The sequence below is a fragment of the Prionailurus bengalensis genome, chromosome A3 (assembly GCF_016509475.1).
Source record: "Prionailurus bengalensis isolate Pbe53 chromosome A3, Fcat_Pben_1.1_paternal_pri, whole genome shotgun sequence".
NCBI classification, from domain to species: Eukaryota; Metazoa; Chordata; class Mammalia; order Carnivora; family Felidae; genus Prionailurus; species Prionailurus bengalensis.
In genome coordinates this window covers 131,143,672-131,214,981 of record NC_057354.1, presented here as the reverse complement: position 1 = coordinate 131,214,981, position 71,310 = coordinate 131,143,672, and the positions used below count along the sequence as shown (strand labels likewise).

General features: G+C 48.4%; 1 protein-coding gene across 1 annotated transcript; it reads left to right on the top strand.

Moving 5' to 3' along the window:
* The first annotated feature begins 36,503 nt into the window (after positions 1-36,503).
* Positions 36,504-63,134, top strand: TRIB2 (tribbles pseudokinase 2). Its single transcript, XM_043604501.1, has 3 exons — positions 36,504-38,196; positions 42,943-43,235; positions 60,606-63,134. Exons 1-3 carry the CDS (start codon positions 37,927-37,929, stop codon positions 61,072-61,074), a joined length of 1,032 nt encoding a protein of 343 aa, XP_043460436.1. The 5' UTR covers positions 36,504-37,926; the 3' UTR covers positions 61,075-63,134.
* Positions 63,135-71,310: the final 8,176 nt, after the last annotated feature.

Sequence of the window (71,310 nt, the reverse complement as noted above, 5' to 3'; positions counted from 1 at the left end):
ATCACGCCTGACCACAGAGCATCACCAAGTATGTGAGCAGATGTCACATGCTATGGAGAAAAGGGAGATTTCATAGATAAAGAAGGATCAGAAAAGCCAGGGTGTTGGGCAAGGTGTGGAGAAGGAGGTGTAATTTTGACTTTTCATTTTTTTAATGTTTACCCATCCATTATTTTTGAGAGAGAGAGATAGAGAGTGAGCAGGGGAGGGGGAGAGAGAGTGGGAGACACAGAATCCCAAGGAGGCTCCACACTGCCAGTGCAGAGCTCAATGTGGGGCTCGAGCCCATAAACCATGAGATCATGACCTGTGCTGAAACCAAGAGTCGGACGCTTCACCAATGAGCCACCGATGAGGCGTAATTTTTAAATGGAAGGGTCAGAGCGGTCCTCGGTGGCAAGGTGACATTTGCACAAGACTTGGAGGGGTTCAGGGGTTCATCGTGTGGACATTGGAGGAAGATGGCATTGGGGCAGCCAGCTAGAAAGGCTCTAAGAGAGGATCCAGCCTGACTGGGGACGAACAAGGAGGCTGGAGTGGCTGGAGTGCAGGGTGCAGGGGGGCAGAGGGAGAGGAGAGAGAGGAAGAGCCATAATGGGAACCAGGGGACCCAGAGTGCTGTAGGCCTCTGGAAAGACGCCGGTTTTCACCCTGGTGTAACGGGAGCCACTGGGACTGCAGCCCGGCATGATACGGAGACCCAGCTTCGCATTTCGAGAAGATCACTTTGGCTGCCAGGCTGAGCACAGACCGGGGGTGCTAGGGGTACAGGTGGGGAGGCCACGGACAGGCCATTGCAGTGATCCAAGCACGAGCAATGTACTAAAAAGGATTAGTAATCAGAACATAATTTCCAGACAGACGCTTGATAGATGCCATCAGTCATTCATACGGAAACTGTGCCGAGTAAATATTAAGAACCCCCATTCTATTTTTCAGATGACAAAATGGAACTCAGAGAAGTTAAGGCCATCCTCAACGTCACGTATTTTGTCAATGGCACAGCCAGGCGTCCAGCCTGACTCGAAGGCATTGGTGCACCGTGGAGGAATCCCCACGCTCAAGAGCTTCAGGCTGGCAGCTGACCAGCTGGGAGGAGCCAATGTGCCAGCAGACCAAGGACAGGAAGAGGCAGCAGGGGTGTCCTTTTGTGCCTAAAGCAGACTCTGCTCCCCCCAGATTTCCCCTAGATGCCCCAACGAATATACTTCTCAGGGGCAGACCCATGAGGCCCTGGGCGTAATTTAAAAAGTCACGGAGTCAAACATGGAGAGTCAGAAGAAAACGAAAAACTCAAAAGAAAAAGAGGAAAATACATCAGGCCGACTCCAGAATGTAGAGGGGAAAGATCCGAAGAAAGGAGATCGGTGCTCTTTTCTCTATCTCTCTGCTGGAACATTCTCTCTCCTCCTCTCTCAGTTCTCCGCCCCACCCCCACCCCCGAGGGGCTCATACGGCCTTGCCCCTTCTCCCCGGCCTGGCAAATAACGCCGACGGAAAGCTGATGAGCTGTGCAGACCCCAGGCCCGTCTGCCAGTCCATCTATTCCTGGCCTTTCCCTGGCCACCGCCTGCATGGCCCCAGGATGACGTTTCAACTCCAGGCTCCCACCTCCATGGCTGTGGACTCCAGTTGGCCAAACCGTTTCTAGAATTAGAGAAGGCAAGGCTAGAGGAAGGGAATGCTGGGTGGCTTTCGCTCTCGTCTTCTCCCCAGCCTCAGAGTGATTTACCAGCCGAGCTGGTGACGTGCCCCTGACCTTGGGCAGCACAGCTCTGTCCCTCTGCCGTCCACTTTGGGATGACTTTCCTCCTTCTGCGAATCTCTAGGTCACTTTGATCTACCTGTAATCTATTCTAGCTGGCTTCGCCTATCTTTCAGCCTCCATTGAGCTAATTCCCTGGATTAAATCCCTCCTGTTTTGAATGCTTAAAGCAGCTTCTGTTTCTCTTGAATGAGACACAAGCATACATTCAAACCAGAGAAAGCCATGCCCCGACAATGTGCCGCCTTAAAAACAAGGCAAGGTTTAAACGTGGAAGTACCTGCCTTAAAGACGAGTTCCATTACCGATTTATCATTTAACGGTAAAAAAAAATCCGTTTCGATAGAAGTCAAAGTGTTTACGGTCAGGAAGGTGATTTCCAAAGCATAATCACCAGTTTCTTTAAAAGTTTTTATAATGAAGTGAGACACATTATAATCCACACATTTTCTAAAAGGTTCATCAATATTTAATTTTCTTCCAACAACCACATTAGGATTAACATTACAAAGGAAACAGGCTTTTGTTCCAAGGAAAAAATGTATCCCTGTGATGTGGTTGTTTTATCTGATCGCTCTGTTAACATAATATGGTGGAGGGGAGTATATTTATACTAACAACAGATTCTTTTTCTGAATTTCTACCCCTTGCTACTTTTACAAACTAAGCATCATTTTATCAGCAGGAAGACAGTACATAAAACTTAGCAGCAGTCAGACACATTCCCTAATGTTTGCCTAATCTTTGGGTGATCTCAAGGGAAGGTAATGGAAGAATTTTAATAGTTAGCACGGGTTATGTGAATTTCTCCTTTCGATACCTGGGTCAGCTAACACTTCACAAGATGTTCTGGAACAAGAACCTCATGAGCATGCCCAGAATCTCTTCCCCACTCTCTTCGGAACCAATCTGCAGCTAGTGCCTAAGTGCTAAGCTTTAATAGATATGCTCTTAATAATTAATCCTTTCCTTAAAGTGCTCGGGTTTTTCTGATTCATATTGAGTGGAATATATATTTGGCAACTCTACGCCTAGGGGCCCCAAACCAAATTGTGATCTATCCCTGTCCCTGTGAGATTCTGGTGGAAGAAGCTGGAAAGGTGTGCTCTCTTAACCCCTGAAGAGAAGGCTGGGATTATTTACGTCACCAGAAGGGGTCCATTTAGCCCCGATTAGAATACTATGGGCACTAGTCAGCACTCCCGCTGGTCAACATGCGCGGGGGTCCCCACGTTGTGCCTTTGCTCACACTGCTGCCTTCCTCACTTGACCTTGCAACTCAATACTCCTCTCTGAAGAGTCGGCCATCATTGCCTCCTCCAGGAAGCCTCCCTTGACTCCACCCCAGCCCCAGCCTTGTTCTGGAGCCTCCCCTCCGCTTCCTTTCCACAACTCTGCTTTGTCCTGCCGTTGATTCCAAGGTGATCTCCTCCTGAGTAGGCATCCCCCACCCATGACCCGGCTCCTGCAGAGCAGGGACTGTCTCCACAGTCGAGCAAGCAGGGGAAACAGCTTCTCGATACAATGTTTCGTGAACACAGCTGAACCCAGCTGAGCCCAGCGGCTGATCCCTTGCGCAGAATAGATCTTGCCTGGGGCAAAGCCACAGGAGGCAACAGCTCCTCCCGCCCCGGTGCTCCATGACCATTTCGGGACACAGCTGAACATTCATCTCTGTTCTGCAAAGTCGCTTGTGTGGGTTTGCTGCGTGCATTTTTCCTTTGCTTTTTGGCTTTCTTCCTGTAAGAATTACACAACCTCCTGTCCTCCCCTTACCTCCTCCTCCTCCTGCACCGCACTGCGCTGCACCTCCGGCTCTGAAAAGCTATGAATAAAGAAAGACAGCTGGTACTTCAGGATCCTGTTACTAATTCAATACGGGCATACCTTTCCCGTGAGTCCTGCCGAGCCCCCTGTTCTTGAGAATGGCAAAGCCAAATCAGTCTTTTCCCGGCACCCCCCAGGAAAATTCAGATGTCGAGTCCTGCAGGGGCCCTCAGGGCGCAGACCCGCCCCGTGTTTTATGGGACCCTGTGGGATACACACAGTCAGGCATGGGTTGGGCTCTTAGCAGGTCGGCCTCTTCACTTCTAAAACAAGGTCAGTATTGGGGCGCCTGGGTGGTTTAGTCAGTTACCCAAGCTCCGCCCAGGTCATGATGTCACAGTTCGTGAGTTCAAGCCCCGCGTCGGGTTCTGTGCTGACAGCTTGGAGCCTGGAACCTGCTTCGGACTCTGTGTCTCCCTCTCTCTCTCTCTCTCTGTCTGCCTCTCCCCGACTCATTCTCATTCTTTCTCTTTCTTTATTTCTTAAAAAAAAAAAATGAATAAACATTTTTAAAAATTCTTTAAAAATTAATCAAATATGGTCAATATCATATATTGCACAGTGTTCCAGGGAGGATTAATAGATCATTTCTGCAGGGTCTGGCACCTAATGTTCAAAAATGAGTGGAAATAATAACAAAGAGGATGATAATAATAGCATTTGTATTCCAAGTCGTTTCGGGTTAAATTTGATCCTCCCCAAATTCACATGTTCAAGTCCTAACCGCCCCCCCACCCTGTACCTCACCATGTGACCTTATTTGGAAAGAAGGTCTTTTCAGCGGTAATCAGATTAAAATGAAGTCATTAAGATGGGACCAAATCCAGTATGACTGTGTCCTTATAAAATGGGGCGATTTGGACACAGACACGTACTCAGGGAGGGCTCCATGCGAAGATGAAGGCAGGGGTCCCCGTGATGCTTCCACGAGCCCAGGACCACCAAGGATTGCCAGAAAACCACCAGCGGCAGGGGGCGGTGGGGGGAGAGGCTGGAACAGTTCCCCCCTCACAGCCTTGGAAGGTAGCAACACCCCTGACATCTTCATCTTGGACTCGTGGCCTCCAGAACTGTGAGCGAATACATTTCTGTTATCGACGCTCTCAGTCTGCGGCAGCTTACCTTTGGCGAAACTGAGCACAGACATGTCAGACAAGTGCCCGAGGTAGCAGAGCCACGAGGGGAGAGCCAGAAGCGCGACATCCATGGGGAGCACCTGCCGCCCCCCTCCAGCCCCCATCCTCAAGGCCCCTTCTCGTTTCCCCCAGCTAACCTTGGCATATTGCCATCTCCTACCTCAAACTTCAGTTGGAAATGACATCCTTCCCACAAGAGATCCTGATTTAACTGGTCCAAGGAGGGACACAGTCCTTGCATTTTTAAAAGCTCTCCAGATGCTTTGCATGGGCAAAGTGAAGACACAGCACGGGGCCAAACACCCCTTCCAGAAGGTCACGGCTGCCTTCCCTGACGTCCGCCATACTCGGTTCAGTGGGTGCTGCGGTGAGTGGGGGATAGCGAGTTGGTTCCCAGGTCAATCCGCAGCTGCAATGTTCCAGACCATATTGGACCCATCTGTGGGTCGTGTGAACTTAACCATGAGAGTTGCCTGACTGCTCAACATCTCTCTCCCTCCTGTTCTTCCCCCCCACCCCCCGCCCCCACCGCTGCTCCCACGCTCTGTCCAGGGCCACCGCCTCCTTGTATCAGAACTCACTTAGCTCTCTACCACGGGGTTCTGACTCACCACACCTCCATTTCTTTTTCTAAGTTTTTAAATAAAAAAAAAAAATGCCCACAGTTCATTCTCATACCTATCCAAAAGTGAATGCAAGCCCTCTAGTGTGGCCAGAGTGTTCTTTCTGGGGCAACAACAACAACAGTAATAATAAAGCAATCAAGAGTCAAAAAAAAAAAAATCCCCCCCCCCCCGGTTAAAAACAATTGAGTGCCTCTCCATCATGGATTTCAAAAACTCCTTTTGTGACTCACCATACCTGTTGCTATTTTCACCCCTTTCCTTCTATGCTACTAGGCCACACTCGGAGATTTGCTGCCCTAATCAAAGCTTGTTTCCAACAACAGGCTTTCTCCTGCCTCACAAGCCAACCAGACTACTTTCTGGCACTTGGTTCAGTTTGGGAATCTCCTTCCCTGAACCTGCCCCCATACAGACTCTCCCCCCCCCCCCCCCACCGCGGGAGCTCCCACTTGCACCCTTGGTTGGGTGAGTGTGATTATGCGTCTATGTTAGCAGTCAGTCCCCCGCCCCTGTGCGGTCCTGGGAACATCAACTGTCCTGTGCGTGTCTGTGGGGCCACCACTTAGCCCAGCATCTGGTACAGATTAGATGCCCGGCAAATATTTGCAGAATGAATGAGTAAATCATATTAATTGATATTTACTAGTGCTTTACAGTTTACAAAGTGTTTCAAATGGCAAAGGGTAGGAATAAAAAGGAAAGAAAGATCACGCGGCTCTGGTGGCCATTTCACCGAGGCTCCTGCCAACCCAGACTCAATTTTCAATGAGTTATTGTTCTCCAGGGGCCTGCAGTGGAGACACAGCAGCCAGGGGAACATGTTGGTTCTTGGACGAAGGGGAACAAGTTCTCACATCCTGGTGCAGAGCAGGCCTGGCTTCATCTTCCTGCCATTTGATGGACACCGTGACCCCTGGCCACCCCGTACTCCAGGCAAGAGCCCTGAATGCTGCCATTTACAAGGAAAGGTCAGCGCGATTAGCGCATGTGCTGATGGCTGCACAGACAGGTGGTAGGGATTCCATCTGTCAGCAGAGGCCACGGCCTGGAAACAAAAGGCTGTTTCCTTGTGGTTTGCTCAAGCTCAAGGCTCCTAGGGAGTCTTCCTTGTCCATTTGGGGCACTGAGCCCGTTGCCAAGACTTCTGGCGAAGCCACTGGGGAATGGTGAGGGACAGGGGATTAAGGTCACACAGAAGGAGGACTGGCTTTAAAGTAGGTCCTGGGCAGGACCTCCCAGCTGAGGGCCCCAGAGAGGCTAACAGAGTGATAGGCAGTGGGCATAATCCCAGACGGGTCTGCTGTCCAACTGCTCCAGCTCCTTAAATACACCCAGCGTGGCCCCCCCAGGCCCACGTGGTACCAGCATTAGAAGTCACCACTGTCACCCACATTCTGCCTTGGGAATTGTGCCAAGCCACCTCCAGTCTGTCCACTTCTCTCTTGCTTCTATTTCTCTTTCCTTCCAGGTTTCACACCCCCTCTTGGCTTCATCTCCCTTTGGCTCCAATTCTAAGTCAACCTCCGTGGATCAGCGCTTGATTCCGGGTTAGCAGTCTCAGCTTCCGGGGCCACTGCCCCCCCCACCCCCGACCCTGCCTCCCCACTGTGTCTCCGGCACATCCAAGGACAGATCTGCCTGCCTCTGCTCCTGGCTTCCCGTGCTGAAACCACAGCAAGAGACCGCCCCAGCTCCCCTGAGCACTGGCTCTCGTCTAGCTCCTTCCAGCCCACCCAGCCCCCGCCTAGTAGGGAGAGAAGTCTGACTCCGAAGGTGTTTCTGGCCCACCAGGTGGCACCAAGGCTAGCTCTAGTCACACCTTCACCAGAAGCTGCAACCATGTCTTTGAAATTAGGCAGGTGGCTCTCACGATGCCAGGGCAATAGATCAACATAGCTGGCTAAGATACTGCTGTTTGTCCCAATTATAGCTACCTATATTTTAGATATAGTCGCTCTGTTAGTATAATGTTGACCAGGAAGCCTAGAAGTTGAGATACATATATATTTTTTAATATATATTTATATATATTTATACATATTTTATATATATTTATATATTTATGTATATTTTTATATATTTTATATATATTTACACATATTTATATATTTATATATATTTATGTATATTTATATATATTTTATATATATGTATATATTTATATATATTTATGTATATTTTATATATATTTATATATATTTATGTATATTTATATATATTTTATATATATTTATATATATTTTTTATGTATATTTATATATTTTATATATATTTACACATATTTATATATTTATATATTTTTATATATTTTATATATTTATATATTTTATATATTTATATATGATACATATTTATGTATATTTTTATATATTTTTATATATTTATACATGTTTATATATTTATATATATTTATATATATTTATATATATATTGTATATTTTTATATATTTTATACATATTTACATATATTTATATATTTTTTATATATTTTTATATATTTTATACATATTTACATATATTTTTTTCTTGCTGTATCTTTAGATAATCTACTATGCTAACTTAATCTACCAAGGAGGTAAATCGCGCAAATGGAACACAAAGCAACAGTCTGGAAATGGGAAAACTAATACCCACGGTGCTGAGACTCTTGGGAGCTTAGTGAGACGGAATCTACAGTTAGCAGTACACAGTAGGCTGATTCATCCCAGCCTCTAAGTCTTTGCCTGTACAGTATACTCTTCTGGAATGTATTCATTTCTATTTTGTCTCTCTAAGTCCCATTTATCCCTCCAGGCCAGAAATAAGGCAATAATTCCTCCAGGAAACTTCCTTACCCTTTCCAGTCCATACAGACCGGGCATTTCTAATTCACGTCCATGTTGTTAGAAGCACCCATTTAGGAGATCAGAGAAAGGTACTATACTTGATGTCCAAGAATGGCAGCCGATTGATAGTTAGAGTGCTCTCCCGGCTCCACATTATTCCATGGTCGTGTTAGACCAGCCCGCGGCTATACTGCTTATAAACACTATCATCCATAGAAGCTTTTTTGAGAGATGGGACCACTCTTCCTTGTAGTTCTAGAGTCAGGATCATAGCAGAATCCCAGGCTGCGGTAACAGCAAACCGGGTGGCTTTAGACAACCTAAGTCTAGTCTCTCATGGTTCTGGAGGCTGGAAGTCCAAGATCAAGGTGCTGTATAGGCTGTGCTCTCCCCAGAGCTTTTCAAGAAGGTTCTTCCCTTGTCTCTTCTCACTTTCGGTGACCCCGAAGCTCCTTGGCGTCCATCAGCATCAATCCCATCTCTGCCTCTGTTACCACATAGTATTCTGTGTGTGTGTGTGTGTGTGTGTGTGTGTGCGCGCTTTGGCCTGAGTCCTCACCAGAGTTGCCCTGAACAACTGTATTTCTACCAAGAGTCTCTTCAAGGCAATCCAGGCTTTTTCTGGCCTGTCCTTCAAAATTCTTCCAGCTTCGGGTCGGCTTTAGCTCAAGCGGTTACTTTGCGTGTGGTTACAAAATTCTTCCAGCTTCTACTCACTACCCAATTCCAAAGTCACTTCCTCATTTGTAGGTGTTTTTTACAGAGCACCTCACTCTTCATACCAAATTTGTAGCCATCAGGATTTCCTAGGGGAAAAAAAAACCAATGGTGGGGTCCAGGTAGAGGTTGCGGCAACAGCAGAAAAAAAGAAAAAAAGAACCGGTAGGCCAGTAGAGAGAGAGAGAGAGAGAGAGTGAGAGACTGTGTGTATGTGTCTGTGTGTGTGTGTGTGTGTGTGTGTGTGTGTAAATACATAGATAGATGATACATAGTTACATAGATACATAGGTAGGTATTTATTTTAAAGAATTGGTTCGCACAAGTCTGAAATTCACAGCACACGTTGGCAGGTTGGAACCAAGGCCGGATTCGCATGCTGCAGTCTTGAGGCAGAATTTCCTATTTTCCAGGAAACTTCAGTTTTTATTCTTAAGGTCTTCAACTCATTGGTTGAGCCCTCCCCCCGGCATTATCGAGGGTAATTTCCTGTACTTAAAGTCAACCGTTAATCACATCTACAAATATCTTCACAGCTTAGTAGTTCCTATCCCGTCAGAACCCCCTCCGCCCCCTTGCAATCAATGTTACTATCAATCCCGACCAATTTTCCATCTTTGAGCCCACTCACTTCTGAAGCCCACTTCTAAGTTAGCACCATTGATCTCAGGGGCTTGGGGTAGAAAGATTTGATGTGTATTATAATAAACGCGCTACTCTCAGTCAAAAGACATCTATTGGAAGGTGTGTACCCAGTTGTTTGAGAGAAGAAATACTGCCTCCTTTGCATGGTACAAAATAAAATAATAAACCGCCTTGTTAGGCATAAGCTGGAAGCAAACAGAGGGCATTTGGCACATCCTAGTGCCAACCCCATGAGTGGTTTGAGTTACCTGGTGAACAAATTGAACAGAAACAGAGTGATGGGGTGTAATGAGCACACACAGATGCCACTTGAATCCCGTACAGATGGCGGCCTTTTTCCAGGCACTTTGTTTTCTTTAGCCCCAAAGTCTTCCCAATATTTCAAATTCATGCTGTGATTTTTTAGCAGAATGAAATTACGGCAGCTCACCATTCTATCAATAATTATGTTCTGCTCAGAGGAGAATGAGTATGTTCCAAGCTGCTAGCGGGACCTCTAGCAACCATCAAGAAAGCAATTTCTTTGTGCCAAATAATTAAGTAGAGCATTTTAGCAAAAGGAAAAAAAAAATTAAGAAGAGAGGACGCGAGGTCACTGAGACCTGGGGAATTTTGCCTCTGTCATCCACCAGCCAAGAATGAAGTCCTTGAAGCCCCCGCTGTCTTATTTGGAAGTCAGAAATGATAATATATCAGTATATGTAATTGCAATGGTCGAATGAGGAATATGTTGTTACATACGTTGTAAAGCATATCGCAGAAGACGGTGCTTCACAAATATTCACAACATAAAAGACGAAAACTCTTTGGTTTTTTGTTTATTTGTTTGAGAGGGAGAGACTATTCGAGCTGGGGAGGGGCAGAGGGAGAGAGAGAATCCCAAGCAGGTCTTGATACAAAATCAAGAGTCAGACACTCAACCAACTGAGCCATCCAAGCACCCCCAAAAGATAAAAACTCTTCACTGGGACTCCCTGCAGATTCCCTAGGTGGGAGATTAGGTTACTCTTCAAAAACATTAACATTTTCCCTCTACTTCCAGGAGGAAACCACCTCTTCAGCCCTTGACTCTGGAGTTGGCCACGTGACTTACTTTGGACAACGAGATGACAATTGGTGGTGATGTAAGCTTGAGGGAGAGTTGCAGGGTTATTCTCGTCTTCCTCTGGTTATGTTACTGCCTTGAGCGGAACTCATGCTGGACGAGCCGCCTCTCCTGGGGTGAGGACAAAGAAGCAGGGAGGAGAGTCCAGCCACAGCGAGCTGATCTCGGTTGACTCTGAGACGTGTGGAGTCCTTCATGAAATACCTTCCGCCCACCTTCCGCAATCACCAGTGATTGCTTTTTGAGGCCACTGAGTTTGAGTGGTTTGTTTACAGTAATTTTGGGACATTAACTAACTTGTCTCCTCTCTACACAGGGTGACCGTACATCTGTTTACAGAGAACAGCCTTAGTTTACATCTGTTTTATTTATTTATTTTTAAAATTGTTTTAACGTGTCTTTATTTTTGAGAGAGAGAGAGAGAAAGACGGAGCCTGAGCAGGGAAGGGGCAGAGAGGGAGGGAGGCACAGAACCCGAAGCAGGCTCCAGGCCCCGAGCTGTCAGCACAGAGCGCGATTCGGGGCTCGAACTCATGGACCGTGAGATCATGACCTGAGCTGACGTCGGACGCTTCACCGACTGAGCCACCCAGGCGCCCCAGTTCACATCTGTTTTAGTGCCTCATGTGTTTTACATCTTCCTAAGTCTGTCTGTCTTTCTTTCTTTCTTTCCTTCACTCTTTCTTTCCTTTAAGTAAAGAATTATTATTTGTCGCACTGAAATCAGCTCAGATAGGTTTGGTAGACCTTGCGAGTGCACTTGATCCTTCAGTAGGATCAATCTACTGGAGATGAAGTGAGTGTGCTCGAGAGACCCACGTCAACATATGATTAAATGTGAGAGGTGGCTAAAACAGCACATCTCTCTTTTCCTGACCTTCCCAGACAGAATGTAACTAACACCTCTCTTTCAGTGACAACATGCAGGGGACTTGCAAATAAAACAAAATGTGCTCAGGCACCAGCAGCTGAGGAGAGCTAGCGCTCTCCCTCCTCGAGTGGCAGTGGGAAAAATAGTTGCTGCTGCTGGGCAGCTGGTATACCATTCCGTGGTGGAAGGGCCACGGCGAAGCTTGCCAGCTTCACAGAGCTCCTAGACCACCGGTCAGAGGGGGTAATCGGAACCAGTAAAATGCTGGTCAAACGCGTATGAAGTATGTGCAAGAAATAGTTTGAGAAGCCTGCTTTAGAATGTTTAAGGAGAAGAGGATGTCATTGATTAGTTAATATAAATCTACAAGTATTTTTAGTGGTTTTTTTTTTCATCTGCTATTAATTCTGTTGGCACAGAGAACCAAGACAAGTGCATAATTAATGAAATACAAAATGTACAGCTCTGTTTCTCAAGCCAGTTAATTACGGTAAGTCACAAAATGCTTGTAAACATTTACCTCTCCCCATGGAGGGCTGTTGTGATGTCACTAACCACGGGCAAACTAAAAGACCGACTGTACTGAAGAAATATCAGTATCCATTCCAAACTTACTTCCAGAAGACGGGGCCTGCAACCACGATTAGACACACAAGTGGCAGAAGGTGTGTTTGCCGTCACTGTAGGAAGCCTGACTTTGAATTCAGATCGAATCACTCTTCCAATTAAATTGGCTTAGATTTCCTTTTTGATTCTATAAAAAAGAGGCTTCAAATGGAAAGCCAGATGATTTCAGTAATGAATCTTTCTGTTAATTCTTGAAATCAAGGTAGAGCTATTTAAACGTTGTTGTAAATTCAGCTTCGAAGTTCAACACTAAGGATCAAATTGTCTGTCTTAACAATGTGATGTAAACGTAAGATTAAGAAATCTGCAGGACAGAACCAGGCTTGGAACTGGCTTTGAAGAGAACACAATTAGCAGTGCTATTCTTGGGGCCCCTGGTTAAGCTTCTGACTTTGGCTCAGGTCACAGTTTCAAGGTTCATGGGCTGGAGCCCCGCGTCGGGCTCTGTGCTGACAGCTCAGAGCCTGGAGCTGCTTTGGATTCTGTGTCTTCCTCTCTCTCTGCTCCTCCCCGGCTCGCACTCTCTCTCAAAGATAAATAAACATTAAAAAAACAAAACAAAACAATAACAACAACAACAACAAAGTGCCTTTCATATACTCCAGAAAGTAGCACCATGTTTTATGTCAACTGGACCTCAAAAAAAAAATCAGATAAGCTGTAGTAATCTACCAATTAAAATAAAATGTAAAAATAAATACATACGCATAAGACGTACACACAGATAAATAAACATCCCAAAGTAACTAAACTACAAAATTGTTGACAGAACTAGCATTGACTTTTTTTCTTTTTCTAAAGAGAGTGAGAGAATGTTCACATGTGCACACAAGTGGGGGAGGGGCAGAGGGACAGGGAGGGACAGAATCTCAAGCAGGCTGCATGTTGGGCATAGGGCCTGATATGGGGCTCACCCCATGCCCACGAGATCATGGCCTGAGCCGAAATTAAGAGTCCAATGCTCAACTTACTGAGCCACCCAGGTGCCCTGAACATTTTTTAAAAACCCACCTATGTATGTCTACATCTTTGTTCCTTTCCTTTAATCAGATTTTAGAAATGTTTGATTTTTGCAGAACTACTCTGAAAATCAATCCAAGTGCCCTACAATGCCACTAAGCTTTTTGCAAAAAGACGCCTAAATTTTGGTTCTATTCTGTTCCAAACTAGATGGAAATCTTTAATCACAGTATTCAGCACATGGAATATACATCCCACCCCCCAAATAAACATCAAAATAACTCCTGCAGCTTTGGAAGCCTTAACAAGTTGCAGTTATTAAAACAAAGCTTGCAAATAAAAAGATATGGAAATATCCCTACAAAAGCAAGGGAAAAAATTAACAATGTTGAAAATATAATTTACCAGTTCACATTCTGAAAGTTTTTCATACGTTTTACAACATATTCTAAAGAATTATGAACAGAAATAACATATTTGAAGATTCTTGTCTATTACTGCATTCAAGGAAGAAAGGCACTCCTAATGAGGCAAAATTAGGACCAGGGCAAAATTTGGAGTGAAATACTTAGACTTTTCTGTATGCAGGAAACATTTAAAAAAATTTTTTTAATGTTTATTTATTTTTTGAGAGAGGTAGAATGTGAGCCAGGGAGGTGCAAAGAGAGAGGTAGATACAGAATCTGAGGCAGGCTCCAGGCTCTGAGCTGTCAGCACAGAGCCTGACACAGGGCTTGAACTCAGGAACTGTGAGATGACCGGAGCCGAAGTGGGCCACTGAACCGACTGAGCTACTCAAGCACCCCTGAAGGAAACATTTTTAAAGAATATCTTTCTTTTTTTTTTTAAAAAAATTTTTTTTCAACGTTTATTTATTTTTGGGACAGAGAGAGACAGAGCATGAACGGGGGAGGGGCAGAGAGAGAGGGAGACAGAATCGGAAACAGGCTCCAGGCTCTGAGCCATCAGCCCAGAGCCTGACGCGGGGCTCGAACTCACGGACCGCGAGATCGTGACCTGGCTGAGGTCGGACGCTTAACCGACTGCGCCACCCAGGCGCCCCAAGAATATCCTTCTTAAGCAGAATTTGTTCTGGCTCTACCAAATACATCAGCACTTGGCGAGAATGTTTTCACAATTTAAAGTGCATTCTAGAAAAGTGAATCTGTTGTAAGTATCAAATGTCCATTTTTCAAACTCTGCAGACTGGAGACAATTTTGTTAAAATGAAAGATAATAAGACTATTGAAAAAAAATTTTTCAAGAAAATATTGACATAATTGTCGAGACATAAATAGTCTTAAAACTGTTTAGTATAGATATATACTGTTTGTATACATATACTCTAAGATTATTATATACAGTTATATGTACAGTTATATACAGTTATTACATACAGTTAAATATATAGTTATATACAGTTGTATAAGTTATATACAGTTATATATAGTATATATACAGTTATATAAAACTATTTGTATAGATATACTCTAAGATTATTATATACAGTTATATGTACAGTTATATGCAGTTTATAAATTATATACAGTTATATACAGTTATTATATACAGTTACATATACAGTTACATACAGTTATATACAGTTATATATATAGTATATACACAGTTATATAAAACTGTTTGTATAGATATACTCTAAGATTATTCATTCAACTTAGATTATTTTTTGGTCAAGACAATCAGCATGAAGTTTGACATTGGCTTTAACCTACATGGATATATATTGTTTTTTGCAGATATGTTTTTTTATTCAAAATTATTTTTAGAAATAGATTTGAATAGAACTAGGTTATAGATCACCAATATTATACAATTAACTTGCTAGCCAATAAATAGATTTTTACAAACATTTAATTTCAGGGTGCCTGGGTGGCTCAGTCGGTTAAGTGTCTGACTCTTAATTTAGGTTCAGGTCATGATCTCACTGTTTCATGAGTTTGAGCCCCATGTCTGGTTCTGTTCCCTGACCACGTGGAACCTGCTTGGGATTCTCTCCCTCCCTTCCTCCCTCCCTCTCTCTCTCTTTTTCTTTTTTTTTAATTTGTTTTAATGTTTTATTTCCTTTTGAGACAGAGACAGAGCATGAGCAGGGGAGGGGCAGAGAGAGAGGGAGACACAGAATCGGAAGCAGGCTCCAGGCTCTGAGCCATCAGCCCAGAGCCTGACACGGGGCTCCAACTCATGGACCGTGAGACCATGACCTGAGCCGAAGTTGGACGCTCAACCGACTGAGCCACACAGGCGCCCCATCTCTCTCTTTTTTTCTGACCTTCCCCCACTCACGTGGGGATAAATAAGTAAACAACAACAACAAAAAAGTTTTAAAACATATTTAATTTCAACTCTTTCAGTCTCAAAATATATCCTGGCTTCAAAAACAAATTGGAAAGTCACTGTATTTCCAGGTCCCTTTCAGAGTAATACTTTTTGTTCTAAGTAAAGCAATCAATGAGTGCTTCAAAATTGCCTTTTAAATTGTGTAGACGTAAGATTCCAGAACAAGGTTTCAGTATCCAGCCAGCCACACTGGGCCCAGTAACAAATGACAGATGCTTCTAGATAAAGAAAAAGAGGTCTACTCCTGACAGCTTCTCATTTTTCTAATTTTTCTTCTATATCTGTGATCTTTTTGTCTCCCACTCTCTGTCCCTTCCTCCCACCCCGAAATTTTCCCTTAATCTGTGCCTCTTAAAAATCCAGGATTTGGGGTCACCTCGGTGGTTCAGTCAGATAAGCATCCAAATTCGGCTCAGGTCATAATTTCCAGGTTCGTGGGTTCAAGCCCCGCTTCGGGGTCTGTTCCGACAGCTCAGAGCCTGGAGCCTGCTTCAGATTCTGTGTCTCCCTCTCCCTCTCCCTGCCTCTCCCTCCCTCACACTCTGTCTCTCAAAAATTAATGAACGTTAATTTTTTTTTTTTTTTTAATCCAGGATTTGGGTCAAGACAGTTCTGCGTAAATATGTTTCAGGGCAATTTGTGAGAGTTCAAGGCTCTGGTATTCTTTTCAGGTACTACTTGCATTCTTTTAAATGTCCTTAAAAATCACCATTCACGTTTCCTTAGGAGAACCTCTCTAAGAAGCAGTGAGAAATTCCAAGATGTGGTCAAAAATGGGGTCCTCTTTTGTTGTCACAAGCCAAAAAAGTTTTAAAGCCCTCATTTTAAAGCCATGTCATTACAAATATGCTAGCTATAAAAGAGTATCTCAAGGGACAACTCTGCATCCTGTCCGTTCTTATATTGCACTGGTCTAGAGGAAAAGCGACATGTTTCAGAGTCTTTGCTACGGCATGTGGCCGTAGCATGTCAGAATAAAATGGTCACAAAGGGTTTCGGAGAATGTTACGTGACCTTCTGGGACAAAGACCAGGAGATTTCAGTGTTTCCTTATTGCTCAACGTGACACTGAATTGTCCAAGCAAACAAGCATGATAGAAGAGCTTTCTGTACACCATGAATCATGTATACAAGAGTGTACTTCCCTACCCTGAGCCTCTATTAGTCATTTCTATCTTTATTGGAGGCTTAACCATTAATGCCTCAGGGCTAATGCCTTTTAAAAATAGCTCAGACAAGAATGCTGAGGCCATTTTAATGTGACGATGTGGAAGTTGTCAAGCATGTGTCTTTGGACCTCGAGATCCTGGTTATAAAACACATGTGTTCCAAAGCTCATAGATATTTGCGAGAACTTTGCACCTGAAATGAAGGCAAGGTGAAGCAATCCAACAGTGATCATTCATGCAATCCCCAGAACATTCTAGATACAGCTTTGGTCCATGCGAGCGGTGTAATCACCGTTCTCACGTGGCTGTGACCCTTTTCATTTTAGGTGACACTTCTACATATGTCGTTTCATTGGATTTATGCAGTCAACTTTGAGGAGGATGGAACGATGTTACAAGTCTCTTATATTTTTATAGAAAAATTAAAAAAGAGCCAGGTTTCCCTTTTTCAAGTTTTTTTTTTTTTTTTTACATTACTTCATTTGATCCCGAAAATAATCTGATGGGAAAGTCGGCATAAAATTAGACCCCCTCTGTGCCCAAGGCTGTTGGAGTTGAAAGTAACATCTCGCAAACTCGACCGGTTGAAAGGGAAATGTATTGAGAGGATTACCTTTCCAACTCACGTGACGAGTTAACAACTTCCTACCAGGCAGACTCTGTAGGAACTGAGATAGAGAAGACGAAGGCCCTCTCTCTCCACCACGGGTCACCCTGAATTTTTGATTTCTGCTTTTCTTCATCTATTTGGCTCGATTGATTTCCTCAGGACCCACCATGGCCGGCAGCTCCCAACTCCCTGTCTGACTACATAGTCCCCCCCAATCCAACACCATCATCTGAGTATTTTCGGAGTCTCCTAAAAGCATAAAAAATCTGCCCTACTCACCCCTTCCTGTGAACTTGTTCCCTTGGGTTAAAGTGTTACCTTCACCCAATCAGCCATGGATGGGGATGTGAGAAGTTTCTGGAGACTGTTGCATCTGATTAATTTCCAATAACATTCTCTATGTTCCAGACACTGGGATAAATATTTTATATGAATTTTCCCATTTTATCTAGTTAGCAACAGTATGTACAGGCAGTATCATTATTTTTATTTTCCAGATGACACATTCACTGACTTGTCAAATACCACAATTAGAAAGTTGTAGAGCCATTCTTTTTGGACTGGGCATTTGAATCCAAAGCTGTGCCATACCGCTAAATTTAGTACTATCTCAACTTTAAGAAATCATTTTGAGATGTTGATGGAGCTTAAGCTTTGATCCCAAAGTTTATCTGGATCCTTAAATGTCTCAGAATTACCGAAAAATAAAGGAAGACCCATGCGGGATACACACATTCATAGACACAACTGACTAAAACAGTATGGCAGGGGCACCTGGGTGGCTCAGTCGGTCGGGAGTCATGATCGCATGGTTTGTGAGTTCCAGCCCCGCATCAGGCTTTCCGCTTTCAGCACAGAGCCTACTTCAGATCCTCGGTCTCCCTCTCTGTCTACCTCTCCCCTGCTCACTGTTGCTCAGTCTCTCTCTCTCTCCCTCCCTCCCTCTCTCTCTCTCTCTCTCTCAAAAATAAATAAACATTAAAAAAAAATTTTAATATTAAAAAAAAGCCGTGTGGTGTGGTAAGGTTCAAGGTCATAAAATAAAGGTTCCAGAAAATGATCCATTTTACATACGATGAAGCTAATAATTCAATCACCGGAGGAAGAATAAACTCTCCCCAAAATGGGGCAAAGATATTAGGTCTCAGGACAGAGTGATACTTCACAACATACAAAATTTTTCATTTTAAATTCTGGACGCAATAAAGGCAGAAATTGTTTACTTAATACATACTTACGAAACATCACTATTACTTCATGGTACACAAGCCAGCATTAACTCATATGCAAAATGATTCTTATATATCAGTTACGCCATGTCAGTTCTCCCTGAGTCCAATTTTTCACTCAGCAAACACGTACTAAGCACTCTTTCTGGGTCCGGGATAGGACAGCAAAGTTAAAAAGCACAGTCTTCGCTCTTAATTGCCAACTGTGTTATCCTTCGGTGTTCCTCATAAAACCCAGTTGAATTCCGGTCTACAAAGAGCTTTGAACACTCATTGATGGCCAACCACTTTTCAACCCTTTGAGCACATAGTAGAAGAAAAAGAAAAGGAAGAGGAAGAGGAAAGAAAGGAGAAAGGGAGGGAGGGGGATATGAGTCGTCCCTGCAATTAGGAAAAGTATATTCCAGCTGAGAAGATACACAAACAAATTATTTCGATATCGTATGACAAATGCCAAAAAGGATGTAATGGCAGACTGCTCAGAATGCACACAGGAAGGGCATTTAGCTGAGTGTGGACATCCCAGGAAGACTTCCTCAAGGTGGCGACGCCGGAGGAGAGACATCAACAGAAACCAACCAGCAGAATAAGGAATAGGTACGTATTGAGTAAGTACGCGCTGAATGGATCGAATAGACAATGAACGCTTCATTGGATGGATCAATATAAGTGGATGGAAGAATCAAAAACACCTAACATGTGATCTCTGACCCCTAGGCTTTTAATGCCCCCACTGGGGAAAAGAAACAGAAGCACAGGAACTCAATCATTCAACCAGGACAGATCTGTAGAGAACTTCCCTGTCAGAGTGCTCTGGGCAGCGGGGAACAGAACACAGGACCGAAACAAGGCCTAAGGCCTAAGGGTTTGAAAACGAACCTCCAGGCTCACGAACTCTCCAGATAGGAGTTTGGTTATTCACAGCTCCACTCTACCAGACCTCTGGACAAGAGAAAACAGCACCCCTAGGGTGTGTTTCCTTTGCTCATACTACCCTACCACAACACGACTTCACTTTGGACACTGGGGGTGTAGATTTTCCTCACATCGGGCAATTCTGTGACACTAAGTGGAGGTCCTACTATTTAACTCACTTCTGACCTGGAGATAGTGTCAGTTTCCACACGTTCAGGACTCGGTCTCATTAAGATTGCCCTTTCACTGCCCAACACACACGCGCGTGCGCGCGCGCGCGCACAAGCTTCAGATGCCAAGCACAAGTCCAGTTCTCACCAGTGCTTCCATCAGATAGGTTATAAATCAGAAGTTCCTACAACCCCCTTCCAGGCTTCCGTTGCGTTTGCCAGAGCAGCTCACGGAACCCAGGAAACCAGTTTGCTTAGCAGAGTACCAGTTTACTACAAAGGATATTTAAAGACACCAAAGACTGGCCAGATGAAAAGCTACCTAGGGCGGGGTCTAGAAGGGTCCTGAGCACAAGAGTTTCCGTCCTCGTGGAGTTTGGGGTGCGTTACCCCCTGGGACGCAGATGGTTCACCAACCTAGGGTTCTCCGAATCTACTTTTCTGGGTTTTTATGGAGGCTCTATGGCACAGGCATGACTGAGTAAATCAGTGGCTGTTGGTGCAGAGCTCAGTCTCCAGCCCCTCTCCACTGCCTGGAGGTTGGAGGTAGGGCTGACATTTCCCACCCCGTTATCAAGGCTGGTTCCCCTGGCAATCGACCCCCTTCCCAGGGGGCTTTCCAAAAGTCAGCCCATTAACAGAAACTCAGGTGTAACTGAAAGGGGCGTGTCATGAATGAGAGAAGTCCCCCAACTGACCTTTACTGTCCCTGGAGCTATTTCGGCAACTGAGGGCAAAACAAAATAACAAAAGATGACCCCATGGCTCTCAGGTAGGAAATTACAAGGATTTTTTTTTAGGAGCTGTGTGCCAGGAACAGGGAGGAAGACCAAATACGTATTTATTATAAGTCACAATATCCCATCTCGGCTTTCCCTTTAAGGTCGCAAGATGCTGTTAAAGCCTCAAACATCACATCCTCACATTGCAATTTCAAAGGCAAGAGAAGGGCTCCTCCCTGGGAAATACTTTTTTTTTTTTCACCAGAGGGAAAGGGAAACCCCTTTCCAAAGTTTTCTTAACTATCCTTAGTTCCCTTGGTCAAGATGACAACGTTAGGCCTTGCTCCTTGCTCCGTTGCAAGGAAGGCCGGGAACAAAGCATCTGGCATTTCACGTTCCATACAGGCACCCGTAGAAAGGTGGGAGAACAGCTACTGACTATGCAGACAATCATGACTGCACATCAGCTAAGCAACTATGAAAACCTGTGATGATGCTCTATACGCTAAGGTGATTCATGGGAACATCAGTTCCTAGGTATGAAGAAGAAGTAATAATAGTTCTGTAACTTTTACTCTTTCCTCATGCTTCTTTTATGCACAGGGCTGTCCCCATAATAAAAGAAGCACCTTTCTTTTAAATAACATATTCCTAGCAACGCAGAAAACATCTTTTTCTCTTCCTTGGTCTTATACGTTACAGCAACACCAAGGTAATGAATGACTCCACTAGAAAGCTGGAGCTGAAAAGAAATGAATGTCTATTCCATGTGGGGATTTTTAAAAAAATCTTTATTTATTTTTGAGAGACAGAGAGAACACAGGCAGGGGAGGAACAGAGAGAGAGGGAGACACGGAATCTGAAGCAGGCTCCAGGCTCTGAGCTGTCAGCACAGAGCCAGACTCGGAACTCGAACCCATAAACTGTGAGACAATGACCTGAGCTGAAGTCGGACGCTTAACCGACTGAGCCACCCAGATGCTCCCCTTGTGGGGATCTTTACTACATGCCGGTCACATGTCACGTCCTGAAGTTGTTCCATTAACCCCATGGGGCAGACAGACATCTGATGGAAAGTGTGGCCCAGTGGGTCAAGTATTCGTCTGAAGTCAGAGAGCTGAGAGCTTGGTCCAGCTTGGTGTCCGTCTTTGGCTTATCTGCCTCTGAAGAGCATCTTGCTATTAGAGCATCGACATGTCCGGAGGTGATTTCACGAGTGCTTGAATGTGCCAAACATTCTACCCTCGTAAGCACTCCTGCTGGAAAAACTCAGCACTGACAGGATGCAGAAGATGTCTCCTTGAAGCCCACTGTTGCTTATTAATTTATTACATCACTGGGCCTCACACTGTGGCGCCCATTTTCACAGTCCAGGAAATTTACACAGATTGTGCAATGACAACCATAAATCATCGTCGAAACAACTATGAGAGCAAAAATACCAAGGGTTTGCCTGAGGTTTGCAGAACCTCTCATCCGAAGGATTACGTAATTTGTTTTGAACCTACACATTCATTATTCATTCAACAGATATTAACAGAGGGTCCGCCATGCATCATGTCCTGTGCACTGGCAGCTGTTTATAAATGCTGACTTGTGATCAGTCTCTAATTCAACAAACAGTTCCTGATTGTTGACCAAGCGCCAAATGATGTGATAGATTCTGATGGCTTAAAAAGGTAAGGAAAGCCGGGTCCCTGCATTCTAGAGCTCTGTTGTTTGAGAAACATGTTTCAATCTCTCCCGGAAGAAGATATGGTACGGCCCTTTTCTCTGATGTAGGGGCGTAGTAACGTGTATGAAGTCATAGGACAGGTGCTGGTATTTCTATTTTCAGCCCCTCCAGATGTATTCTCTATTCGTCTTTTCACTTCTCGGTGCCACACTGAGACCAATTCCTGCGGCCTGCTTACCCTGCACTCCCTTGCCCGATGGCATTGGGTTTGACCAACCAGAGCCACCAGTGAGAAACTGGAGGGGGAGAGGGGAGAAGATACAACTAAGGTTATTTCTTCTGTGCTCCGTCTTTGCATCCATATTGCGTGCCTGGGACGGGCCGTGGGACCCTCTGGACGGGGTCTCCCACCGGGTAGCCTCTTGCCAAGTTCTGGGTGGGTCTCCTCCAGCGTGCCAATTCTCAATGGGCTCCAGTAACCCTGTTTTCCTTTGTCCTTTGGCCGTGGGAGTGGTAACTGCTTCGTGCCTATTCCCCAGTGCTCCCCAACTAGTGTCTGGGTGCCTAACTAATTCTTCCTTATTTGTTCTCTTAACCCGCACACACATCAGCAAGGGGGAGCCTGTACTGAAATCTCTTCGTGTGAACCATCTGGGGCAAATTCTGTTCCTTGCTGGGACCGTAGCTAATCAGAATATCAAAGCTGATGAAAATTGAGAAATCATCTGATCTCTCCTTTCCATTTTGCAGGGACAGAAATCAGATCCAGAGAGGGCCCGCCTCTCCAGCCAATGTTCCTGGATGTGCATCCCAGACCACCCCCACCCCACATCCCCCCCCCCCGCCCGGGTGAGGCTAGTTTCCCCTGCGGGGCCTGACCTTCCAAGCTTTGGACAACAGCCCCTCCTGCAAGCTTTTAAGCTTGCAAGCTAAGGACATGAATGAACTGAGTCATCCCTGTAGAGCTTCATTAATTTTAAGGCAATTTAAGATTTCTGAGTCATAGGTTTCAGTCATTTAGACTTTCCCAGCTGGTACTGTACTTGCCCACACACATTTTTCTTTAAAGATTGCATCTGTGTCTAGATGTGGGGCTCTGCCCACCCTTCATCAGTTTCTGAGAGAAACGACCTCATAGAGGGAGACGTGCAGGGCTGTGCCTCTCCCATTTGCATGTGTATTTTAGTCTCTGCCTGTCTCTAGTCTCTAGTCTTAATGGAATTAGCAGTCTGCAGCTTGATCCAGACTCTCTCCACCGGAGACATGCCCAATTCCAAATTCTATATCCAACACAATATTTTACCCAGCCTCCCGAGGAAACTCAGTTATGCCATATGGTGACTCCACTCACTGAATAATATTTAGCAACTTGATGAACAAGGACTGAATCATATCTTAACCATCTTGGCCAAATATTGTTTTATATAGCAACAGTATTAGTAATATATATGTTTTATTTTTTTTCCACTAGTGCTTCCTGCTACGCCCACTGAAAATTAAGAGCTAGACCTCACCGAAAGTAGACTGCACAATAAGAATTCTTGCTCATTAGCGATCGTCAATTCAATATTGCATTGTATGTATGATACATTCAGAATGTCTGCTTTTTCTTTTCCTCTAGAACAGCTGCTGGGATTGAGCAATAGTCTCCCGGGGTAACGCAGCAGGGAATCCTGGGGCATTTCCCAGACACTGAAAACAAAGACGATGTATCCATGGGGAGCACAGGGCTCTAGCTCTCTCCCTCCCACCAGGGAGAAGTCCCAAATTCTCAGGATGTGGGGAAGAATATTAGCAAACCTCTGGTGGGGGGGGGGGGGCTCTGTGTGTGGCTAGGTGATCTTAAGAAAGTCACTTTCCTCTTTGAGCCACAGTTCAATTGTCTAACAGGGATAATAAAGAACACCCATTATAAACTGTAATAGGACACAGGGGCTGGGTCAGTCAGTTGTAATGTGCAGGTGCTGTTTAAGCCTTACAGATGCAACGGTGAGTGAGAAATGATCCATGCTTTCAGCGAACTAACAACTTGAAAATGGGAATGGGCAGAGATCATCTCAACGAAAAATGGCTTGGCTGAGATAGAGCTATGCGCAGTGGAGAGACTCTTAGCTCAACCCGAGAATTCCCGAGAGACAGTGCTCAAGATGAATCTTGGCCCGATTTATGGAGGTGAGTAGAATATTCTACACGGTCAAGACCATTGAGCATCAGTTACTGGAGCATATATTGCATTGCACAGAATGATTAAAAACAAAAAAACAAAAAACAAGCCATATGTGTAGCTGTTAAAAATATTAGTTATTAGTGCAAACATCAGTATTATCTGAAAATCTAGAAAGGGGTGTTGGGGGGAGTCCTCATACTATGGCAGATGCAACTCACCTCCCCAGTCCCTCATGGCAACTACTGTGCCCATCTCCATGGGAAATTGTTTGCTGTAAAATGCTGAACTTATTAGAACTAGGAGAAAGGAATCATCGTAAATTATCTAGATGCTCCTTAGTATGCAAATCCCTAAAGAAGGGAACCCACTATCTTCCTCTTCAGAGAAACATGTGTTGCTTTCCATAATCTAGTAAAGTTTCCTATGGCACCTGGGCTACCAATGTTTGAAAAATGAATGCTAAAAAAAAACTCCTCGTTGGAATACTGACTGTTAGAGAGGGAGGAGACTTAAGTATCATTTAATCTAATGTCCTTAAGTTACAGACGAGGCAACTGAGTTCTGGAGTGAAAAATTAACTGGATCATAGGCCCAGTGGCAGAGCAAGAGCAGATATGAGGTCCCCTGGATGATGTCAAGGCTTTCCTAAGGATGGGATGACTTCTAAAAACCTCTAGACCAAAGCAATCATTGTTTTCTTGATGGATTTGCATTCTCTGGGCAACACTGGGTACATAGGTACCCAACACTGTGACAAATGCAGAACAGAGGAGACAAGAGAAGACTAGTCCTTACTCCTGATCCCCTGAGAAAGTAATGTTCACCTCACACAATCGTGACAGATTAATCAGCATTCATCATAAAGTCATTGTCAAATGATGCTGTGCTCTTCAGGAAAGAAGACATTTCCTTAACGCGTTTGTCAGAAGGAGGGCTTGAGATTGATTCAGCCTCTATTTATGAGATATGTTCTCATTATAGGTATTTTTTTACCCCTCTGGGTATGACTTCTGGAAGAATTGCCTAGCAGACTGAGTAAGATGACTATACTACATTATCCCAGGTTTCTATCACTGAGTAAAAAGCTAAGCTGATACTTAATGGTGTGTGTAGAACAGCCACAACTTTATGATATCATGATTTTGTGGGGCAGGGATTTGGGAAAATGGCATAACTGGGGCACCTCTGTGGTATTCTCTTGGTCACTGCTCTGGTGCGGAGGAATCAAGTAAGGTTTATTCTTATGCTTGGAGCCTTATCAACATTTGTCTGGAAGGCTTGGTTCCCTTTGGCCCCCTCCCTCTCCATGTAGCCTTTTGGACCTTTCTGTGTGGTTTTGTCAGCAGGATAGTCGATCGGACTTAATGCACGGTAGCTTAGGGTTCTGAGAGACTAACGAGGAAGCCTCCAGTCTTCTCAAAGGCAAGACCTTAGCCTGGCCGTGCATAATATCCACCATTCTCTACCGGTCCAAGTAGTCTCAGACCAGTCATTATATCAAGGGAGGCGAATCAACCCCACCTCTGAATGGGAGGAATGTCAAAAATGTATGGTTGTCTTTAACTGGCACATTTATCTTTCTACTGTGGTTACCTCGTGTGTATAAGAAAATCTTGGTAATTTACAGCCCAAGGAAAAATGTGACAAAAAAACATGAAAACTCTCAGAAAATGCGAAAACAGAGCAGTGTATGAGAAGCCTTTGTTATTACATTGTAAGTTCTTCTGTGGTGCTTGATGCATAGAAGGTGATCCATCAACAGAACTGAGCTAATGGACAGACATTTGTTACTATACTTCTTGTTATGTGAGTGAATTTCTCACACTGAACCTCCCAGGAAAGGTGCCAGGGGAATCTTATTGCAAAACTAGCAGTTTATTGGGTTGACAAAGAGAACATTCAATTAAGGAGATTTTCAGAACACAATGGAATCATTTTAGTTGTGAAATGTGGACTTAAAAAGTAATCATTTAGAAACGTCCAGAAAATATTTGAAGACCGGATGACAACATGCAGCCCCTTTCACTCAAGCACAGGCAGAGGGCCCTGGGTGGACAGAGAAGTACAGAGGCACAGACGGATTTGGGTCAATCCCAGGTCCCTCTGCCCCACTCCAAGGTCCAGCCTCTTTTCACAACCCTAGGCTTCTAAGAGAATGCCATTCATGGATCAACTTATCCAGAATACAATGAGAGCAGCCAACATGTGCCCATAACTGTCCTAGTACTGTGAGTATAGAGGGAAATCAAATATGGCCCTACGTCTCAAGGACCTCCATGTCTCCAGATTGGGGCGTTTTCTACCCATTCTTAGAATCCAGGGAAATGGTTGTTTGTCTTGAGGTGGATCAAGATGGTGGAGGGGCAGAGAAACTGAGATACCCCATTGCCTAGCCACGGAACCACCATGTCAGAGGGAAAAAAATCCTTCAACGATATCAGAGGTGGCAACTCTGTCAGTATGGGCCAATAACTTTTAGCTTCTACCCCTTCTAGTTAAACCTAATAATCTCCATCCCAGCTTCTGATATGTCAGCCTAGGCAATGCCAAGGCAGGCAGCTTCTAAAATGGCTCCCAATCATCCCTGTCCCCTGGTATGCACATCTTTGTGTAATCATCTCCTGTCGTGTTCGTGGTGGTCTTGGCTGCTTGCTTTGAATGAGTAGAATGTGGCGAAGTGATATGGGATGTCACTTCCAAGGTTAGGCTAAAAAAGATGGTGACATCCGTCCAGCTTGTCCCCTCTCTCTAGCCCTTCTCAAATGGTTGCTCTAATGAAGCAAACTGCCATGCTATGAGCTGCCCTATGGAGAGACCCAGTGGCCTGGAACCAAGAGTGGTTTCTGGTCAACATCCATGGAAGAAATGAGACCTTCAGGCCAGCCACATGCAAGGACTTGAATTCTGCCAGGAAGTCTATGGAGTTGGAGGCAGAAGCTTTGGAGAGCAATTTGTAATGCAGCAATCGATATTACAACATAAAAGAAGAAAATTCAGTGAGGTCAGCTCTGAGTCTAGTGTACTTTCTACTACATCATGTGATTTCTGGCGAATAAGCATCTTTCATTCAAAGGCCAGGGAACATCTGGCCGCTGAAACGAAGGCCAAGCATTTTAGCTCAACTTTCATACTCCCCGTGGTCTGGCAGATACATCCCCCTGGCTATATCTTCTCTTAGAAGACACCTGCTGATGTTCTTGACCTGCTCACGTTCTGCTCTGGCTTCAAGGTCGGCTCAAATGCTTTCCTTGCTTCATGACCTGGTTAGAAAGATTATTTTTCTTCTCCGGAATTTTATAGATGTATATGTCCCCTACTCTGTGCCAAGGAGGACTCTAAAGGACCAAGAAGCACACCAAATCCCCTGTTTTCTCTAGTTTATAATTCTCTCGTTTATAACTTCTCTAGTTTTACTATTGTAGTTTTTTATGACTGCTTTTTAGAATTTATGTCACTGTTGCATGCCTCAACTCAATGATTCATTCCGAAGACAAAGATACGGTCTCGGTAATCTCTGTGATGTTCATAGTAACAAAATCCCAGAGCACAGAAACTGCCAATCACTAAATAGTGTCCCTGCTCCCATGCATACGTTGAAGTGCAGACCCGCACAGATGCACAGTGTGACGGTATTTGGAGACGGGGCCAGTGAAGAGGAAATCAAGGCCAAATGAGATCATAAGGGTGAGGCGCTAGCCCAATAAGACTGGCACCCTTAAAGAAGAGAGAGACACCAGGAGTGTGGACACACTGAGAAAAAGCCACGAGAGGACACGGAGAAGGTGACCATCCGTAAGATAAGGAGAAAGATCCCAGGAGAAACCAACTGTGCCGACACCTTGATCTTGAACTTCCAGCCTCTAAAACTATGAGAAAACAAAATCCTCTTGCGGAAGCCACCCAGTCAGTGGAATTGTGTAACCTGAGCAGATTAATACACTGTCTTTGGACGAGAACCCAGACAGGTGCCACGGCTCTAACAACACCTGAGGATAGACTATGGGTAGATCCATAGCGGTGTGACAGAGCCCAAAGCATTGGGTTCAGACTCATGTGAATTCCAATTCTCTCTCCACCCCGTACCAGCCAATGAGAGCACCTCACCCTTGCTGTATCTAGGCTTTCCCTTCCTGGAAATGGGGTTCGTCATGCCCAGTGGACATGAGGATCATGAGGAAGATAGGGAGGGAGTGTTTGCAAAGTGCTCTTCACGAAGTAAGTGCAGAAAAAAATTTACTTGTTTCCTTCTTCCTTTTCTTCCTTCTCCTGGGGAAAGACAGGATCAGAAATGCGGCCAGAGCCACCTTTTGGAGCCTGAGGCAAAAGGAAACATCACAAATGCTGATCTAGTCTTTATATTTAAAATCTGGCTATGTTTTTCATCATGGATAATTTTTTTTTCTTTGATTTTTATTATTCTTTTAGATATTGCGTGAAAATATGATTTCTCTTGATTATTGAGGTTTTTGGGGTCCCTTTAAATTTTGTCCCTGAGGCAGGTGCTTTACTCTCCTTAGTTAGTTTGGGCCCTGGCTACAGAATTCATAAAGAAAGACTCCTTTGGTCTGAGTAGCAAGTGGGTTAAGATTCTTTTTGACTGGGATACGTGGATGGCTCAGTAGGTTAAGCTCGTGGTTTCGGCTCAGGTCATGATCTCCCAGTTCGTGAGTTCGAGCCCCGGGTGGGGACCTGGCCTGACAGTGTGTAGCCTGCTTGGGATTCTCCGTCTCCCTCTCTCTCTGCCCCTCCCTCTCTCTCCCTCCCTCGCTGTCTCTGTCTCTCCTCTCAAAATAAATAAATTGGTTCTTTTTGATTGTCCCTACCTGTGAATCAAAGTCTGGCCCTGCACCCCAGACTCTGGCAGGCAGTATATACAACTCCGTGGTCTGTGGTAAGGGCTGACTGTCTCTTGTCGCTTGGGGATGAGGCCTCCTTATATGCATCACAGCGTTTTCTTTTTTCTTCTTTCTTCCCGCCTGAGATGACATAGGGAGGGGCCTTGGAAGGAGAGGAGATGATGAGCTAAGTAAAGGACTTTCAAAATGTGATCTTTCGTCAGTTTTACCCGTGTTTCCCTGAGGAATTTTCGTGGACTTTGAGAACAGGAATGGATCCCAGCTGGCAAGGCTTTGCAAAGCTCCTGATGGAACCTGAATTTCTGGCTGGGATTCCCAGCAGGGCTTTTGGACTTGAACGCTGTGCCCCAGGGGCTGTCTCTCCTCACCAGAGGGGAGGCAGGGGACCTTCTTGTCTCTTCAGCTTTATTGTCCGGTGCAGGGTCTGGGAGGAGGCAGGGAGAGAAGCAGGGGGACTAGGAGGAGGGGCAGGCCAGCGAGGAGGAGCCACGTGTCCTGGCAGTGCTGAGTCGTGGTGATGGTGGTGCCCCTGTGGTGGTAAAGGCTAACCCAAGCGGTCCACTTGTGTCACTTAACCCTCAAGACAACGGTGAAGTCTGCCCTGCTATCGTGACATTTTAAAGAAGGAGAAACTGAGGACGAGGGCTATCCGTAACGGACCTAAGGTCACAGAGCTACTGAAGTTCAGAGTCAGTGCTCACCAAACGTCTTCTTGACCTGTTGAGTGATGGTTGTTTGACTTTTGCCCTGAGCTCTTTCCCAGATGCTGTCTCCTCAAGTCTGTTAGGGATCCAGCCCTGTGGTCACCGAACAGCTGTGCCCTATAGAAAGCATGGTACTTCCAGGGACAAAAATCCCCCAAAGGGCATAGTTTTTAGTAGGCTCTTTTGTTATGCAAATGAAGAGAATGAATCACGGGCCAGGTGCAAACTCATATTTACAACAAGGGACTTTGTTTCGTCAACCTGTCTAGTTTACACACGGGGCACGGTGCGCCAAGCCCCCAGACTCACACATACAGAAGGACTCATTTCCTCGGGTGTTGGGTTCATGGCTGGAAGAACCATCCATCCAATGGAGAACAAGTCTCAAGCTTTCGGACTTCTGGGACCCAGTTTGAAGGATATAAAATGCCATGTCGTCTCCAGTGGTGGCAACTGAACTTTGGTACATTTTTAATGGCCCCATTGGGAAAAACATATCATGAAACAAGTTACCTGTTTACATTTTGTACTGTATTAACCACAAAAGCACATGTGCGTATTTGAAAGCAAATCACACAGATAAGGGGGGGGACGGGCCATGCGCTCTGCCTGTGGTCGGCTGAGCGGGCTGCCCCACGAAGAGCTGAGTTGCCATGCTGTGACCTGGTCTGCTGTCAGCCCGCCTGGGGCTCCAGGGCTCACCTTTCTGCTTAGATACACCTTCCCCGTTCGGACCTTTTCCAGTGGCAAACAAATGAACTTGTACGTAAGGACCCCAACATATGATCCCCACACTGTCGTAAATGTAAAATGATATTTGGACACAGATGGAAACAGAGAGAGGAGAGAACTAGAGGCGGAAAGGGGGAAAAAGGAGCGAGGACAAGAAGGAAGCAGTGGGTAGGAATCAGGGCTGTATTATAAAGTGCACACTGGGTGTGTTATCAGATGGGCTGGTTTTGCGCTCACGAGCTAGCAATTTAACTTGCTTGAGCGATCATTTGATTTAGCCTAGTCGCCCTGTAAGGAAAGTATTAACTCCACTCTACCAAGGCCAGGAGAGTGGCCTTCAGGGCCCTAAAACTTGTGGGACTTCTCCTTCTGGGTGGATCTGGGGGCCAGGTACGGAAACACACAGCAGATTTACCAGCACACCTGCAGACTGAGTCCTTTTTGACAGAAATCTAGCATTAATAGCCTGGAACAAGCTGGTTCATTTTCCCTGCTTTCACTTCTCTGTTAGCTGCTCAGAAATAGGTAACCGGAGTCTGTCTGCAAGACCCAGAGAATTCCCCGATGCTGGGGTTTCTACCCTCTTCTTATTTGGGGAGCAACAAAAAAATCCTCGTCTATTCCTTTCACTGGGGAGTACACAGCAACTATTTTCTTGGGGGGGAAGGAAAGCGACAAAACCAGGGCTTGGGAGAAAATGGTTCTTACCTGGCAATTTCTTTTGTATTTATACATTGGCCTTTGCCCAGTGGACCAGTCATCCAAAAAGAAAAACACATCCCCTACCTAGCCGGGAAAACAGAAACAAGAAGTCACCTTTTAATAGGTACTATTAGGAATCACCTTGGAAATCAACAACTGCTTTCCGAGCATAAGCCCCTTTTAAAACTTTGAGAAAAGAACTCACTGTTACGGGAGGGTTTTGAGTCAGCCGTTCGGCTCAAAGATTTAGAACTCTCTAGAAAGGCTGCTGACAGGTAATGTGAAACATCATAGAGTTTCAGAAGAAATTCATTGCCCTATCTCCCTTCCTGCCCAACACATGTGAACACACCCACGCACACACATACACACACACACGCGCGCGCGCACATGCACACACACCCCCCTGTACAGCATTGAGCAATGGGGTGCCATGGAAAAAATTAATTAGTCTATCTGGGTCCTGCTTCCTTCATGTACAAAGCGGGAGTAATAACACTTATTTTGAAGGGTTGTATAAGAACCAGGGAGAAAGAAAGTGGTACTCAAAAGGCATAATTAAATATAACCAATATTAAAGTTAGTAATAGAGAAGATTCCAAAGTAATGTGGCAATTTATGACATGAGGCCTGGAAGCAAACCACAGGCCTCGTCGCCACTGGAAATGCATCTCCCTGTCATGACGATGCTTAACCCCCAGGATCGTGGTGACCCTGGCCAAATGCATCTCCAGTGGCTACAGCAGTGAAGGCGTATGCACCTTCTTCCCTGGATCTTTTCTTTCCTCTGTACACAGAGGAATGACAGAAACCCTTTCTAGAGTTGGCAAGAATGTTCAAGGAAGGCAACAAGGAATATGAAATTGAGCGCAGAATAATGAAATGCTGATAAGGGACCTGGGGAGAGAGTGAAGAACTCAGTTTAGGCAGGGGGTCTCCCAGATTCACTGTAGATCAGGGTGTCCCCGCGGCACCCTGGTTTTGTTTTGCGCACGTTGGTTAGTTAAATCTTGCACGGAGGAGTAATTAGGGGGATTTATCTTGGTTACTTTTCCTGACCCTCATGCCAAGCGATCTGTAGATCCTATCAGGCGTATCTAGATTGCAACTCATACGTTAACGCCACAAATCTCATTATTGGCCAAACACTCCCATGCCTCCTTGGATTTGAACACGCCGTTCAAAGCCTGAGGAATCCACAAAGCCAGATAGAACTGGGAACATGAACTTTAGCTGAAAGAGGTGAGCAAGGTGAAGGGAACACCTTGGAAGGGAGTATCCTGGGAACCCCGGAGTCACCAAACATGGAGGAAGGTATAACTCAACTCATAGACACAGAGGTGGAAACCCCCAGTTCACGGAGTGGTGAGCAGCTGGTGGGTATGTGACAGTAAGATTGGAAGATGAAGCTGTTAAGAAGTTTCTGAATTCCAGCCCAATGGATCTAAACTCCAGGTTCCACATACAGCCAAAGAAACGGTTCTGTACGCCTCCAGGGATGCCATTCACAGAGACCTTAGTGGGAATGGAATGTCCTGGAGTCGTGGAGTCTGCAGTGAGCACATCAGCAGAAGGTGGCACTTCTTGCCATTTGTTCTGGAACTTTGTCACAGAGTTTTGAGCCCAGGTATGGCCTGCCGTAAGAGCTGCTTAAGGAAGATGAATGTTATCACCTTTGGTAGATGTTAGCCTGTAAGTGATACAGTAGTCATAGGAATTCTTTCTCAAAAACCGCCTATTTGGAGGACGCCTGGGTGGCTGAGTCAGTTAAGCGTCTAACTTCAGCTCAGGTCATGATCTCGCAGTTTGTGAGTTCGAGCCCCGCGTCGGGCTCTGGGCTGACAGCTCAGAGCCCGGAGCCTGCTTTGGATTGTGTGTCTTCCTCTCTCTCTGCCCCTTCCCTACCTGTGCTCTGTCTGTCTCTCTCAAAAATAAACATGAAAAAAATTAAAAAAAAAAAAAAACACCCACTCATTTGATCAACACCACCCTTAGCTTAGGACTTCACACTTAGCAGGCCTACTACATGGTTGCTAAATGAATAAACAAAAGAGCACTGGCAAGAAGAAACAAATGAGCCCTTGAAGTCCTTTCAACATACAGAATGTTCTGGAGAGCATTCACATCAGGCTAGTAACCTAAGGCCAATGGCTTTGAATGTCCTACAGAGTGGACTGGTTAAAATGCATCTCCCTTCTCTAATTGCCCCATATTTTATCATGCCCGCTATTGTATTTGGCCATCCCTGTAACTGCATGTTTAACCACTCCTTACTGGTACTATAAGGATTTTAACTATTTCATCTATCTATCTATTATTATTATTATTATTATTAATTATCGCATGTTGGATTGCTCTCTGTGGGTCTATCTTCCGATAATCATAATAGTAATAATAGTCACAGTAATAACAATCAATCCTATCACGTACAAGACCTTGAGCTAGTACTTTATATGCACCATCCATCATTTTCATGTCCTAGGTAAAATTCAGATTATAATTTCACTTTATAATAAAGATATTCTAAATTCATCCGAGGTCTCATGGCTGACAAGCAAATGAATGAAGAGCCCACCCACATCGTCCTGCCATTTGCTTTTTTACAATCTGAGCACACAGTTATCGCTAATATGCATAAAAATAAAAATATTGAAGGCACTCGGTATAATTATCTAATTTATCCTCCACCGCAGTAGCTCCCAAAGAACATGAATCTGGCATTTGAGACTGGGCGGGAAGTAGCCAATGTATATTTTCGTCAGAAGTCGTAAATATACCATCAGCCAGGTACAGCATGTTACACACTACTATCAGTTTATAAATTCCTTGCTCTCTCCTGCTGCTGAGCTGTCTCTTTCCTCGGAAGCTCGCTGGTCTTTCCTCCATATGACCTCCAGCTTGATCTTTCTAAAACCCCCATCTGCCCCCTCCACTTGCAAGTTACACATCAGCCTTGACTCTATGTCCCATCTACCAAGGGGAGCATGGTCTCCAGCTGGTCTTTTAATCCCTTCCCATTCGAATTCCAACCCATTTGGCCAGCCGCAGGCCTGGCCACTGCTCCCAAAATGTCAATCCTGGAGCCGTGGCGAGTTACTAGAAATCTCGCTTTTGCACATTCTTTCTTTCTGCCTGAAATGCCAACTACAATCTCTTATTCATGTTATTTTATGACTCACAGAGCTTTTTCAAGGTCCATGAAGATAGGAAATATACACATTTTAAAATCATTGTATCTCCGTACTCAGTGTCTGTCACATAGTAGGTTTCAATAAATATTTGCTCTGGATTAATTCAAGGTAAAAAAAAACAACAACAAACAAACACATTTTCTGGGAAAACTCCCAGAAGTCCAGGAAAAGTTGCTTCTTCCTGTGTGCTCCCATGAGGCTTTGATATTCTAATTGCCACATTGTTATGCAATGAAATTATGTATTTCCATGCCTTTCTCTGGGGCTAGACTCTGAGCTCCTGGGTGGCAGAGACCAAATCTTACTCATACTTGGGTCCTTAACAACCAGCACAGGGCCTGGCTTAGAGTAAGCCTTCCTAGATTTCCTGGAATTGAAAATGTAATTCTAAAGCAGTCACGTGAGCTTGAGCAGGGCGGGTGTTATGCTTCTCACTTCACAGTTGAAGGAACAGGGACCCAGAGAGGAGAAAAGTCTTGACTCAATTTTCATTTGAAATCAGAGGCCCAGACAGGGCTTGGGACCAGGCCTCCCAACCCCTAGTTATAAAGCGCTGTTGGTGGCCACTGAACAGAGGAGACCAGGGTCTTCCTGACTCATCTGCAGAGGCTGCCTCAGGTCTGCTCCCGAGATGGGCATAAGCATGTGAGTGTCTTGAGGGGGCAGAACTGGATGAAAGGAATCTGCTTAGCAGTCACGGCGATAGGCTGGGGGAGCTCGTGAACTCCCCTGCGGCCAGGCACTGAATCCTAGGCAGGTTGGTCAGCACTAAGATGCTGAGAAGTGCCAGGAGGCACGGGGCCATTTTTTGACCTTCTTTTCAAACTCTGGTCCTGTGGTGGTGGCCTGCCACACACCCACTGTCCTCTCTGGCCAACTTCCCAGGAACTTCTTATCACCAGAGTAACCCGGGTGTCCATAACTATAAATAGGCCCCCTTTCTACTCAAAAGCGACCTACTGTGGACAATAAATTACACGGATCCCTTTTCCCTCCCGCACTTGAAAATATGCGTAGGAGCATGTAGAAGCTCAGAGGGCTCCGAGAGTCTTTTAAATTCTCCTTTCCTAGTCTCTTGCTTTTTTTTTTTTTTTCAATTTTTTATGTTCATCCCCCAACCAGATTGCTTCTGGTTTACCAAGAGGCACTAGATGAGGACCTGGAGTTCCTAGCCTCTGCAGGAGTTCAAGCCCCTTTGCCTGGTGTGTTTCTGCCCCAGACAGAGAACCTGAGTCTGTCTCCCCAGGAAATCGAGAATAATGGGCGGGGGAGGGCCAGTGGCAAAACTGCACCGGATTCTCCAAATTGAGTGCATTTGCCCTACTTGTGTGTTCTGGGGGAGAAGGGTGGCTAAGAGAAGAGATCCCTTGCAGCCCAGCACTTGCCCGCAGGTGTCTGTTTCACTGGGCCACCAAGGACCTCGGGGCACTGTCCCGAGTGCAGAGGAAGAATTAGGGCTTGAATTTGGTCTGAGTCCAAAGGTGTCTTCAGCTGAAAAAGCTCAAAGCGCCGGGAGTGCGGAGTGGGTGGAGGGGTAGGGAGGAGGGCGACACCAACCCAAAGGGTGACTGTTTTTAGATGCGGAGTAAGGTGTTGGGGAAAGATAATGAAACCGATTTTTGAAACCCCGCGCGGCACCGCTGGTTCAAGGGATCGCCAACGGGAAAGAGCTCCTGGCTCCGAGCGGCGTGTGAGCCGCGGTGGCCTGAGGCTCACAGGGTGCCTGGCTTCCCGGGGCGGGGGGGGGGGGGGGGGGGGGGAAGCGCCTGGAAGATGAACTAGGCGAGCACAAGTACGCTGAGCACTGACGGCGCTGCGTGGGGGAGACGCGTGGGTAGCTGCGGCCGGGGGACTCCAGCACCGCCGCCCGCCGTGGCGCCGCGACACCCCCCCCTCCCTCCCCGCGGCGGGTGCACTCTCTCCCGAGCCCGGGGCCGCGGAAGGATATCGCGCTGCCACCTCGCCGGGGCCGAGGCGGAGAGCTGCGAGGCCGGCGCCCGCGCCCGGGCCGGGAGCTGCAATGGCAGTGGCAGCGGCTGGCGGGCGCGGGGAGCCGCCCGCTGATTGATGGGCGCCCGGCTCAATGAGGGGGGCCCGGGCGGGGGCGGGGCGGGGCCGGCCCTGGGCTGAGCCAGTCGCGGGTGCCGCGGGGAGGGGCGGGGGGGCGGAGGCTCCGTGGAAATGTGTCGGTGACATTGAATGGGGAGACGGAGCGCGAGCGAGGCGCGCGCGCGCACACCCGCGCACACAGGGCCCCGCTCGCTCCGAGATCCCCGGCCACGTAAGTAACTATTAATACCGCCTCGCCGGGAGTTGCGGGCGTGCTGAGCTCGGGGATTGGCCTCGGGCACGATCGGCCATCCCCTTCAATTTTAAATACACATTCCGCTTACCTCGGGGGGAGAAAGAAAGAAAGAAAAAATAATAATAAAAGACGAAGAAGAAAAGCCATCAATTTTCTCCAAAACAGACCCCACCGGGCAATTTGGGCTTTTCGGGTAGGGGGAGACGGAGTTGTCGTAAATTATTCCAAGGCAAGATCCAGGTATCCAGCGGGAAAAGAACGCCGCAGGTTGGCTGGGCTGGGGGCGCATCCCCTTCCAGCGCCCGGAGGATCCCCCGGAAGCTCGTGCCGGGGGAATCGGAGACCGCCGAGCCACCCTCGTCCCTGCCCGCACTTCTCCCTTTTTTTTTTTTTTTTTTTTTTTCTTTTTTCGGAGGACGATCTGGAGCACGAGCGAGCAGCGACAGCATGAGCCTGTGCTGACCTCCGCCCGGCGGGCCAACCCGGGCTTTGTCGCGGTACCTGCGCCCGGCCCGCGCCGCAACTCCGTGCCCGGCTTTTGCAATCTTTTGTTGGTAGCGCTGACCGCTCCAAGTTAAATGCTCCCTCGCTATTCTTTTTTTTCTGTTCTTTTTTTTGTCTGTTTGTTTAAATTTTGGAGAGCTCTTGCGATCTTGGAAAAGCCTCAGACGCCATCTACAGTTAAAACGTAGGTAACTACCCTCTCCGGCGCCCCCTCTTCCACGCCCCCCACCCTTTCCACCAAAAAAGGGGGTGCAGCGCGGATTCTGTCTGCCGTGCGGCGCGAGCCGGTAGACCCGTGCTTATTTCCTTTTTCTTTTTGTTTGGTTTTCTAACGCGTTGAGACTGAGCCGCCGCCGTGCGCCCCTGGAAGATTGCACGAACTACGGCCGGGCTCCTACGCCCCGTCTGCGTTTCGGAAGCCTGCGTGGGGATCGCTTCGGGAGACCGGGCGCTGCAGCTCCCCACCTTAGCAATCCGGTTACTCGCCTAGCTAGATCCGCGTTGGAAAGCGAGCGGGAGAGAGAGAGAAACTAAAAGTGCGGGGATTCTGCAGATCGCTGGCTGCTTTGGGGTAACAAAGGGACCCGAGTTGCTGCCGACTGAGCACCCCCGGGAGCCGGGCTCGGAGCAGACAAGGTGCCCGGCGGCGCCCATTTGGGGGCTTCTAACTCTTTCTCCACGTCGCCCCTCTCCCGTCCCCTCCCCTCTCGTTCCCTTTTAAAATCCGTGGCACCGAGGCGCCTGCAGCCGCACTCGCCAGCGACTCATCTCTCCAGCGGGTTTTTTTGTTTGCCGAGTGCGATCCCCACACTCATGAACATACACAGGTCTACCCCCATCACAATAGCAAGATATGGGAGATCGCGGAACAAAACCCAGGATTTCGAAGAGTTGTCGTCTATAAGGTCCGCCGAGCCCAGCCAGAGTTTCAGCCCGAACCTCGGCTCCCCGAGCCCGCCCGAGACTCCGAACTTGTCGCATTGCGTTTCTTGCATCGGGAAATACTTATTGTTGGAACCTCTGGAGGGAGACCACGTTTTTCGTGCCGTGCATCTGCACAGCGGGGAGGAGCTGGTGTGCAAGGTAAAGAGCCCGGGGTTTGTTTTTGCTTTTTGTCTTTTAAAAAGATTCCCCGGCTGTTTGGAGGGGGCGGGAGGTCGCCGAGCTCCGGAGCCTTGGGGGAGGGAGACTCGCGGGATAATTACCCGTGGCCTCGTTAAATGGGTTTATTTATTTGTTCACGTTCGGCTAGTTGCGAAGTTTTTAGAGCGTTGCAGACAATGGGGCGGGCTGCGGCGGGGGCGTTTTGGGGAGAGCCTGGGGCGGGGAGGGCGGCGGGGACAGCGCGGGGGCCACGGCGGACACGCGTGCTCCCGAAGGCTCGTGGAGCGCCTGGGCTCAAGGCCGGGTCCCGCCGCCCAAGGGATTTCTCCCTGTGTCTAGCCCCCTCCCCTTCCACCGTGGAGTAGGGAATCCCCCGCTAATTTTAAGGCACTGATGACTGGGTTCCCTTCGCAGCCATTGTTCTTAGAAGCGTGCAGGTGTTGAACCTTTGTTCGGAAGGTGCCCTTTAAAAGACACACACAAAGGTGTCCCCTCTGGCGGAGCCAGGGGCCCAGCGCGGGGAAGGAGTTTACAAAGAGCTCTCTACTGCCTGCAGCCTTGAAAGGAGGGTGGGGGGTGGAAATCAAAGCCGCCAGCGCACCTTAGGGTGTAGGAAATAGTGAGCCCTTTGGGTCCTTCCCTCCTCTCCATTTTTCTCATCTCCGGACTTCCGTGCCTGAACACCCCCCTCGCGCCCCCCACCCCCAGCCCACACCTCTGCCTGTATGGTTTACAGGCTGGCGTTTGGAGCCCCAGACATTCACAGTGCTAATTCAGAGCCGGGCACTTCAGTTCCCTTTTTGTCTCTGACCCCCAACAGTGACTGGTGTGTGTGTCTTTGTGTGTGTGCACTCCAGAGGAGGGGGGATGAGAGGGGGGATAGTTGCAAAAAAGAGAGAGAGAGAGAGAGATTGGGAGAGAGAGAGAATAGAGTAGAGCCTACCGCTACCCAGGCATTGGACATAGATCAAGAATTCATTGTCACTTAATTTTACATTTGCTCACTCTTGGTTTTCCTGGGGGTCTGGTGGGGGGAGGCTAGGGGGGTGGTGAGCAGTGAGGACCTTTGCTGTCTTTGAAATGGGCACTCTGCACAGCTGTGCTACAAAAAAATGCATCACACTTTTACCATCAACCACAGACTGCTTTATTTCATAGGGGACTGGACTCTTGCAGTGTAAATGAGGGTTTTGTGGGGGGCTTCAGTCAGTTTTGCAATTGCTCAGTTCAGATCTCGGGAAAGTCAGGGACTCTTTAAATATAGCTCTCTCCTTGTACTGAGCATCTGGTATTTTGCATCTTCTCCCAAGTTATTGAGACTCAGAGCAACTGTGCCCGGTTAACCAAAATTCAGTAGGCTATTCAGAGCTGGATTGAATTCTCAGAAGACCTACAACGTTGCACAATAGGGGCGTCATCCTTTGAAATGAATGAATTCCACCGAGCTGCCACTGTCCTATGAAATATGCACAATCGCCCCGCAGTGAGTGTGTTCACTCCTTTTGCTCAACTTCAGTACAACATTTCAATATTTTTCAAAGGCTGGAGACGCTTGCGCGGAAAGGGATTCTGCCTCCAAATTCTGCAGGAGCATCTTGCTGTTATTTCTTTGTTTAAAGGCAGAGGTGATTCGCCCCTGCTGTTTCTTTCTCCCTCCAGATTCTTCAAGGCATATTTCACTTGGGGCTGACCTTACGGTGTCATTCGTGGACTTGCTCTTTGGCCTGAAACTGTACTTAATCTGCTGGTTTAGTTATTGCAAAGATTGAATCAGCCCCTCACCAATTACTGTGTGGCTGCGAGCATATTTAAGTGCAGTATCATTGTTCCGCTGGACAGAGGTCATCCCTTTAAGACACGGCAGCCTCCGTTTTCCTGCCTTTCTACCAGAGGTGACATGGGTGACGACTTTTTATGCAGCCATCCTTGTCCATATCCTAGGAAGCTCCAAGTGGTTTTTATAAGGCTGCTTCCATGAGCCACCCTCAGAAATACGGTGTGAACTCAGCTTACTGTGGGGCAGTGTGAAATCTACACAGTGCATCAAGTTCCTTTTGATGTCTCAGAATATAGAGTTCATGTCTCCTAGCTCTATGTTGACCCAAGGAAAAATGTCTTTGCAAAAACTGATCAAATGTAAAGATGCCATTACTATAGAGGACCCTTGAGAGAATTCTACAGGATGCTATTTGGGGTCATTTAACCAACATAAGCAAGCCTGTTTATTGTCTCCAGGAACCTACTTTAAGCTAGGCAAATGGAAGAAGGGAGCTTCAGGGGGTCTTTACCTTATCATTTTCATGGAAATGATGGTAGTACAGTGCAGATTGACATAATTAGTGCCTTGGCATAATGGGCACTTTTTTTTTTTTTTTTGGTAAATGCTATTAATGATGGCCTAATCTTACTGCCTTATCTCAGCTGTCACATTATGTAACTAAGGTTCCGAATTAAACATTTAAAAGAAGCCGGCAACCAGGCTTATGGCTTGATTTTGCATTTGAAGGTTATGGTTTAAATACCAGTCCAACCCCATAAAGGCCTGTTATAGCTGCTAATAAAAGTTTGGTTCCTACCCATTTGGGAGAACCTAAGTATTTGTTTTGTTTTTCATGCTCTGTCCACCATCTTGGAATTCGATCTCTTCTACAAAGGGTACTGGCTATTTCTTGAAGCTGCTGTGAATATGTTTCTTTCTTTTTTTTTTTTTTTTTTTTTTTAAGAAATTTCTGTGTCCATTCAGTTTCTCATCAGTGGAGCAGGATAACAGATTGAGGGTGTTGAGCAAAAAAATCCCCTTTTATTTTTCAAAAAATGCAACTTGAAGGAAGAAGGAGATTGTAAATAATCTTAACTCATGAGCACTGGCGACCGGAGCCCGCAGCCTGATGCTTCAGAACACAGCCTGCCCGTTACATAACACAGAGTGTTTATGTTAGCCACTGCAACATGTCTATTACTCTCTGTGAGATTTTTGAGGCTTTGCTTGGTTTCTGCTGCCCACAGCCTGGGTGTTAAAGTTGACTCAGGGCATTTCGGATTCCTAATTGAATGGACCTCTGAGGTCACTGCTCGTAGGTCATCATTTGACCATATCAGGGTGTGATTTGTGGTCTCTGGAGATAATGAAGTATTCATTCTTAAATTTTAGGTTATAGTGGTAGCAGCCGTGCCGTCTTCCTGAGATGCCTCATTATGGTTCATTCACAACGTTACCGTTACCTTGCTTCCTCGCCCTGGGTTAGCACCAGCCCTCTGAGGTTCTCGCTGTCCTTGTTGGACTCACCGATTTCTTTCGGTTTTTGATCCTAAGAGCCTGTGTGCCTGGATGGGTTTGGGAAGGTCTGTGAGTCCCCTTAAAATGAATCTCCTATTGTGCATGCGTCGCAGACTGGGCATTGTCAGCGAAGAGGGGACAGAGCTCTTACCAGCTTCTCCTGTGGGACCCAAAAAAGGTCAACGGTGTTCTAAGTCAACATCTTCCGTCTCTGAAGGGGAGGGAGGCCCAGTGACCCTGAGTGCTTTAGCCATCTTATCCAGATTATTGGGGGCCAAGCCAGGATTAGAGCCTCGGTGTGGTGATTTCTAGGCCACGCTGCAAAATGGGGATCAAGGAGAGGATGTTCTAACTAATGAAAAAGATTTAAGAAGCTATATGGTGGTGTGCCCGTAGCACTGAGTGTTGTTGGAACATTCCTGGCCTCCAGTGCCTTCCAGCAAAGCCCCTCATGCCTGCCCCTCACTCCTGCAGGCACAGAACAGAGTCATGTGCCCACATTCCCAGGCAGATAGGAAAACCACATTCCAAACGCAGGGATTTGTAGTCCTGATTTAGTGGAGGTCTTAAAATGAATGAAAGCTTTTTCTTATGACCTCAAAAATTCTCGGTAGTGTTAATTCCTCTTAGGTTGCTTTCAGAAAGGTATCGGGGACGGATTTTCTTTTTAAACAACCCCACAATGAGGTGGCATTTCACAGGCTAATTTTGATTCACAGAAAATCATTGCATAACTGATTCATTGAGCTAGATAGCCGTGCAGGAAATAGAGAAGCGTGTCTGCTTTCCCATTACAGCCTGTGTCCTATTCCTAATTCTGCCGCTGGGGCTTGATTTGACTTGCTCCCTGAGCCTCGATTTGCACATCCGTAAAACGAAGGTACTGAATTAGATAACCCTAAGGCAGAGTCTACTTTTTTCACTGTTAATTGCTCCTGTCTTAACAGTGCTGTGCAGCACAGTCGCAGAGCATAAAATACGTTGCCCACAATCGCTGTAGTGGTACAGAGACGTACATTTCTGCTCCGTTTTGCGTTTGGAAGGCGAACAAGGTGTCGTCTGTGCAGCTCGGGGTGGGCCACGTTCCGATTTTGCTTTTGTTCCTGTCTCAGCGGAGGTGATCGGGACTTCCCGTTTGTGTGCTGTATGACCTCGCGCAAACCGCTTTGACCTTTATTTTCTCCTATAATCCTCCCCACGCTGTGGGTCAAGCGCCATTTGCCCATTTTGCACGTGACCGTTCGGAAGCCCAGAGAGATCCAGCAGCTCATTCAAGGCGACCCAGCTTGGGGAGCGGCCGGCAGGGCCGGGGTGGTCTGGGTCCGCGTTCGGTGTGCTTTCTCGTCCCCTCAGAAGCCTGTACGGTGGGAGGTGTCCACACCCTGTGATTTTCTTGGTCGTACAAGAGGGATCGCTGACTCTCCGTCTCGTTGTGACCCCTGCCCTAGGTGTTTGATATCAGCTGCTACCAGGAATCCCTGGCCCCGTGCTTTTGCCTGACTGCCCACAGCAACATCAACCAAATCACCGAAATTCTCCTGGGGGAGACCAAAGCCTATGTGTTCTTTGAGCGAAGCTATGGGGACATGCATTCCTTTGTCCGCACCTGCAAGAAGCTGAGGGAGGAGGAGGCGGCCAGACTTTTCTACCAAATCGCCTCGGCCGTGGCCCACTGCCACGACGGGGGGCTGGTGCTGCGGGACCTAAAGCTGCGGAAATTCATCTTTAAGGACGAAGAGAGGTGAGTACCCTTCCTGTCCAGACCTGACACTCTAACAGGCCGTCCAGGAGTGGCTTGCGTGAGAGGTTGGAATGGACTATTTATTTATTTTTTTTTTTTGCCGCCTGCTGTCCAGGTGAGAAGAGAGGGTGGGAGGACAGGGGTGGGGGGTGGGGAGTGAACAAATATTGCCGCGTTCTAAGCGCCCTCAGAAAACAAGTCGCTGCTCCTCTAAAGGCGTTACAGGATGCTCAGAGGGCAGGTGCCAGGACACTCTGTGACCCGGTCGTTATTTTTGCTGCGGTGTCGTCAGCTCTGAAGGGTGGCTGCAAGCCTGTGTGGCGTTTTCAAGGTGCATGAGGCACGATGGCGACAATCGTGCCTTCAGAACGCTCGGGGCCTGGCATCAGTCATTTAGAGCCCATTCGTCCGTTCCCTCATTCAGGAATACCTCAGGGTGCTTGTGGGTGTCAATAAAGTGTGCGTGTATAAATCACAATTCTCAGTACTCTGAACATCCGTGTGCATGAGCTAGTTGACTCACCTATAAAGGAATGTTCCAAGCCCTAAAAGAAGATGGTCTCCCGGGTCGGATGGGAACTGGGGGCTGGGATGTGAGTTTTAACTAGGACTTGGAAGGCAAGAAAGATATTTTATAGGAGACGCGATGTCGGACCAGACTTGAAAGATGATGAACATGTTACGGCCAATGTGGGAAGGACCCGTGTTGCCGGTGAGGAACCTTCCAGTGCAGATGCACAGCCGGGTGAAGGTCTGGGTTACTGGAGGCGACAGCTGGACAGGCTGCTGGGCATCTGGGTTCCATTCATGCTTCTTCCATTAACTCGTTGCGTTCTGTTTAGCAAACGCACTGGGGCCTGCTTTGTCTTCCAGCTGACTTCCATTGTTAAAACTCTTCCAAGCCACTTATTTTTCTCTTTTGAAGAATGTGCGTTCTCAGAGGGGTGGAGGCCACGGATTCATGTTCGTTGCCGACTCTTCCAAAAATTGTTCCAGAGTTTCTACACACGTGGGTCGTGGAGTTACCACGACTGCGTTGGGCATCCTCCCCTCCTACTAGGAAAGTGGCTGGTGAAGTGAAGGTCCGTTGTCACAGAGCTGTTAAGAGCCATCTGAGTGCAAAGCCCATACGTGCCATTCATTCACTCGCTGGGCAGATCTGTGCGTCTGGTGCAGATCTTCCTGTCAAACCTTCCTACCTTCCAGTCAGTTTGGCCTGTGATATTGTAGGCTACTGCTTCTCGACGTCGGGTGGTGTGCACTTCGTTTTTTGTTTTGTTTTGTTTTGTTTTTTTCATCTTTATGGGTTGAGCTAATTGGGAAATGTCTGGGAAGCATTGTGGGATTAGCAAAGGTAAAGGGCCTGTGGTTACTTAACCCAAATGGGACAGTTTCATGAGCATTTGCAATCCAGCTGAGTATTCAAGGTTCAGAGGGCCCGTGGCCACAGAGATTGGTTATTGTTCCACATTTTCACCCATAAACAGATATCTTAGGCATTTGTGGCAGCCAATATCCTGGTCTTTTTTAGTGCACGGATTTGACCCTTATTAATAAACTGAAGAAGAGGGAGCCATTCAGAGATCTAGAATCTGGGGCCACCCTTAACCATTTCTCGTCTTCAGCTCAGATGTATCTGCCCTCGGAGCCTGGAGACTCGGGTTTGTACCCTGGTTTCATCTTTAATACTCTCTGACCATTTAGATTGGTCCCCGCCTTCTGGGCTCAAGTTTCTCATCCTTTTATTGTCCTGGCTCTGTTTTATTGGTTCTGAGGTTTTTCTGCGTTACAACAGATGTGTGTGCTTCTTTGAATATTCTCATTGGGAAGTAAGTTCGGCTGTGACTCCCAGCAGAATCCCGACAGAGATACTTTATCCTTCTGTGTGCTACCTTTCTTGGACACGGAGTAACTCTGACTTCTAAAATGAGAGGTTAACAGGTTATTGTTGAGCTTAATTCTCTCTGCAGGTTGGGGGTGGGTATCCTTGTGTTCATTTCACAGAGGAAGACTCAGAATGTGGGAAATCTCTCCGTGACAGACAGGAGAGAGTCGAAGTAAGGACATGTGCTCTGTTAAATCAGCTCTCAAGAAATTCATCTGCCTGCCCTGGGCAGTAAGGGCAACGATGCCCTCTTTCACGGGGATCCAGGTTTTTAAGTATCACCTTTGATCGTGTCTCTTGAGAGAGGAATTTCACACAGCAGCGAGTACAGGGGGTGGTGTGTCCAGCGATAGCACATGTATGGTAAATACATACTTAGGAAGTGGGTCACAGTAGGGTGGACACCCCCAGGTCAGAGCAAGGGGGCACGTGTAAACTCTGGGGCCTCCAGGGGGCCATCCTTCAGTCCTGTCATGTTTGTTGCTGCCTGGAATCAGAGCCCCAGGGGTGAGGGTGCTGGCCCCAGTGCCCACGGCTCGCTGGAAGCAAATAAGGGGCCGAGTCAGACCTGGCTTGTCCTTTATGGTGGCGAAGCGAAAATCCTTGATGTCCCAGTGCCTAGAGAAGAAATACCAAGATGTCAGGGTGCCTGGGTGGCTCAGTTGGTTAAACATCCAACTCTTGATTTTTGGCTCAGGTCATGATCTCATGGTTCATGCGTTGGAGCCCCACATCGGCCTGCATGCTGACAGTGTGGAGCCTGCTTGGGATTCTCGGTCTTCCTCACTTCCCCTCATGCACACACTCTCTCTCTCAAAATAAATAAATAAACTTAAAAAAAAGTAGAAATGCCAAGAGGTCAGAAGCTTCTGACACAAGGACTGTGCATTTCTGGTGTTGATTTTGGAGTTTGTGTTAGACATTTGCAAAAGAGCATGACCCTTTCTAGAAAGATCTAGAAAGAAGCATCCCATGTGAATGTGAAACCAGAATACTTCACCGGAGCATGCATGACAAAGCTAAATCCTTTTTAACTTTAGAGAGCAATTTCCTTCTGAGAAAGGAAACGTAAGTGACGGGGAGGAAGCTGGTCATCATCTGTCCCTGGTGTGTCTGGGAGCACCTGAGCCCCGTGCAGCCTCGCATCGCTGCGGGACTGTCAGGGGGAAGGATGACTCCTCATCTGATTGGCGAGGTGACTGGGTTGCACAGGAGCTAAGTGACCTTTCTCAAGGTCACTGCCGGCATGCCTGTGGAGCTGGCCTGGAAATCCTACCATTTGACTCCAGAGCTCTTTCCCTATCCCTCACCTTGCTGAAGGCTCGGTGGACTTGTCCTTCTTAGCATGACCGGTGTCTCCTTCTGGGCAGCTCTGAGAAGGTCGCTCTCATTCTCAAGGACACTCTAAATGTTCTCATCGGTAGCTGATAAGAACTTTGTTTCCAGCCAGCTGTCAAACTTTTTGTGAAAGAGGAATAATGCCTTGTAGCCTTTCTCCTTGTTGTTTTGGTTTTTAACGTCTCGTTCTCAGAGCGTGAGTCTCTGGTTTTGTCACTTAACGTGTTTCTCCCTCCCTGTGTCCAACAGCCATTGGGTTTCGCAGGAGAGTTTCTCTTTGTTGGTCTGCACAGTGGCCCACATGGAGCAGCCCGCCCGTGTTTTGAGGGGGGCAGCGGTCTGGGACCTCACTGGGACCTTGCTGCTGGCAGCTCTCGCCATCCATGCTAATCAGCAGGACCTCCTCAATAGGTATTTCAATAGCACTAGAGCCTCTGCCTCTCCTGATATCATGGCACCTGTAGGAAAACAATGGGTTGAATTGGAAAGGCTTTTGAAACGTTGAACGATGGAGTCTGTGTCTGTGTTCGGACCCTTTATGCATTGGTCCTATGGGGGACAAACACAGAGGAGGCTTTTGGAAGTCCTGTGTTATTAAGCTTCCCATCACCAGACCCCTCCTTTGCGCATGGCCTTTGATCTCTCAAGGATGTGCTTCTTACTGGTTGATTCTCTTGCAGAGGTTGAAGGTGAAAGCCCTCGCCTGCGCGCCCCCCCCCCCCCCCCCCCCCCCCCCCCCCGGGTTCCCAAGGAGACCCGCCTGTGAGCTGACTTCCTATGCATGAATTTCCGATCCTGGACTGTAACTGAATCCATGACCAACCCGTGAGAATATTCTTGGTGGCGCTGTGAGGGCCATCAGTCCAGGTTCCCAGAAACAGCTCTGAAGATGCCACCCCATGTTCTGTTAGGGCCTGATGGCAGTGTGCCTTGTCTCTCTGTGTTGAAGCCGCGGCACCTCAGATTCTTTGGCTTCCGTTTTATTTTGGTTTGGGTTCTAGATGAAGATTGTCTCTACCTCTCATTAGCTACCCGGTCTGGGAGGAGTCCTTTAATGCTTCTGAGCTGCGGATTCCTCAGAACAGAAGTAAGGTCTGCATCCCTGTTGGTGGTTGTGAGAGCTGAGTGTCGTGATCCAGAGGCGCACAGGGTGGGGCAGGGGCTCGTGATGGCCAGCAGCTCCTAAAGTCATGGATAACATGGTGCCACTATGGAAGAGCCGTTCCCAAGGCGCCGGAAGTGCATGGAGAATGGGCTCCGCCCCTTGGGCCGCCATTTCACAAGGAGTGAACCCTTGGGGGTCTGAGGGTTCAGATTTAAGCCACATTGCCCTCTCGGTTAATGACAGGCATTGCATCAGTGTTGAGGGGAGGGGGTGGGACCGGTGACCAGCAGGGCAAAAGCGCAAAGGGCGGGGTGGATGGCTCAGCAAGGCCAGGAGGTAGACGAGATGTCCGCAGGGGAAGGCGCGTTCGAGGCGCATGCGCTCCCTCGGCCCCACGCGGCCCCTGTGTTCCCAGCCTTTTGCTGCTGTCTCCTCCGTCCCTGGGACGTTTCTGCAGGACGGACCTGCAGTTTTGTTTTTGTTTTGAGGAAGTTAAACCCTTACCCTGATTGGGCTCACTCTGGACACACCCTTTGCATCCACAGTTTCGGCAGTAAAATCGGAGATGGGCTGATGGGGTCAGAGGGGCCCCCTGTGGGTGGGAGCCCTGAATTAGATAGAGGGCAGTGACCGTGCCGCTCTGCCCGGGCAGCCCGTTCTGGGAGGCCTCGTGTTTGAATTTGAGCCTCCAGGGGAAGGCCTGAGGCTGGGAGAAGACCCCTTACTCCCACGGGGAGGCCGAGGCACTGGATTCTAGGCCCTGCTCCTGCCCTCCTTACTGAACTTAATCTTGAGAAGTTACATAAGCTCTTCTGTCCAGACTGCCTCATCTGCAGAGTGGAAGTAACAAGGAGACTTTCTTTGTGAAATTAAATGAATTAATGCGGGTGAACCCGGTGCTTGGAACCTGATCAGCCATCAGCAAGCGGTAGCTCCTGCCGTCCTCACATCCTGTGCACTGGGTGACAGGATGACACTGGGTGACACAGGGCCAGCTCGCCGACTCAGATGTGGGGAGCCCTTTAAGCTGCTGCAGCCTGGGGCTCCCACCGTGGTGCCCGTTTTGGCCCGCTTGATTTCTCTTCTCCCTTGGGACAAGGCTCCTTGCCACCCCCCTCCCCCAGCGCCCTGCTCCCCTGGTCGCAGTTCAGTGTTGACATTTCACCGCACAGAAATACCCCCTGTGAATGGAGAAACATGCCTCTGTACATGTTTCTTCTTTGGTTAGAAGATTTTTATCTCTTGACGTCACAGGTTTGATTTCCTCTGCTTCGTGGAAGCTAATCAGTGCCTGCTTCTGCGGGAGGGAGGCCGGACCCTTTTTAGAAACCCCGCAGCAGCCCTAGGGGCCCTCGTGTAACCATCTACCCGGGCACCCGACCCGTGTGTCCTGTGGGGCCCAGGCCTTGTGTTGCCCTGACCTGCCAGTCTCTCTCTCTTTCAGTATCTAGCAAAGTATAGAGTATCCTGCTTTCTTTCGTTAGTAACGATTTACATTAAGTGGTAAGTTCACCGTATTTCAGGAAAATATCTTACCTTTTTGCTTCCCAGGAGACAGAGCTCCTGGAATTCACTTATTTATGTGGACCACTGTTATGTACTTCAGGCATGCCAACCCTTGGGGAAGGCTCACTCCCCCCCACTTCTCCCAGGATGGGTAAGCGATCCCCCCGACCACAGCACCCCTGCAGTCTCCCCTCTGCTCACATTGTACACGTGCATCCCTAGACCATCCCCGTCTCCTCCTGGGCTGGGCTTCTTGGGGACTGAGGCTGCCTCGGTTTCCCTGCTGCCGGAACACGGTGGGCACTACGTGAACGAAGATCTCCTTTATTGAGTGCGTGCATCTCAGATTGGATTCTCATGACGGAATGAGAGAAGAGAGAAGTGGGGGTGAGTACAGATCGTTGGCCTCTAGATCATTCCCCAGATTGGGAGCCCCTGAAAGGCTCCGTCTTATCGGTCTCCCACGGAGACATCTTTGCAAAGAAAGCTCCTTTCAGCCTTCTGCCTCAAATGAGAAATTAACCCATCGTTGCCATTTGGATTTAATGATTTGTGCAGAATGACATTTGAGACAGTGCGGTCAGTGTCTGTGGCCGGGTGTCGCGTTTATGAAAAGCTTCTCTAATCACAGTGAGAGGGGAGAGCATCCTCAGGGTTCTTCGCTTAGAAGTGGGCTAAAAGTCGGCATCCTTCAGTAGGATTTCTGGCTGAGCTGCTTACTCTTGGGCTTAATCAGTTAGTTGACGGGCTGGACTGAGACCCTGGGAAGGTGAGGCCAAGGGCACAGCGGTAGGAGTTTTTACTGCCTCACTGAGCCGTTTGACCTTGGCCTACCTCCTCTGACGTGGGTTGGAGATCGTGAACTTCCAGTGCCCAGCACGGTGCCGGGCGCACTGCAGAGCCTTAAGAGGATAACGGTCATGACTGGTCTTGGTCATCAGCTGCTGGCTTTGGGCCTCACCACCCAACCACCCGGAGGTCCCTTTGTTTACTCAGCAACCTGTCACGGGCCAGGCACCGTTCTAGGTGCTGTGGAAACTGCCGTGGCAAACGAGACCGAAGGCCTTCCCTCGTGGGACTTACAGTTTAGTGAAATAATACCTAGATACACCATGTGCCAGGCCCTCTTCTAAATACAAGGGCAGTTAAGTGAACTGATTTAATCCGAATTAACTACTGTATGTATATTGACCAGCTTAAAACCGGTGAGGAGGGGCGCCTGGGTGGCTCAGTCGGTTGGGCCTCTGACTCTTGATTTTGACTCAGGTCATGATTCCAGGGTCGTGGGATCGAGCCCCGCATTGGGCTCTGCACTGAGCACGGAGCCTGCTTGAGATTCTCCCTCCTCCTCCTCCTCCTCCTCCTCCTCCTCCTCCCCCTCTGCCCCTCTCCCCTGCTAGCTCGCAGGCTCTCACTGTCTCTCAAATTTAAAAAAAAGAAAAAAAACAGTAAGTTAGTGCTATTATCACCATTTCACGGATGAGGGAACTGAGGCTCAGGGTCCCACAGCTAATCAGCGGCAGGCCTGGGGATTTGTACCCGGGATACGGGACTCCCGAGCTTAGGCTCTGGAAAGACCACACTGGCTGTTGGAAATAGACACCAGCTAAAATTCCGCCCCTTGTGTCCGATCCCCAGAAAGAATTTTCTCATGCAAATAGGCGACAAGTAAACACCAACAGGACCTGACCGGCCGGAGTCTAAGTGAAGCTCAGTGCTTGACCTTCTCTGAGCAGTCATGGGCCACTAGTTCATTAACCCCCTGGACAGTCCTGTGATGTCCCGTTCTGTTTCATGGAGTGGTTTTGTTTTCTGTACAGAACTGTGAAATGGGGTCTGGTTATCTTTCTGTCTTCCCTATCTAGCCCAGGACTGGCATTGTAAATCCTTGGTGAATGTCTGACAGTTGTCTAAGTGGGTGTGTGAATAGCCCCCTACACCCAGGAGGCATAAATATTATAAGAAAAATCCCCTAGAGATATTGATGGCAGGAGGCAGTAGATGGAAACACATTTTAAATGCCCTTTATCCAGTACTCTTGGGAGTTTCTCTAAAGCATGAAATAGAGTCCAGCCTATTTGAAATTTCTTTGGACTGTAGAGAGTACAGTTCTTAAGCAGAATCATGCCCGGATACCCTGAACTCCAGACAGCATGCTAGAGCTGGGGGCACCTGAGACGTGCGAGTCGTGCTACTTTGCAAATATTGATTAAGCATCTATTTTGTACCACATACAGCGCTCGGTGTTAGGGGTACAAGAATCGCTAAGGGGAGTTGTTGCCCGATGGAAGACAGAGTGTAATAGTTACTTTTCGTACCATGTTACGGGTTGCGGGTGGGCATTAGAGAGGTCTGTGGGAGCAGGAAGAGAATGTTCCAGCGGTGTAGTAGGGTGTAGAGAGTGAGCGCGTCAGTGAGGAGATCGGTTCCTTCTTGGGTTAGTCTGAGTGAAGTAGAGAGAAGGGGAGGGTGTTGGGAAGGATGAGTAAAGGCCAAGAGACGTGAGTGAGCCTGTGCAGGGGGGGATGATGTACTGGTGGAGGGTGCTATATGGGGGTCAGAGATAAGACTAAAGAGGGAAGCACAGGTCTAGGGCCTGGGTGCATGCCCTCGTCCTTAAACTTGACCTGAAATCCAGGAAATGCTACTGAAGGGTTTTTCTAGACAGGACAGGATGGGGTCAGGTTGTGATTCTGGAAGCGTATGGGCAGAATGGACCCGGGATGGGTATTGACTGAGGCTGAACCAGGCCCCAAGCGGTGGGATCAAGGAGGAGTGGGTAAGAGGTAGAATTAACCCCAACCCTTGGATTTTTACAAATGAGATGAGGAGGGAATGTCCTTCTCCAAAGTTCTACAACGTGTTGGCGGTGTGACCCAGAGCAGGGCTCAGGTTTTCTGGCTCCCAGAATTGGTCTACTATGTGCCTGGGCCATCTGGGTGAGGCCCAGGTTAGGACTCTGCCAAGTGGAAATCCCTGCCTGGCCCAGCGCTGGACCGCTGCTCCCAGTGCCCCCTGGGTCAGTGGGGTCAGAGGGACTGGCCTGAGCCCTGCTCCTGCCCTGCCAGTCGTCCTGGGTAGGAATGTTCTGGACCCTGAGTCAGCCTGACTACGCGGCAGGGCCGGAGCAGGAGCTTGAGGGGCGCCTGGCTCCCTCTCCCTGGGAGAATCCAGGTTGGGTGGGCCCTCGGAGCAGTGCTGTCCTGCCCTGGCAGGAGATTGCCTGCGGAGCCTTTTCTGAAAGGCTGGATCGATTGACTCGGGATCAGGGGATCTTTTGGGATCGCGTCTCCCTGCAGAGGAGCAGGAGTCCTGAACGGAGGACTAAGGAGGAGCTCTGAGTGGCGCTGCCTGTCTCCGGGTTCCCCGTCTGTTCCTGTGGAGACACAGGCTGCCCTCGGATGGTGTCTTCCTGCAGTGGGACGGCCTCGGGGGTGGGATGCGATGGCTTCCCCGCTGTCCTGTGCTCATAGTGTGTCAGGGCTCAGACGTGCACCAGCAGGCAGACCGCACAGGCCTTTCTGTTGTGGCCGGCCAGCGGTGCTGTGGAAACATCTGGGTGCTTGAGTCGGATCGGGCTTCTAGCAACTTCCTTCATCTTGGTAAGCTGTGATTTTTCTGGTGCATCACATGGGTGCAGGAACCCCCCCCCCCCCCACCTCCCTGACTGTGGTCAGGTAGTGAGAGGATATACCACCTGGGAGAACCAAGCAGCCCCTCCCTGTAGACTTCCCTCACCCGGACCCGACCTGCCTCCCTGTTGGTTACCTGCTGCCCTCCTGCTGATCTGGAAGCAGCCTGACCTTGGTGTCGGTCTGGTCACTGAATCTACAGGATCCGGTACGTCAGTGGCTCTCAGGGGTAACTGTTGGAGAAAATCTGCGCACTCAGGAAGCAGAGAACTCGAATGACGATTTATCTGGCAGAGTTTAGCAGCCTGTGGCTGTCACATCAGCTTGATGGCAGCCTACGGTGTGGGACAGTCCGTGGCTGGGCACCCCCAACGGTAGCCCCTGGTGGGACCCTTGCTTGCACAAGCCAGCTGGCAGCCAAAGGTAGCTTTTCAGTACTGGGCAGAGTGAAGCCAGACCTGGCCGAGTTGACCTGTCTCACTTGACCCTTCGCCTGCTTGGACACCCCCCCCCCCCCCCCCCCCCCCCATGGAATGGCCTTCAGTGACTTCTCTGAATTCCACTGACCTCAGGACACCGGACTTCCCATCCCGGCCAGGCCCACTTGGTCTGGCTGAACTCCCAGCCCAGCCCCACCCCGGCCCACCCTGTCCTGATCCCTTCCTGCCGAGAGCCCAAGGTGGTGTTTAAAGGTTTAAAGACAAAGCATGATTTGCTTGGCCAGGCCACTGTTGACTTTTTTGGACCGAGCACTGATTTGGAAGCTGAAAACCTGGTTTTGAGTCCCAGCTCTGCCATCGCTTGCTAGGTGGCCTTGGGCAAGTCACATCTGCTCTCTGTGTCTCAGTGTTTTCGTCTGGGAAATGAGAGGGTCCAGCCACCTCTCTCTGCCTCGTGAGCTTCCACAGTTAGGTCACGTGAGTGTGGGTTTTTGTCTGTGATCTAGTGCTCAGTAAACCTGGGGCCTTCCTTTCACAGGTTTTCTGTCTTTGTCACTCAGGAAATCTGTGTTGCTGGTGACAGGATGTGTTTTGGGGCGGGCACCAGCACGAAAAGCCTCCAGATGTGGACTCAGAACTCTGTTTCCTCCGTTATCCCGTCTGCGGGCTAGGACATTTAATCCCCTGTGCCTCAGTTTCCTTATTTCTAAAGAGGTTTGCGTGTATCATAATACTTGCCTTTCAGTTTTGTTATGAGAAATAGAGATGCAGACTGAAAAACTCCCAGCACCTAGTAGATGTCTTATTCACGGTCACTGTTGTTGTCACCATAATTGTCATTGTTATTATGCAGCTGTCACGGAGGAGACCGTGCAGTTCCTGTAGTTTCGATTAAAGACAATTTATGATTGAGAATTTTGAAGCAGGTATGTTTACATTGTACAGAAGGGAAACTGAGGCTGAAAGGTCTGGCTGTGGTCACACTGGTCTTGGGCCTGGGGCCACGGGGAGCCATGCAGGCCTCGGCTGCAAGTGGGTGGGACACTGCTCCTTGGAGGCGGGAGTAGAGCCGTATCCTGCTGGTCTGGCTTCCTCACCTGGCTGGGGATCTGATGGCACAAGGCCGGTAGCCAAGTGCACAGGCTGCCCCCGCGCGAGCCTTTTCCATTCAGAAATTAAAGCAAAGCAGGCTGGTTCCTGCCTGTGCCAGGGACGAGTTGCAAAATGCATGCAGGGATCCAGATTCTTAGCCAAGTGGATTCCGCCCCAGGCTAATGGCTCTTTCCTCCAAGAAGCTGCCTGGAGGTCGCCACTGTCATTCGTAGCTTTTTTGGTCACAGCAGTTGTCCACCCTCCCTCCCTCTATTCTTCATGTACCATTCTATTCCCACCGCCTCCCGGTAGCCCACTCTGATTTCCCTAGGAGTTAAGGAAGTGAGAAGAATGAGCAGGGCACATATTTGGGGGTAGAACATTCCAGGCCAAGGGAGAAACCAGTGCAAAGGGCCCAGGAAGGAACACGGGCAGAGAATTCACATCCACTTGGATCTGCCTGAGGCTTGTTCCTCTGTCTTGTCTCGTAGGCTCTGGGGTTGAAGGCGGGGTGGGGCTTATCTTACTAATAAGATGGGTTAGAGTCGCCACCATTTCTTTGCAGATTTCCTGTGCTAGGCTTTTCAGAAGGTACTTGAGTTGTTTCCTTTAATCCCCGTAAAAAACGGAGAAGATGGCTGTCACACGTCATGTCCCTAACCCCAGTGCCTACTTTAAATGCCCTGCCCATTCGTTAGTGGAACATTTGAATTCCTAGGACCACCGTGCCCTTGTTGATTGTTCTGGAAATCGATTCCTTTGCCTGGGAATTTATGGTCAGGGGACAGCAGAAGTTGATAGAGGGTTCATTTGCATCGTCCCTAGCGGCCAGGAGCAGGTGCTCTGCCAAGCACCCCTCCCCCCACGCTCTGAAGAGGAGAGAGGGGCAGCCCTGCTCCCCAGAGGGGGAAGCCAAGCCCCAGAGACCTTCTGAGGGTCCCTGCAGTTGGGCGGCAGGTCCGGCACTGGGACTACAGCCCAGCCCCAGGGTCCCGACGTGTGCGCCCGGAAGGTTCTGGTTTAAAAGACGCACTCCAGACTGCTCGCCTTGACTCTCACCCAGGAGTGATCAAGTTCGGGGTGTCCCGAGAAGGAGACAAGGTCAGAAGAATGCTTGCGAACCCTGCCCTTCCTCCCCATCTTTTTTCTTAGGCTTCTTTTCCTCTTCTCGCCTCGCCTGCCTGGGATGTCGGTGCCCCTGGCTCTGGGCGCGTGTGTGCTGCCCCCAGGGGAGAGGGTCTCGTGGACTGGGATGCCCTGGCTGCTGTTCCCTGGGCCGGGTGCTCGGGTGGGTGGGGCAGGCCGAGGGCAGGGAGGGCTGGCTGCCTGGAGCCAGGGGAAAGGTGAGCGCCCCGCCCCCAACTGGCCTCACTGGCCTTGCTGGCTCACCCCTTCTGAGCATTGGGCTCAGCATCCACTTAAAGGGATGACTGTTGCTGCCTTGGAAGCTGATGTTAGAAACTTTAAAGAGGAAGTATATGTAGATACCTGGCGGGTGTTTAAGGGCACACTCTGGCACATCGCACAGTGAGCCGAATGTGACAGGTGGATCCGAAGCCCGGCTTCTGAAGGGAGGCGGGGGAAGTGGCCGGGGGGGGGGGTGGTCAGCTGGGGCGGCGGGGGGATCAGACGAACGTCAGTAGCACGTGGGTGCCCTTTCTGTTACGCTCTCGGGTTCACTGGGTATTTGCACAGCCACCAAGTGCTGGAGGTAGAGGGGGAGAGAGGCGAGTGCCGGTGAGTGGGTTCCTCAACATGATTGAACCCTTGGCCATGGGTGAAGGCTTTTTTCCTCTGATCTGGAGAAGAGGCGTCGGGGTGGAAATAGGGTCTCTGCTGCCTGGGGGAGCGGGTGGGTCACAAGGGGAAGGTGACCGTCGCCGTCAAGGGTTGTGTCCTGGAAGGGGATAAGTCTGGAAAAGGGCTGCAGATGTGGTTTAGCATAAGGAGCTTGAGGTGGTGACGTCTGTCCCCTGCAAGGGCTCCTCCAGGAGCAGTTCATGGGTCTGAAGGCACATCTGTACCTGTCCTCACCCCGCCAGGGACTGAGGTGTTGGAATTTACAAAGCCTGTTCCCGTGGATGCTCGACCTGACATCCTCTTAATCCCGGCCAAGCGGGCAGAGCAGGGCTCTTGTTCCTTCAGAGGTGAGCACGCTGGAGCTCTGAGGGGTTCCTGGTGTGACTGTCCCTTTCACTCTCAGAGGGTCTGCTATGTGGCAAGCCCCGGTCTGGGTGCAGGAGATACAGCCATAAAGAGGGGCGATGTTCTCCACATACAAAATGACCTCAGCCACCTGCTCCCGAGCTCCTGGAGGTGGCAACGAGGTGATCGCCCTTGCAGGGACCGCGGGAACCAATGCAAGACTGAACGACGATTCCCGGCGCCGTTGTGGGGCCTGCGAGTCCTGGGGGCGGGTGCTACAGGATGTAGGATGGTCAGCCAGGGGCTCTTTAATGAAGCTCCTTTGAGCAGAGACCTGAAAGAAGGAAGAAGGTGAGCAGGAGTGAGACGCCCCTGGATCTGATAGAAGAACATTCCGGGCAGGGGCTGGGGGAAGGCGTGCACAGAGACCCCAGGGAGCACTGTGGCGGGTGGTCGGTGTGTTTGAGGGACCGTGAAGAGGCTGGAATGGGGCGGGGGTCAAGAGGCCTGGGGCTCACCTCGCAGCCTTGGGGAGAACGTCCCCCAGACCCACTGGACACCGGACCGTCCCTTGCTGCACAGCTAATTACCGTTGCCACAGCAGCTAGAGTTATTCCTGTAGGCATTCTGCTGTCACGACAGTGACCTTGGAGGCCAGGAGTCTGGCCAGCTCCTGAGCCAGGCGGGGCTGCTGCTGGTGAGGGTCGGGCGAAGGAGGCTGTTGAGGGAACCTCCTTGGGCTCGTGATTTGACCCCCCTCCCCTCCCCACTCTGGGTTTCCGTGACTCAACTACCGGAACATCGCATGGGGCTGGTGTGGGTCTGCCCCACCTGCCGCCTTAGGTTAGAAAGAGCAGCAGGAAGAAGGAGATTTGCTTTCCAGCAGCCCAATTCCAGATCAACACATCTAGGCCCTTCCTGTGTCTTGAGATCATTCACTGAGGAGGGAGGAGAGGAACAGAGCGTGTGTGCTCCAAGTTGTAGTGGAATATGGGCGAGCAAGGAATGAGGGCGCGTTGCTATAGATGCGAATCCCAGGATGTTAAAACGGGCAGAGACTTTCAGGCTGTCTGGTCCAGACGGATGTGCGAACGTGCTCAATGCTGCTGAACTGTCCAGTGAAAAATGGTTAAAATGATACATTTTATGGATACTGTACCATAATAAGAAAATTAGGGGCGTCCAGGTGGCTCAGTCGGTTAAGCGTCCGACTTTGGCTCAGGTCTTGATGTCATGGTTCGTGGGTTCGAACCCCGCCTCGGGCTCTGTGCTGACAGCTCAGAGCCTGGAGCCTGCTTCAGATTCTGTGTCTTCTTGTCTCTCTGCCCCTCCCCCACTCACATTTTGTCTCTCTGTGTCTCTCAAAAATAAATAAATAAAAAGAAATTAAAATTAAAAAGGACACTACCTTGTCCAGCACCCCTCTTCAAGTTTAAGAAACAAAGAGATTGAGGGGCGCCTGAGTGGCTCAGTCGGTTGGGTGTCCGACTTCGGCTCAGGTCATGATGTCACAGTTCGTGGGTTCGAGCCCCGCGTCAGGCTCTGTGCTGCCAGCTCGGAGCCTGGAGCCTGCTTCCGATTCTGTGTCTCCCTCTCTCTCTGCCCCTTGCCTGCTCACACTCTGTCTCTCTCTCTCTGTCAAAAATAAACATAAAAAAAAAATTTAACAAGAAACAAGGAGGGGCTCCTGGGTGTCTCAGTCAGTTGAGCGTCCGACTTCGGCTCAGGTCATGATCTCACAGTTTGTGAGTTCGAGCCCCGCGTCGGGCTCTGTGCTTGACAGCTCCGAGCCTGGAGTCTGCTTTGGATTCTGTGTCTCCCTCTCTCTGCTCCTCCCCCGCTTATGCTCTGTCTCTCTCTGTCGTAGAAATAAATAAACATTAAAAAGTTAAAAAAAGAAACAAAGAGATTGACTTCCCAGAGCCACACCACAGGTAAGAGATGTAGTGTGGCCTGGAATCTGCCCCCCCCCACCGTCTTCCCCGCCCCCCCGCCCCGGGCTCCCAGCCCGGTCCCTTCACCAGTGACAGGGCCATTTATGGATCATGGACAGAAATGGGTGCAGGGGAATGCGGTCACTCCTTAGTCTTTGAGACTTCTGTAATCCAAGTATGAGATCTTAGAATCAACCCAGGGTTTCATCACATGTTTTGCTTATAGAGCGCTAACTTGATGACCCTGAACCTCGCCTTCTTTCCGTGGCTCCCTGAGTAGCCTTGGTGACCGCCCTGAAGGGGTAAGCCCTGTCGCCCAAGGGAGAAGCAGGATCAGTAGTTCATGGACCCGAGTCACAAGCTCGGATCTGGGAGGAGAGCCCCGTGGCGGTTTTTCCTCCTCCCCGGCCATTTGAGCCCCGTGGCGCCTCTGGACGACAGGGCGCGTGCTCCGGTGCGCACTTCTGAGATGAAGGAGGCAGCTGTTGCGATGACACCGACCTCGCGGGACCTTGTAGGCACTGTCCGTGAGGCCCTACCCCCTCACTCCGGCCCCTCCGCCCTGTCCCTTGTCACCTTCGTGGCAGGCATTCGTCTGTGTGATGGAATGGGCCCGAGTCTGCGGTCTGACAGCTCCTGGACCTGAGCCATGGAGGGTTCTGGATGGGAGAACAGGAGGAGGATTTCCATCCTAAGCTCTGGAAGGTAGTGGTACCTAGCTTTCCACTCAAGGAATGGCAGGGCAGGGAAGCAGGAATTCTCGGAAGGCCCCTGAATCAAGGAGAGATGCCAGTCTTAGGGGCTTATGGCGCTGGGTCGGGGGCAGCCGTCAGCCTTGAACAAGTCTTTTCACGTCTCGGTCCTCAGCTTTGTTCACTGCAAGTACGTATTATTTTTAGGAATTTAACTTCCAAAAGTATTTACTGAGCCTTATTTTATGCCCAGTGGTCACGTCAAGCCCTGCTGTGCAGAGATGGGTGCTAGGCCCCGGGGGCTCTGAGTTCAACGTGGGATTTCTCCATCTCCGTTCAGGAGTGCATCCAGGAGGGTCCCGGAACCCGTCAGCCAGCTCATTCGTCCTTAAATGGCAAGGGGCAGGGGCACCTGTGCGGCTCAGCTGGTACAGAGACCGACTTTGGCTCAGGTCATGATCTCGAGGTTCACGAGTTCAAGCCCCACGTCGGGCTCTGTGCTGACAGCTCAGAGCTTGGAGCCTGCTTCCGATTCTGTGTCCCCTTCTCCCTCTCTCTCTGTCCCTGCCCCACTCGTGCTGTCTCTCTCTCAAAAATTAATAAACAAAAAATAAATAAGTAAACAGCGAGGGCAGATCGACAGACATACCCCTGCACTCGTGAGAAATCAGCATCGTGCATGAGTTGTCACAGGTAGAAGATACAGGCAACCAGGTCACATTAGTATTACGTAAGTCAGGGACCAGCCTGGGAATTAGTATTACGTAAGTCAGGGACCCTGGGAATGTGATTGGCAGGACGGGAGGCAACTTCCACAGCAAATCTTGGCAAGGGGAGGTCAGCCCTGGGAGGGCTTAGCTGCTGGTAACGGATGCCTGCTCGAATACATTCCCCAGCCCTGCCCGTGTCCTGGAGAGGCAGCTTGGTATTGGGGAAGGAGGGACAGGTTGATGAAGCAAAGTGTGGGGCAGGTCTTCTCTATCTCCCAGCTGAAAGGCAGTGAACAAATTACTCCTCCTCAAGCTCTCTGAGCCTGGATGTTCTTATCTGTAAAATGGGATCGTAAAATCTTCCATGTCTAACAAAAGGACTGTTGATAAAGCCAAGATACCGTTGAGTAAAAGGTCCTTCCATACTGTGTTCTATCACGTCAGCCGGAAGCTTGCCGGAACGTGTGGACAGAGCTTCTGGGAGCTTCCCAGTTGGCTGGATCTGAGTTCAAATCCTGTGACTCCCCATCACTACCTAAGGGCATCTTTGAGAATAGCACTGGATCTCTTACTCTCTCATCACTGAGATGGGGAGATAGTCAAGTCATTTAGAGTCTTTACTTGCTGGAGGTGTGGGACCCTCCCACCCCCAGTAGATCTTAAGCCTCATGCAAATACCCTGTCACTCTTGTTCGCTCCTGGGGCCCCCTGCCCTGGAACAGTGTCTGGCACCTAGAAGGCACCTAGAGGTCACGTTTGGCTGGTTGAATGAATGAATGAATGAAGGAAGGGTCTTGGAAACATTCAAGCAGGAGCTGTGTGATGTGACAGTGATGAGATTCGTGTGCGTCAGAGCGCCCGTAGGAGCTCACGCTTTCCTCTCTCTTGCAGGACCCGGGTCAAGCTGGAAAGCCTGGAAGATGCCTACATCCTGCGGGGGGACGATGACTCCCTGTCAGACAAGCACGGCTGCCCGGCTTACGTAAGCCCAGAGATCTTGAACACCAGCGGCAGCTACTCGGGCAAAGCAGCCGACGTGTGGAGCCTGGGAGTGATGCTCTACACCATGTTGGTGGGGCGGTACCCTTTCCATGACATTGAGCCCAGTTCCCTCTTCAGCAAGATCCGGCGGGGCCAGTTCAACATTCCAGAGACTCTGTCGCCCAAGGCCAAGTGCCTCATCCGAAGCATCCTGCGGCGGGAGCCCTCAGAGCGGCTGACCTCGCAGGAAATTCTGGACCATCCTTGGTTTTCTACAGATTTTAGCGTCTCGAATTCAGGATATGGTGCTAAGGAGGCGTCTGATCAGCTGGTGCCGGATGTCAACATGGAAGAGAACTTGGACCCTTTCTTTAACTGAGCTCACGCCCCACAGAGACTTAAGCAGGTACCGGGAGCGAGAGAGGGCAGAGGAAAGTCCTTCCGGGGCACGCACGTCGCCTGGCTTGGTGTTAAGACAGACACTGACACTCAACGTTTTCTCGGTTCAGAGAAGGAGAACCTTCAAGGAGCTGACCGAACATGTAGCATGGGGGCGAGAGATGTGGGGTGGGAGTCTGGGGTCAGGTCGGAGGGGTGGGAGCCCCTGGCGCTTCCCCCTTCCCTGACGCGGCCCCCGGAGCCCACCCCTGCCAGCGGGGCTGTTTCTGCCTACCCCACTTTTCATTTCTTCCAAAATAGTTGCAGATCCTGACGGAGCCCAAACTCTCTGCCTCAACCACACATCTTGGCATCGCACTGTTAGCTTTTAACTTCTTGTCACGATTCAGGGAAGGTACAATTGGCCAAGGATTCTTTCTTTCTTTCTTTTTCTTTCTTTCTTTCTTTCTTTCTTTCTTTCTTTTTTCTTTTTTTCTTTTTTTTGAAACAAGCCAGCCACCTACCTGATAATTATTAATGGGGTTCATTTAAAAAACAATTCGGTGCACACAGACTGACATGAAACCTGGGTGCTAAAGCTAAAAGAAAATAAAAGTCCAGTTTGTGTCTCTTAATCGCTCTTTTCAACTCATTTCTTCTAAATAAACGATTTGCCATCCTGGTCAGGAAATGACACGTTGATGCTCTGCTCCCTGAAGGGGGAAGAAAAAAAAAAAAAAAGTCTGTCCTTTAACAAAGTGATTCTGTTTTGTGTCCACGGGTTTGTGGCAGGAAGCTATTAGAAGTCAAACTTCCAGAGGCATTACCGCTATTAGAGTTTAAAGAAAGGAAAGGAAGGGAAGGGAAGGAAAAAAGAGAAATCCACTCCCGAATTTCTTTCCTTTGAACAAGGAGGGCTGCCTTATAGATGGTCCTCTCTGCTGGGACGATGGCACCGGGGCCAGGTTAGCGGGAGGGGCATATTGAGAGTCCGAAGCTTTTGGCAACACTCTGGTCTCAACGAAACCTCTTGTCTCTGTTTTACTGGATGACCAGTGACGCAGAGCAGGTTGTCGCACGTGATGAAATCCAGGGCAGCTATTTTGTTTCCTTTAGGAAGAACGATCCTTTTGGCTCGGAAGGCCCTCTGGTTTGGACAAAAACCCTCGGTAGAGACAAGCGGGAAGAAACATCAGCTGAAAGCTAGGATGTTATAAATACAAACAGCTCTCTGTCCCAATACGCACCTTTGTGTTTTCAAGAACTCTTCTATTTATTAAGGAAAATGTCACATTGTGATGTATTAAGCGAGTACTTCAATTACGGGTTGACTTGGGATGACGTTACATGCTGTAGTTAACATTTATATATATATATTTTTTTCTCGTTTGAGTATCTCTGTCCCTGAAATAACCTTTTGTTTGGCTTTTCTAGATAGCTTTGTTTGATTTCGAGTGGCAACTGTTTTTTATTACGGCTTTTCTATTGCTGTATGATACAGAACACTTTTGGCATAAATATTTGTGTTTCCAGTACCTCAGTTGTTTGGATTTTACCGCCTGTATACGTTTTTGTGAAATGGTCATGTTTTTGGGTAGGTAACACGTGGACTCTAGTATGTAAATGTTACTTGAATCTGTGCTTCATTATAGTATGTAGCATGTATGTGCAGACCTTGGATGCTTTATGCCTGTTCAGCAGGGGCTCAGCCTTCACGTTCCCAGGAGGGCGGCTTAACCGTTCATAGTCAGGAGACAAGGCGGCCATGATTCTATTTTGATAACGGAAGATAACAAAGGAGAGAGGTTTTTGTTTGTTTGGGTTTTTTTTTTTTGTGTTTTTGTTTTTGTTTTTGTTTTTGTTTTTCACATTCTGAAGATGGTGCTGTGTCAAGAAGGACCTATTTTTCTTCCCCGTCCCCTATTTTTTAAGTCCCCTGTAGGAGGAAAGGTTGGTGGCATGCATGCTGGGAATCTATGGCCTCTGGTGCTTTGTCCTGTATTTGGTTTAATGTTTTTGTCCTAATCTCTTCAATCAATAAAATTGTGCGTATTTAACTAAAATTCCGGGGTCCTGCGAATGATGATTCTCTGCCATCTATGGTTTTGTGGGCACTGCGCACCGGCCTGGAACCCCTGACGTCCTCTTGGGGGCTCACTCTTGTAGGGCGAGCCACTGCGACTATTGGTACAAAGCGAGAGCCAGCTTCCGTCGTGTTTGGGCCTATGCTGGCCAATTTAGAGGGGATATCTCACTGAATTCATCGTCACTGCCGCCTTCGGAGGTGTGAATTATGTTCCCATCACAGATTAGGAAATAAGCCCAGAAAGGTGCATCACTTGCCTGGGGTTAAACCACCTGTAAGGGATCGAGTCAGGCGCTGACTCTGTCTGTTCCGTCCTGAAGCTCGTCATGCTCTCTAGGATGTTAGATCCCAGCGGCTCCCAGGCCAAGTGTATGGTAGTTTTGAAGGAGCCAATCTTTCCTGCACTCAAATCACCCAGGCTTCCAGACAGTTCCCTAGGAAAAGGCCTATCTGCTGCAAACCCCATTGGAAACCTTCAAGGAGACCACCCGACCGCCAGAAACTAATGTCTACCCAGCAGCCCTTCCCCAAGGCGGATCCACAGGGTGTCAAAGTAGGTGGGCCCTACAGGGAATCCCATCTATGCCGCACCCCATTTGCTAGAAGTTCCTCCAGTCCAGGGGGTCCATTCGACCCCAAAACGTCGAGTGACTGCTTTCTCTGTCACGTCAGTGCAGGTTAGGGAAACAGGAAAGAAAGGCAAACAGACGAAGGCAGTGGGCAGAATGGAGTAGCGGGGTAAACACGGATTCATGGAAACCCAGGTTTGCCCAAATCTGACGGGAGGTGTCCTGGAAGCAGCCGAATCAGAATCCAGAAAGAAGTGGCTTCGGGTAATGACGGAAGACAAACCAGTAGCACTAAGCAGAGGGAACTGTGTGTGAGAACTTTCTAGACACCTGCCCAAGTGAGTGCCCCTGAGGCCAAGCTGTGGATAGAACTCCTCAAGGTCCTGGCGAAGACTGGGGTGGGTGGCATGGGGGGGTGGGGGTGAGGTGGCTGAAGCGGAGGCTTTCTAGCCGATGGGACCAACCTTCTAAATTCCCAAGGTGTTTATCGTCCTGCAACGTCACTTCCGCATCCCCAGCCGCCCCCGGCCCTGTGCCTGGCCGGCGGGAGGTGCTCAGTGAACGACTGTGAATCGATGTTGAACTTGTGTGGGGACACTGCACGCTGCTCAGTTTCCCTCCGACCTCAGGTTTCTAGCAGGTGCCCCTTAGAAAACAGCCTTCGCAAGTTTTTGTTTTTAATTTTTTTTTCAACTTTTATTCAGTATTGAGAGACAGAGCGTGACTGGGGGAGGGGCAGAGAGGGAGGGAGACACAGGATCGGAAGCAGGCTCCAGGCTCCGAGCTGCCAGCACAGAGCCCGACGCGGGGGCTCGAACTCACGAACAGTGAGCTCATGACCTGAGCCGAAGTCGGACGCTTAACCGACGGAGTCACCCAGGCGCTCCCTAGACTTTGCAAGTTTTGAAGCCCACCGGTGGCTTTTGCTAGGGCACTGATGGTCTGATCCAATTTCTTTGTTCTTTCACTGCCTGTGATTGAGCAGAAATGGGCCCGCTGCCTAATGGATGCCTGTTTGAATTGTATCCTGTCAAACCTTCGCATGTGTGGCTGCTGGGGGGCGGGGGGTGTTGGCACGCACACTCCCAGCCTCTCTAGGAGCCTCTCCCTCGGTGGGAACCCAGGATCAGCAAGCTTCCACCCCCCTTCATGTCTCAAGGCTTTGCCAGCAGAAATCTTTTATTTCTTAGTCTCCTTGGGCATTGCTGCTTCATTCCTCTGCTACTTAATCTGAACCTGGGGCAGGGCAAGGAGGCCTGGGCCCCTGGGAGTGAGGGCAGGGGTTGGGAAGTAACGTTCAGGGCCCTGAACCTTTACCCTCTAATAGCCGCAACCGGGAAAATCACTTAACTTTTTTTGTAAGGACCGAGGATGTTGTAAAGATTAAACTGACGGAGGCATGTCAAGGGAACGTCTTGTGCTTGGCCGGGATGATGACTATTTCCGTCATCAACCAAGGGCATACCAGGGTGGGGTTCTTTTGACTGAGGAGTTGCTGCTGGATTTGAGGATCATCAAGCCTTCTCAAAGCTATCAAGAAGAGGTGACGGGGACCCACGGAGATGCCTCCCCTACCATAACCAAAGCTGGCATCTCCCCTGTGTAGTTCTGATGTAGACTTAAGGGCAGGAAGATGAAGTTTCTGTTGCTAGACATGTTTGAAGACTACTGAACAAGTCCAACTATTGATAAAGCCTTGACAAAGCAAGTTAACAAAATTTTTTTTTAACATTTATTCATTTTTGCGACACAGAGAGAGACAGCGTGAGTGGGGGAGGGGCAGAGAGAGGGAGACACAGAATCCGAAGCAGGCTCCAGGCTCTGCACACAGCCTGATGCAGGGCTCGAACTCGTGAACTGGGAGATCATGACCTGAGCCGAAGTCGGTCGCTTACCCGACTGAGCCACTCAGGGTCTCCAACAAAGCAACTTTGATAAGGCATCCAAGGTCCGGAGAAATCAAAGGCATTCCTAGAGTCACCGAGAGAGTAGGTAATAGGCTTTGAACTGGAGGACCGAGGTGTGCAAGAGCTTTGTAGGTGGGTGGCCCTGTATGAACTTCAGGGGTTTTGTTATTCACTTGACTTTTCTCACTGTGATCTTAGATCCTGTCCGCGGTGGCCTCCATCCTTGACCCAGCCCGTTCTCTTCACTGACTAGCTCAGTAACTGATCTTTGATGGGTGTCAGATGGTAATTGGCAGTAATTATGCACGATATGCCAATATATCAAATGTCTAAACCAAAATGTTCCTATTCATCGTCTGTGCCTTTTAGGTGTTCCCATTCATCCAAGTCAGACAATCGCCCAGTGTCGCAACAGCACACAAGGGCCAGGTAACTCAGCTCTGGAGATAGAGTCCCTTGCTGAGCCCAGAGATAACCCCCATTGGGTCTATATGATTTCTGTGCATGTTGAGTCTCTATATGTTGTCACTGCAGGAGACCAGACTTGCAAATAAAGGCTTGGCCAGAAGAAAATGAAGGGAAGGAGAAAATAAGGGTCAACATTTCTTATTTAACCCACTGATAAAGCTTGCAAGGAAGGTAGCAAGTTTTACAAATGAGCAGCGAGCCTCCAAGAGATTAAAGTAATTGAAGGATGCCATCCAGGAATCCCACGCTGCCACAGGGAAATGCCGATGCATCTCGGCACAGAGACCTAAATACTGAATCGGGCGGGGGGAGGGCTGGGGCTCGCCCTCCCCCATCCCCGAAACACTGCAAAGAATGTTTTCTGCGGCTCCCAGAGGCCTGGGACTGGAGACGAGCTGAGTGCACCATCTTGAGGCTTTCCCCGAACTGAATCACGGTCCAACCAGGCTGGGACAGCAACTTCAGCACACCTGAATTTCCTTCCTTCCCCAAAGAGAACCTTCATCCAGACTGCTGTTGAAGCTTTTAGAGCGTGGGCATGTAGCTGTACTGAAAAGTCAGCGGGGTTTGGAATGAGAAGTTCTCGGTTCACACGCCCGTTTCGTGCGTGGCAAGTCCCCTCGCTTGTTGCGCCTCTGCTGCCTCTGTGTGTGAAATGGGGACAAAGGGTTATTGGGATGGTAACGAATTTCCTGTTATTTTACACGCTATGTAAACTGTAAAGTAGTCCACACGTGCTTTTTCCAAGGACAGATGGCCTGAGCAATGTTGCATCTTTTAAGTGCTAAAATTAAAATTCTAAGACGGATGCAAACGTGGGAGCCAACTAGGACTCCAGCAGGTGAGGAAGCAGCTCGGGAGAATGGCCCCCCGGGCTCCCCTTCCCAAGATGCAGCTGCTACAGCGGTGAGGCTGCTCCTCTGACATCCCTTCAGGGTTCCTGGTCTAGGATCCCAGGCTCCGAGACCTCAGCCCAGGCGGAGAAATAGGTAGAGATACAGGGAGCGCCACCAAAGAAAGGAGCTTGGGCCATCAGCCTGAGGCTCCCCAGCGATATTATTTCTGACCTTAACCTCACAGATCCTTAGCCCAGACCGTGCCTGCGAGAACCTCCCAGCCCTTCTTCATTCATCTGTGATGAGCTGCCAACACCTTACCTCTACCTGGAGGCCTGAGAGACGTTGTGCTTTCTCCTAAGTAACAGACGTATGATCAGGCCATGTGTAGTTTACTTTGACGATGGTGTCCCTGACTGTCGGATCTTTAAAAAACTTTGGCGATGGGATGGGCTGTTGAATCTTCATAAGGTTTATCTCCCACCCTTTAATTACAGGCATCTTACCAAGACGAGCCTCTGCTAGCTCACCGTTCCTGATTGCATGTTATCAACATAAAGGATAAAGGCGATGCTTTGTGGGTGTCCAGACGGCCCAGCTCTCTGGAGAGAGACACGTTGTAAAAGAAAGCAGTTCCATTGGGAATGCAAGCTGGTGCAGCCACTCTGGAAAACGGTTTGGAGGTTCCTCAAAAAACTAAAAGAACTACCCTACGACCCAGCAATTGCACTACTGGGCATTTATCCACGGGATACAGGTGTGCTGTTTCAAAGGGACACATGCACCCCCGTGTTTATAGAAACACGATCCACAATAGCCAAAGTATGGAAAGAGCCCAAATGTCCATCGATGGACGAATGGATAAAGAGGATGTGGTCTATATATGCAGTGGAGTATTACTCGGCAATCAAGAAGAATGAAATCTTGCCATTTGCAACTACGTGGATGGACCTGGAGGGTATTATGCTAAGTGAAATTAGTCAGAGAAAGACAATAATCATATAACTTCACTCATATGGGGACTTTAAGAGACAAAACAGATGAACATAAGGGAAGGGAAACAAAAATAATATAAAAACAGGGAGGGGGACAAAACAGAAGAGACTGTTAAATATGGAGAACAAACTGAGAGTTACTGGAGGGGTTGTGGGAGGGGGGATGGGCTAAATGGGTCAGGGGCACTAAGGAATCTACTCCTGAAATCTTTGTTACACTATATGCTAATTTAGATGTAAATTTTAAAAAATAAAAAATAGTTAAAAAATAACAAACAATAAAAAATAATAGCAATAAAAATAATAACAATAAAAAAATAATAAACATTAAAAAAAAACTTCAAGCAATAAATATCACAGAGTCCCCATTCTCTGAGCTCAACATTAGAAATCAATAATTAAACAAGTAATGAGGAAAAAAAATCCATACAAAAAGATACAATAAAAAGGGGGAAACCGAATAAAGGTCAATTAATATTAATTCATTTAAAATATATAAAGTTCACAAATTATCCAGCAAGAACAAAGGAAGAAGAAAATGAATGTACAATATTAGGAATGAAAATGGGATATAACCACTGAGGGACCAGGGATTTAAAAGCAATAAAAATAATTTTGAGCTTTATACCAATGAATTTCAGAACCTAAATTAAATGGAAGGCTTTTTGGAAAAAAGTATGAACTGTGACAATTGGCTCAAGAAACAATTTAAAACTATTAAAAATTAAATAATTAATTTTAAAAAATAAACAACTTTCAAAAAAAAGAGAAAGCAGTACCATTAACGTAACTCTGGACAAGCTGGTGAATCAGCACAAACTGCTTTTTTTTTTTTTTTCCAGAAATCTCTACACCCAACATGGGCTCAAACTCGCAACCCTGAGATCAAGAGTCTTAGGCTCTTCCAACTGAGCCAGCCAGGTGCCCCATTATGCTATAGTTCTATAGGTTAATCAAACACATAGAACTCAGCCAAAATGAAGGCATCAACAGGGCAGGTTTCTTTTCTGGAAGCTCTGGGGGAGAATCCATTCTTGCCATTTCCAGCTTTCAGAGGCCTCCTGCATTCCTTAGCTTGTAGCCTCCTTCCTCCTCTGGTAGCACATCCTTCCCCCAGCTCTGCTTTCATTATCTCGTCTGTTCCTCTGACCTCCTTTCGCCTTCCTTTTATTCATTTAAGGAACTATCTAATTAAACATTAATTCCATCAGCAACCTTAGTTTCAGGTAAACTGATGTATTCAGAGGTTCTAGGGATTAGGACTTGGGTATCTTCGGGGGAAGGTGACTATTCTGCCTACCGCAGGTAGTAAGACTTATACCCAAGGAGAATATTCCCCAAGTCAATAGACTCTCCCTTATCTAGTTTTGTGGTCTAGTCCCCTTGATTAAGAATCTTTAGGGGCGCCTGGGTGGCTCAGTCCGTGAAGTGTCCGACGTTGGCTCAGGTCATGATCTCGCGGTTTGTGAGTTCGAGCCCCGTGTTGGGCTCTGTGCTGACAGCTCGGAGCCTGGAGCCTGCTTCGGATTCTGTGTCTCCCTCTCTCTCTGCCCCTCCCCCACTCATGTTCTGTCTCTCTCTGCCTCTCAAAAATAAACATTAAAAAAAATTTTTTTTAAAAAGAATCTTTAAACTCTGGGACCTTAAGTGCTGACTGGTTCCCTAATACATGCTGGCCAGTTAGTATAGCTATTTTGGGCTACAGTCCCAGTGTTCCCTTATCAGGTCCCACATGGAGCCACAATGACATTTTGGGTTTCTGGCTATCCTTGTCAATCCTACTATGTGACCAGAGGTCCTTGAAATGTCTAGGAAATCATTAAAGTACATGCTTGTAGCTGGGTCAAGCAGTCGCTGCGGATAACTTACTGACTTGGTAATTCCAAAAGAAAAGAGTCTGAAGGAGGCTGTGTTGTCTCCAGGTGTCTCCCGACAAAGGAGAAGGGCTACTTCTTTTTATTTATTTATTTATTTATTTATTTATTTAAATATTTATTCATTTTTGAGAGACAGAGACAGAACGCTAACAGGGGTGGCGTGTAGAGAGAGGGAGACACAGACCCCGAGCCAGGCTCCAGGCTGCGGGCCCTGAGCTCCGAGCTGTCAGCACAGAGCCTGACACGGGGCTCGAACTCATAAACCAGGAGATCATGACGTGAGCCGAAGTCAGGCTCTCCTATGTATTTACTTTTAATGCTTATTTGTTTATCTTGAGAGCGATAGTGAGAGTGTGAGCAGGGGAGGGCCTGAGAGAGGGGAGGGCCAGAGAAGGGGGGTGTAGAGAATCCCAAGCAGGCTCTATGCTGTCATTTGAGTTAGTGGCTCAAACCCACTAACCATGAGATCATGACCTGAGCCGAAATCAAAAGCAGAATGCTTAACCGATGGAGCCACCCAGGCGCCCCTGTCTTTTTTTTTTTTTTTTAATTTATTTTTGAGAGAGAGAGACAGAGTGCAAGTGAGGGAGGGGCAGAGAGAGACAGACAGACAGAATCTGAAGGAGGCTCCAGGCTCTGAGCTGTCAGTACAGAATTGAATGTGGGGCTCGAACTCATGAACGGTGCGGTCATGACCTGAGCCGACTGAGCCACCCAGGCGCCCCCAGGGAGGGGAGGGACACTTCTTCAGACTTTGAGGCATCAGGATTCTGCGGAGCCAAAATCTTGGCCGGGGGGGACCCACCCAGATGTATCAGTGACCCAGGTTTTCCCAGCCAGGGCCTTGACTTCAGTACCATAAACCTGCCTCAGCTGCACATCGAATCGTCTTTGCAGCTCTCTACTTTGCATGAAATCCTGAGTCTAAAGCTTTGGCAGTTCATGTTCTTTCACTAACCCAGACGCAGGCTCCCCCAGAGGCCCTCTGGTCTTCGCACTGTTTCTAATTGTCCGGCAACTGTCCTCAACTTCTCACTGTCCTCTGCATTAGAGTGCAATCTCCTCCTCCTGTTCACTGATCACCCCAGCTTTCCAAACGCCTGGATCGGCTCTCCGGCCAGGCCATAGCCCTTGACCACACACACTCTCGGAGAGCTCCCGCCGGTGAAACTTTTAGCTGCCAGCCACCACTTTGTACTAGAAGCTATCTGTGTTCCACCTACCAACTGGTATGGAGTCGTCAGTGCAGCTGGGTGGTACCTAATCCGATCTCCAAACCCCATCTTGACACCTGTTTTCTTGGACCCCTTACGTGTGGTATTGCCACGCCAGTTGGGGCTGCCCAAAGCAGAAGCTAAGTATGAACCTACTGGGGTGAAATACCTGTGGAAGGAAATGGGGGGGAGCAGGGGCGGGCAGTCCATCCTTGGCGATGGTTGCCATCAGAGGCCAGGCCCTGTACCACCATCTTGCTCGGTCCTCAGCTGGGCCACCCTGAG

Bases quoted from the DNA above. Each gene is read 5' to 3' on its own strand.
- TRIB2 (XM_043604501.1), top strand. From the start codon at position 37,927: ATGAACATACACAGGTCTACCCCCATCACAATAGCAAGATATGGGAGA. The intron at 38,197-42,942 runs GTAAAGAGCCCG...CCCCTGCCCTAG, and splicing joins GGGAGGAGCTGGTGTGCAAG to GTGTTTGATATCAGCTGCTA. The intron at 43,236-60,605 runs GTGAGTACCCTT...TCTCTCTTGCAG, and splicing joins ATCTTTAAGGACGAAGAGAG to GACCCGGGTCAAGCTGGAAA.